The 72,089-nt window shown below is 47.1% G+C and overlaps 1 long non-coding RNA gene and 1 other non-coding gene across 2 annotated transcripts; one reads left to right on the forward strand and one right to left on the reverse strand.

The window, feature by feature from the left end:
- Window positions 1-562: 562 nt before the first annotated feature.
- LOC116897051 lies at window positions 563-39,641 on the reverse strand. Its single transcript, XR_004387391.1, has 3 exons — window positions 39,437-39,641; window positions 28,644-28,740; window positions 563-800 (listed from the first exon to the last, which is right to left on the reverse strand). It is a non-coding gene; the product is annotated as an uncharacterized LOC116897051 (long non-coding RNA).
- A 21,990-nt stretch (window positions 39,642-61,631) lies between these two features.
- LOC116897558 lies at window positions 61,632-61,761 on the forward strand. Its single transcript, XR_004387571.1, has one exon. It is a non-coding gene; the product is annotated as a small nucleolar RNA SNORA17 (small nucleolar RNA).
- Window positions 61,762-72,089: the final 10,328 nt, after the last annotated feature.

Consider the following 72,089-nt stretch of genomic DNA (forward strand, 5'->3'; position numbering starts at 1 on the left):
AACACACTTGAAGCTATCCCATCTTTGATTCTGAAAGCAGGGATGTTTTTAGGCGCATTCTTTTGAATTTCAATTACGAGGAAGGACCAGGGAACAGTCAATGCTGATTAGGCAAGTGCTGGGGACTCGAGTATTAATCGTTGAAAATAAATTTCCAGATTTAGTCATCTGGAAATAAAATTCAGGCTCAAGGGTCACGCTTTATGGTGGGTGATTTCTGGAGGTGGGGGTGTCCAGTTCAAAGGACAAAGTATGTAGCTTTGGACTGAACTGAACAGTGGCTCTTAAAAGGAGAGGAAACTGACAGGTCCTGATAAGACTGCCCACCAGAAAGGATGAGATGGTCAAACCCAGACAACCTTCCACATCTGCACCTGCTCACATTTCTAGAGCAACAGTCTTCAGGAATCACAGCCCAGCAATGAGGGAAAAATGATGTTTTCTCCTCCTCGGGGTCCCTTCTGCCAAGCACTAGGCTAAGCCTAGGAAGCTATGCATCTAGCAAGAACCAAAGCATGGCCAAGAGGGTATCACAGCCGGGTCAAAGTCTGCACACAGAGTATACACCCAGTACGAGGGCTCTCTGACTTCTTTATTGCTGGTTCCTCAGAATTAGGTATCTGTAACCCTCTCCGTCACATGTAGCGGAGAGGGATTTGGTGAGCGGAGAACATCAGTCACCTCCAGCTTCTAAGACGGCCGATCAGAAGCTGTTCTGGTCCGGAGATATGCAAACTCAATGGCTGCCTGTGTGGAGGTGCAACTTAGGAACCTCCTTAGATCACAGCACGCACTTGGGCCTTTCCCAGAATTAGCAGAAAAAAACAAAGTAGTAAAAAAAAAAAAAAAAAACAAAAAACAAAAAACAAAACAAAACAAAACAAAAACCGCATCACTAATTTTGCTCCCCCTTTTAAAAAGCTGCTAGTGAAGAGGACGACTTCCATATCACAAGCTGCCCTGCTACTCGCACGTCTACAGCAGGCTGGGTGGTGGCCAGGAGTGTAGCACACAAGGCTGGGCTGGTACAGACTGGAATCAAAGCCCCTCAGTCTGGCTCTGTGTACACTTGGAGCCTCAGGCGGAGCTGCCCCTCTCTACCCTGATATGGACCAGACGCGATGCTCCTTGATCTTGGCTCACTTTGCGCTAATCAATATTTAGGGCCCTAAGGCTGTCTTCCTATGCTCATAATCCAGGAAGTGTTTGTGCTACCTCTGGAGTGCTTGCTCCCTGTCCAGTAGCTGGAGGGACGGTGGATGTCATCTCCCCCCTTATCCTAGCAAGAAGACAGTCACCTCCACCAGGGACCCTGTTCACAGGTGGGGAAAGGCAAAGACTGTTCCCAAAGGGCTCCTTTAAGATCAAGAGGCCACGGAAGCAAACTGTGAGGTCTGCCAGAAGCCGAGTCGGAAGGACATTCTAATTTCCCAGAAACAACACTGTTCAGTTTCAATGTGGCTGGTCTCTGTGGCAACCATGAAAAAGCTGAGTATGTCCTTGAGAATAGACAAAATTTCCATGAGGCAGAGCCTGATGGTGAGATCACCTGTCCCATGAGAAGCACCGGGAAGGGGACACCCCAACTGTCTATGGGTGAGGTGTCCATTCCCTTACTCCAACCCCAGCAAGCTATTCTTGGGCTATAGGAGAACCATAGTATCTCTGTGAGTTTGGCAAATATAGGTGTCTGGTGTTGAAAGAAGGAGGAAGGGCAGTACTCATACTCTGAGTCATCCAGAGCCCTCCTCGCCCTCCCTGTCAGTCCCTCTGCTCCTTGGGATGTCTCCTTCCCCGTGCTTTCCCTGGGACAGTTGGGGTGTCTCCTTCCCCGTGCTTTCCCTGGGACAGTTCACCTCACCAATTATGTAGTCCGGCTTTATTGTTGTAAAGTGAGAAGGCAGAAGATGGATTGAGAAGCATTCTCAAAGGCTGAAAGAGACCAAAGCCAGTAGGCAAGGCACAACGGCACTAGTATTTGGGCTCCGGTTTCCCTTATAAAAGAAGGAGCCAAGCATCCTCTCTGGAGCTCAGAGTGACCTGGGAAATATCAAGTCATCTCCACGTGTGAAGTGTGACTCAGGGAGACACCTACTAGTAAGGGATACGAAGGTGGCAGATTCCAGATGATAGGAGCGGTAGAGGAAGCAGAGAGCATCGTAGGAGCAGTGTGGCCCTTCTGGTGCTTTACAGAAAGGACTGAGCCCACAGCGGCCCGGCAGTTCCTCTGCAGAGCTGAGACATAATCAGGGAGATGGCCACGGCATAAACAGGGCAGGGAGGAGAAGCCCTGGGCTGATCCCTCAGCTGGATAGAACATGCATACAGGAGACATTCAGGTTAAATGGAAACTTATTCTTAAAGCAGCTACATTCTCTCTCTCTCTCTCTCTCTCTCTCTCTCTCTCTCTCTCTCTCTCTCTCTCCCTCCTCCCCCCTCCCCCCCTTATCCATTCATCCATTCTGAGTGAAGAAAGTATAAGATGGGCCAGGCTGCATTACAGGAGCTTCTGAATTGTCACCGCTGTCACCAATGCGCTGATGACATTTGCCAACAAGCACAGTAAGACTGAATGATGAAGAACGCAAACTAGGTCGGGGCTAAAAGTGAACAGGGGGCGGGGAATTGCCAGGGCTGGGGAGAAGGCAGGGTCAGTGATAGCAGCTCCTGGCTGGGAGCTGCACCTTGCCTGTGGGGCTCCAGAGTGGTCCTGGTGTATAGAGCACAGCAGTCAGTCTGCAGGGACTGTGCTCCCCCCAAGGCATCCATAGTCACTGAGCTAACCCTAGTATACACTACGGTCTTGGGTGCTGTGGACCCAGGGACAAAAATACAGTGTTGACCTAATGAAGTACAAATCAGGAAGGTGCTGGGATCTAAGGGAGAGATAGACTCAGGGCAGACTTATCCACTTTATGAAAGCACTCCCAAACCCTGCTGACTCTCTGCTGACCAGCAGAGGGAGAAGACACCATTCGAGGGGGCCTTGAGTCTTCTGCAGGGTGGCCATGCCTCCACACGACAGTCTGGGGTCCTGGTCTGTCCATGTGTAAAGATCAAGTGTCCTCTGTCATCCTTAAGGTACATCACACTGAACACACTTGTAGGCCACTCTAAGTTGAGACACAAGTCTAGAATGCTCCTCACCTTTACTCCGGCTGGTAAGACTTCCATTTTCCTGTGGAGCCAATGCTCACACTCCCTCTCCCTACTCTGACCTTGATATTAGAGCCAGCTGGAAAATACCAACGTCAAAGGCGACCACACATGCTACCCTTCTGGTACTTTCCCTGACTCTCCAAGGGCAGGACCGATGTACTGCCAGCTGTGTTTCCCTAAGAAGCTCCCACTTAACCAAAACACAATGAAAGCCTCTAGACCCTGGCTCCTTCTGAAGGTCAAGGACTATGGGGAGTTTGTGAACCCAGTGCCCAGGACACTGCTCGGTGCACACATATGTTCCTCAGATGCTAGGAGCATCCTTGGAGAGTGACATTAAGCTTAAAAGGTTTTTCGTGGCACAGAGGTAGTTAAGGAACCAGAGGTGGCTGACCCCTGCTCACTTCTGAGAATGGTAATGTAGATAGTTGTGTGCTGTTAGCCTCAAAGGCCTGCCCTGAGCAATGGGCTGCTACTCTGGAGCCCGAGAGAACGGGTTCTCACTTCTGCTCAGTCTGGTGCCTTTCACAGTGAGCTCGGGCTAAGGAGAATCTCTTCCCAGAACTGGGGAAGACGGGCGGGGCCGGGAGTTGAATCCATGATAGATAGGGACATTAGGTGGGGGCAGAAAGGAAGAGAAGGACACATTATGTATCTACTCAAGAGACTGAGTTAAACATACATACTGAGTTAAACCTTCTCTTCCTGTCGTATGCTGACTCATGGCACTGGCCAGCAGTGACTGGGTTTCTTCATAGGATTCTTGCTGCATGTTCCTAAAAGTCTGGATTAGTTCTGAAAGTCCAGATGACCAGCATCAGACTCTGGCAGAGACGTTTATCATGTAAAGAAATTGATGTCATTCATGACTAGGAACCCAACTCAAAGGAAAGAACAGTGCATCCAAGGCCTGCTCCCAAGACAGAGATGTACGGCTGCTAGCCTTGTCTTCAACTGAAAATCTGGGGTGCCCTGTCTCCACGGCCAGCGTCTCTAACAACTAAGACTCCTTTCTTACCTGGGACACCTTCCAACTACTGGGCCTAGTTAGCTGTGTAGAGACAGGAGACAGCTGCTTCCACAGGTCAGTTTTGTCATTGAGCAGTCAGGGCGGGAGGGAGGTCCAGGGTCTGTGAGGAACGCTCACTAGCGGGTGATGGACCACACTGAGAAGACAGCATGCTCCCCCTCCCCTGACGGGAAGCTTACTTGTTGAGGCATGGAAGGATCTTTTCTTCTTACATACGATGCATTTTTCTTTAGGTCTCTCATCTGTTTCGTCGTACACAAAATTGAAGGATCGGATACTGGATGTTTGTGTGCTGATCTCCAGGGCTCAGAGGAGAACCTGGTTCTTTCTCTACTTGTAGCAGCCCTGCCTGCGGGCAGGGAACACGCCCGGACTCCTGTGGAGCTGAACTTAGGAACGAGTGTGTGGGAGTCAACTTTAGAATTCTGGAAGTGTCACTTTGAGAGAGTAACCTGGTCGAGTTAGCTCCAAAAAGACTCCCCTAACAATTAAAAGCAATAGACTGAAGGAGCCATACGGGATGAATAAATTATTAAACTACGAGGAAGTTGCTATAAATATGCATGCAACTCAATAATTCATAATGGACGAGTACAACAAGGCTCGGCTGGCTTTAACAGCAGCTAGCATCCGGGGGCATGTGCCAACGGCCTCTTGACAGACAAGCCTGGGTGCAGGAGTGTGCGGAGCCTTCTGCCTTCTGGAGAGAAGCCCTCAGCACTCACGCCATGCCAGTGAGGAGCGCTGGAGACCTGAGAGCCTTTTTTTAAAAAAAAAGATATTTTCCATATTTTTTATTGGATAGTTTATGTATTTACATTTCAAATGTTATCCCCTTTTCTGGTTCTCCCTCTCCTCTCCCCCTCCCCCTGCTACTAGGAGGATGCTCCCCGTCCCACCCACCCACTCCCATCTTAACACCATGGCATTCCCCTACACTGAGGAGAGACCGAGGGCTCTCCTCCCACTGATGCCACACAAGGCCATCCTCTGCTACATATGTGGCTGGAGCCATGGGTCCCTCCATGTGTACTCTTTGGTTGGTGGTTGGTGGGGCAGGGGTCTGGTTGGTTGATATTGCTGTTCTTCCTATGGGGCTGCAAACCCCTTCAGCTCCTTCAGTCCCTTCTCTAACTCCTCCATTGGGATCCCTGTGCTCAGGCTGATGGTTAGCTGGAAGCCTTTTTGCTGAACTGAGGGCCAGAGCACATCCTTCACTCAGGCCAGGAAAAGTACAGTTAGCTCTCAGCTCTCTGCCTCAGTTTCCATTGCAGCTCCAATCTCTTGTACCAGGAACCACTAGGACTTCCAGAACTCTGTTTCTCAATTAAAAAAAAAAAAAAGGTTTCTTATTACCAGTATGTGGGAGGCGGAACATGTGTATGCTGCAGTGTGCATGTGGAGGTCAGAGGGCAACTTTTGGGAATTGGTTCTTTTTCCACATTCTTGAGACAAGCTATCTGTTGTTTGGGCTGCTCTGGGATACTCCCGGCTCGCTAGTTCATGAACTTCTGAGTGATTCTCCAGTGTCCACCTCCCATCTTGCTGTCACAGATGCTACTGCACCAAGTTCTTTGAGAGGCGAGTTCTGAGGACTGCGCTTCGTTCGTGAGGCTTGCAAGTGCTCTTACTAAGCCACCTCACTGGCCCTGGGTTTCTCAAATTTTACAAAGGGAACGTGTTCTGTAAGGGTGAAGGGTACCCTTAGGGGAAGGACCTTCACAGAACCCCACGTTTAAACTCATTGATTCGTCTACAGGATAAATAAAGGCTCACCTCGGTGGCACCTTCATGAGCATGTGCATTTGAGTACGGACATGTGAAGACAGACTTCCGAGCCGTCTGCATGGCTCCTCTGCCTGCCTGGTGATGCTGCCTTTCCGCCCTCTGGATCCTATGTGTTTCTCTGTCACTACCCCGCCCGTTAAGTCAGAGGAATGGACCTGGCAGATTCACGATGGTAGAACTGTAGGGAGGCAAAGAGAACCGTGGGCCTTTCCCTTGGATTGCGTGGGAACTTACGCAAGTCCCACACAATGATCTGCACAGAGCCAACACTGGCTTCTCAACTAAAGACACCTGCCATGCGGAAGGAGGGGGTGGTACGGCCGCCAGCCTCGGCTTGCTCCTTCCTGCACTGACATCACTGAGTACAAACACTCTGGCTGTGGCTTTTCGGTCTTTCACTGATGTCTGTGTGTGTCTGCTCACCGTCCCCTGGCCTTCAGGTGTATGCATGCCAGGAACACACAGCACCCATGCAGATGAGGCAGATCTAGCCTGTGGCCATAGGACTCTGTGTATCTGCTGCAGGTATGACCTCAGGATGGTGGCCCAAGACACCTAATTGTTGAACTCTTTGGTCTTATGGTGCGATCGCTGGGACCCATGGTCACCAAAGTTTTAGGAATTCTGCTTCCTTATGTGTCTCTTGCAGAGAGTGGACAGACAGACACACAGAAAGACAGACAGATACACACCAAGTTAAAGAAAAAAAGCTGCCTATTGTTACATAAGCAGTGACGGAGGGTCAGGATCCAAACTCTCAGAGTCACTAGAGACTGGGCTTCTAGCCATCGATGATGCTCTTTGAAATCCAAGGCCTCAGATGCAGCACAGTGTCTGCTAAGCTACATGAAACACCCCCAGGCTCACTGCCGAAGGACTGGTCCCCAGTTGGCAGTGCTATTTTTGGAGGTTCTGGAAACTTGTGAGAGGCGGAGGCTGGCAGGAGGAAGGTCACTGGGGCATGCTCTGGGGCTGGCCCTTGTTCCCGCCCTCCCTCTCTGCCTCTTGCCTACATGTTCCTCCTGCCGTGATGCTCTCTCTGCCTCACCTTGGATCTAGACCCAACGAGCCAAGGACTATGGATGGAAACTGTGAGACAAAGGAAATACCTCCTCCTTTTAGCTTGTTTCCTTTGGCATTTGTCATAGTAATGGAAAGAGTGACAGTTGCACTGTAGGTCTGTCAGGAAGGTGGATCGTGACAACAGAATGGCTGTGACCACCATAACATAACAGGTCCCCAGAACCTGGAACTAAACACACCATAGCACAGAAGGGTGGTGTGCTCCTAACAGGAGTGTGAGCTTTCTAACAGACTACAGCTTAGCTCTTTCACTAATTTGAAATTTGTGTTTGCTGGGGGAAGGGCTACAGACAACAGGAGGAAGATGGCAGGAGAATATTAAAAACTCTTAAGAAAACTAGACTCTGGAAGGGAATTAGAAACATCCTATAATAATCTGCGGAGTAACAATTGATATGTTTATTATAAACACTTCTGCTGGTGCATCAATCACGTTTCCCTGAGACAGACTTGAGATGCAGTGCGATCTCAAAGGAAGCGCTGGGCCGATTTCTCTGGTCTGCAGGAACAGACCACACGGCCTGTGGTTCAGTAGCAGCAGGGGCTGCTGAGGTCTTGCACCGTGAGGGCATATCTTGCCAATGGTTATTTGCAGTTGAAACACAACACACATGGTCTACGAAGACAGAGATGAGCTGCTTGCCATGGAAGACAGAGGCCCAGGTCTAGTGATGCATAGCTGTCCTCTTTATACCATGTCACTCTTGTCTGGTGTATAAGACCCTGATGTAGTGGACTCCCAGACAGGGGTGTGGCAATCAGATAAGACAGTACAGTCGCCACATTTGGAGAAGGTTTTCACACGCTCTGTCACCTCCCAGGTATGATCAGAAGTGTTCCGGGATACTGCTGGAAGGTGCTGAGCGGTAGATAGAGCAGCACTGTTGGGTGCGAAGAACTGCGTGGCTTTCTCTAAGGCAAGGGCCTCCCTTTAACTATGCTATGGCACACTGTGTGTGAACAGGAGGGAGTCTGTCTGGTGCCCACGACTCCCTGACTATGACACACATTTTAGAAATGCTTGTTAAGGCCAGTGTACCAAGATGCTGGCTTCAGACAATGCAGTACAAAGCTCGTTCTCGGCCCTGTGCCTGGCTCAGTTGGAGTCTGGGGCAGATGGTGCCTCACTGGAACCTGTGGCCTGGCCAGGGAAAAATGCCCAGGCTGTGGTAAAAGTGAGTCAGGCTGGAAACCTAGGCTGCTCGCCAGCTGCTGTACCTTTATGTTTTCAACTCAGGTAGTCCCAGCCCCAGCCCCTCTCAGGGGAACAACCTGATAGCTGTGGGTAGATGAGTTGGTCACAGCTGACAAGACATCAACGCACACCCACTGCTGAGAATGACCAGTGACCACCACCCATAAAATGCCGCATCTTTCCATGTGAGAGATTTCTATTTTATTTCATTTCTGACCCAGAAATTCAGGCTCTAGGGGACGGGATGCCTTTCCACCGTCACAGACCTGAGGCTAACAACACCTAAAGCTTCCTTCCCTAGCCGTGCACCCACCATGCTGTGCCCTGCCCCAGGGCTGGCGGGGATGCTGGACATCAAGAGTAGTCCTTCCAGTCAGCCGGCTGCTCAGTGTACCCAGAGCAGTCCTAGAGCCAATGAGGCAGCACTGGCTCCTCACACAGGACTGACTAGGGCAGGGAGAGATGGCGAGTGGAAAAAGCAGACGGGGGCTGACTGACGGCTGGAAGGCTGGGGACACTCACTGCACAGGGAGCTCCCTGGTCTGCTCAGTGTTTTCTGATTGAAAGTGGAGAGGCGAATTGAGCCTGGCAGTGGCCCTACATCCCGCAGGCTCTGCTCTACCCTGAGGTGTAGAAACCCGCCAGTGATGAGTTCCCAGGTGACATCTGTTGACCTCGCTACCCACTAGTGATAATGTCCCGAGGACCTGGCAAATGACTTCCTTTTATTTTGGTGGAGCTGAGGTTTTCCCAGCTTGGTGCATGCTGGGAAAATGTCCTGACCACTGAGCTACATCCCTAGCCACCCAAAAATATTCTTTGAAAATAATCTTATTTTACTTTGTTTGATTTTATGTGTACGGGACTTTTGCCTGCATATGTGTCTGTGTACCACATACATGCCTGGTGACCTTGGAGACTAGATGGTGTTAGGTCCTCTGGTACTGGAGTTACGAATGGTTATGAACTGCCTTGTGGGTGCTGGGAATTGAACCTGGTTTATCTGGAAGAGGAGCAAGTGCCTGTAACTGCTAAGCCATCTCTCTATCCCTGCCCCCAAATACTTGTTGAAATAGCTTTTAGGTCAAAACCAGGTAGACAGCATCCCCTCCCAGCCCCCAGAAATATGGTAATGCTTAGGAACAAGCATCGAGGAGTAAGTGGGTTAGCTCAGGTTTGGAGGGCCGGCTCTCTGAGGCCATGGGAAGAAGACGGCAGGCTGCGGCAGGCAGGGAGGATGTCAGCCTAGCCCATCACCTGTGCCCCTAACCACGAGAACCCACCATGGGATTTCAACATGAGCTATTTATCACTTTCTGCACACGTCAACGTCACATGGAATAGTTAATCTGATGAGACTAAATTAGGCCTGACAGCATGTCTCTTGATACATCCTGCCCAGACTTAGCAGCGATAAACAACGTTGTTAATTTCTCCAACAGGGAAAGCTCACATTGGCCCCGGTTTGCTTGGTGTCCACCTTACAGCAACACTGCCCTGGCTAAGTGAGCAGTGTGGCCAGCTTTTGCAAGCACGACAGCCAATGGCTGTGTAATTATTGCATACCATTTTTAGGGACAAAAAGAATATAACAGGGGAATACAGAAATTGCAAGCCATCCATGAAGAATCAGTAAGAAATGAGGCCAAATAGGCCCCAAAATGTAAAACAAAACAAACAACCTCAGAAACACAGCCAATGTGCAAGGCAAATCCTTTGAAGTTTAAAAAATGTCCATGGGTACAAAGAAAGAAATCTTTTGAATATAACTCTTCTCCTTCCATCATTCACGTCTGCAGGAGGGGGGCTGTTACCTGCCATCCTCCACCCAGGCTGGTACCACAGTAATGTCACCTTTGAAGATGCGTTAGCCACTAACAGTAATGGCCTTCTCATTCTAATACCCGCTGACTGACACTTGTGCCAGCTCTTTTCAGCGGTTAAGCTTCCCCGTCATCCTCTAAGGTCATGGGCGGGGAAGGAGACCGAGACCACAGAGCCAGTACCAGTCACCAGAGCCACAATGCTAGAAGGCCAGTGTCCCACATACCGAGAAATCCTCTGTACGCGTTATGCTTCCAGCCATTTAGTCACAAAGTCCCAACACTGTAAGGGACAGTCACTCCTCAGAGCTCTATTCTTTGATGGCATGTCAGTGGTACAGCAACACAGACATGTCCTGCACAGGGTGCCATTTCCTCCAGCTACCACGGCCACCTCTGAGCAAGGATTGAAAGCAGCTGAGAGTGAGAAGACTCTTGCCTGACAGAGAGACAAAACACTGTCTTGATAGCTTCTCAGATACAAAATTAAAGAATGTCAACACACATGGGAACTTAAAACACACACACACACACACACACACACACACACACACACACACACACACACACACCTCCCCCACACACACACACATACACACACACCCCACACATACACACACACACACACCTCACACATACACATACACCCCACACACCCCCACACACATACACACACACCCCCACACACACACACACACACACACACACACACACACACACACACACACACACACACTCAATTTGATATTCACAGTTTGCTGGCAACTCAGGTCTTCTAATGGGTTTCGAATTTCTCCATGATGCCTTATGTAAGAGCCACTCAACCTGTCAAAGAGCAGTCCTTTACTCTCTCCTTGCTATTGTTAACCATGTGTCTTGTATGTCCTGGGGACATTGGGAAGAGGCAGAGCCTACAGAGGGGAGTAGGCGCTGGCAGGTTTGACCTTCAGAACACACAGGTCGTTAAGACCATGTGCTGCTCTCCCCAAGGGTGCCAGTTTGGCTCCCAGCACCCACATTGGGAGGTTCATAACTCGTAACTCCAGCTCCAGAGGATCTGGTGCCTCTGGCTTCTAGTTACCTGAATGCTTACATACATATCGACACACATATACACACAAGTACTGACACACATGTACACAGCTGTACAAATGAGAAAGGAACAATAATTAAAAAAAAAAAAACCCAAAACAAAACACCCACAAGAGGCCCTGAGCAATTTCAGGAAAGGGAGACTGCAAGCAATAGCCATGAATTAACATAGCCCTTCTCAGAGAGCGATTCTGTCACAGGCTCCAGGCCAGACACTCAGGCAAAAGAGTAAATGTGTGGAACCAGGCTCCTCTCTGGACTGCAGTGGCTGTATCTTTTACCATGTGCCTTCCTCGTCCCCTCATTAGACTGTCGAGTCGTTACACCTTCTATGCTGGGTACTACTGAAAGGGGGACTTGTCTATGTAGCCCTGCATCTCAGGGGTGTCAGCTAAACTGTGTTTGCGGGGTGTCTGTCTGGAAGATGATTGTAGCAAAATACAAATGGTGCACTGTCTGGGTGTCTGGGTGATCCTGTAAGGAGGGACTGATGAATGACTGGGCACAGCATCCACTTCCTGTGCTCTGTACAAATGTTGCCTAATAACCTGCAGCACAAGGCTGGAGAAGTGGCCCGGTTGTTAACGGCACTTCATGCTATGGCCTCACATGGAGGCTCACACTCACCTGTAACTCCAGGTCCAGGAGAGCCAGTGCTCTCTTCTGACCTTCTCAGGCAGCAGATATCTACATGGTGGCACCCATATATACATGCAGGCTTTACATTCAGAGGCATACGATAAATAAATAAATCCCAGTGTTTTAAAATAAAAAAAAAACTTTATACCATCTCTAATCCTGGAGTGGAGTAATTTTTAATCATCTGGCAACTAGCTTCCCAATAGACATGTCTCTATGAGGACCAGCCAGCAGGCTTTTTGTAGACCACCTTCTGCTTTCTGATCTCTTCCCAGAACCTCACAAATATGGACAGTCACTAATGCTATGCTGGTTTTTTTTTTTTTTTTTTTTTGGCTGCTTGTCCAAGCTAGAGATTCTCACTTTTTTATCTCATTTTCTTGCTACCACAAACAGAAGAGAAAAAGACATGTAAAAATTCTGGGTTCTAGACATGGAAACAGGCGCCAAATCGTAGTGATCTACCTGGGGACCACCCAACAACCATGGGCCAAGACCCCAGGGACAACTGGGGGCCATGGGCCAGAATCCCAGGCAGTTCAGGGCTGTTTTTCTTTGTGTAGGATGAAAAGAGCCCATGTATAACTCTGGCTTTTCGAGATGATGTGCCCGAGTTGTTTAATTTAATTAGCATCACACATGTAGTTGTCGACGATTTCCAAAGAAATCCTACAGCAGGAGTCAAGCTCAAGCCTTAAGGTGAAACTTCTCCCTGACATAGAGCCTCTGATGTGTAAGAGGAGAAAGTCTCTCCCCTTCCCTGGCTTGCGTTGTCCAGGCCTCTCAATAGGGAGGGAGGGTCTGCACCCATAGGTAAGGTCTGAACTACCGCAAAGACACCTGGGAATTCCAGAGATGCTGGCTGCTCTGCCCGGCCCTGCCCACTTCCTGCATCCATCCCTCCATCTCTCTCTCTCTCTCTCTCTCTCTCTCTCTCTCTCTCTCTCACATTTCCATTCTGAGGGCTCAAACTTGCCAGGGCTGGACGGTCTGCTTTTCTTTTCATCTACCGTCCCATATGGAACAGATTGTGGCTCAAGGCAAACAACTCCTTCATTCTCCAGCTGTCTGCCTGTGGGCCCCACTGGTACCGCATTCTCATTTAAGAGGAGCTTTTCCCACTTAGGGTCATAGGCTTTGGCGGCGATGAGTCAGCAGTTTTTACCCTGACTCAAACGTCCCCCCATTTATTTGTGTTTTCCTTCTTGATATCTCTCTCTCTCTCTCTCTCTCTCTCTCTCTCTCTCTCCCCAGCAGCCTCCTTTATCTCCCAGCTCTGAAATCAGGGTGACCACCTATGTACCAGTTTGGAAGTACAGGGTCTCAGATCCTGGATTGGTTGGTTCCTGTGTGGACTGTCACTCCGCACTAGCAGCTGAGAGAACTCAATCCTTCCACAGAAGTCTGTGCCCCTTGTACTGACACTTACACACCGACCATCCCAGTGCCCTGTGAGCCTCGATGCTGACACTTGGGGTAGGTGGGAAGCTCCTGAGGTGTCTTCTTCTGAGATGATCTTAGCTGGAGGCCAGTACCCAGTAATGCGATCCTATTCTGCAAACACGCCTTACCCCCGACACCCTTTCCTCAATAACCTGCCCCAGGTCTTTGGGGAAACACCACTGGTCACCAGAACAGAGGCAGTGTGGGCAGTGTGCCCGGAGTGGCAATCACCTCTGCGACCAGACTGTCAGTCTGTCAGTCTGACCAAGAGACAGGCTTAAGCCTTTCTGGGCTGAACTCCTCAACCATAAAACGGTGCCACATCAGCTTTCCTGCAGATGTGAAGATGGATAAAACCTACCTAGATGAGTCTGAACGTAGCTTACATTTGCCACTATTTGGTCTCGAGACTTTCTGAACAAGGCTGGATTGCTTGTTTAACATCCAGGACAATCTTCTAAACCTCTTATCCTCCAGGGCCCAGGAGGATGCCATGTAATTACAAATTCAAAAGGCTGAATGACACACTTTGCAAAGTAGATTACAGTCCTGTGAAGAACATTTTCAACGCTACTCTGTCGGCAGTTCTGTATCTGCCTCCTTCTCTCCTCAGGAGAACCTGCGAATCCAGAAGTCCATTAGGGAGTTGTAACAACTTCCTCATGAGGCAGGTTCCACCTATTAGGGAGGGCGCTGCTCAGGCTGGGGTATGTGTATGCCTTGGAGGCTACACCACTAAATGTCTTGGGAGTGAAGGGGAAAGGCGTCTCAGGTCCAGCAGATCCATGAATACTGGTCAGCCTGTGATCTGCAATCACATAGTCTGAGGCTCTGCCCACTCCTGTGTCCCAGACGGTCACTGCTGGTGAGCAAACTGGCTCGGAACTCAGGAGTCCAGGATTCATAGCCATCTCTCTCTCTCTCTCTCTCTCTCTCTCTCTCTCTCTCTCTCTCTCTCTCTCTCTCTCTGTGTGTGTGTGTGTGTGTGTGTGTGTGTGTGTGTCCCATACATACCATGCATACACACCTAAGAGACTTAAGAGAGAACAGAGATCTAAGGTCTCTCTTTTCTCTCCAGTGCATGAGAAACAACCACCATTTCCAGACAAACAGGGATAAAAGCCAGGCCAGGGATCTGTAGCAGCAGCCCCTTAAGCATCAATTCCTACAGTAAGACGGTGGCATCCCAGGGACCAGATGTCACCTGTGCTTGTGAGTGGGATCCTCCCAGGAGCGAACTCCTGACATGAGGTTGGCTGATGTTACATCCCTCTCTCCTCTCCTCTCTGGAGACGGGCAGACAGCTCTCTTTGGCTGCAGACACCAGCATCCGTCTCCCAGGTGAGGGATGAAGTCTTTCCTCCTCTGTCCTGGATGTGTAGGATGATGTCATATCTGGGAAGGGGCAGTGCTTAAGCCTCTGGGACCTGGAATGCCTCCGTGCATAGTAATGCCATCTTGGTGCTGTGTCTTGGCTCTAAGGGTCCAGACTGCAGAACTGTGAGGTATCCATGGAGAACTGACTCTCAGCATGCCGGGACAGCAGGTGGCTGACACAGCAGGATAGGAGAGACGCAGCTCCAGGAGCTTGCGAGTAAAGAACTAGAGAGTAGTGGCCATGACCAAGTCAGTCCTGACAGAGGACAGCCCAGTACTTATGTAAACACCAACCCCATCACGCTCATCCAAGAAGAGAGGAGGAGAAGCCATCTGGGAAGTGTTTCCCAGTCTGGTGGGCTGGTGTTCAGAGCTAAGACAGAGCCACAACAAGGAGTTGTGAGGTGTACACAGGATGGGGCAGGCTGTGGCCTTGTATTCAGTGAGGAGGGGACTTTCTTCTGGCATTCGGGATGTGAGGGACAGAGAAGAAAGCTCAACAGGAACCTGGGGGGCAAGGAGAGGCAAGCTCAAGGTGAGGATGGCACACTCAGCTTGCAGGGTCTGACAGGTTTCTGCACCCGGATGGAGACAGCCAAGTAATATGCAATTCACAGAAAAGGAGCAGTATCAGGGAAACATCCTCCCCCGCTCTGGGAGTGCACAAGCATGTAGAAGCCAGAGGCTGACACTGGGTATCTTCCTCGGTGGCTTACTAGCCGACTCTGTTGAGACAGGCGTCTCAGCGAGCCTAGATCGCTACAGCTCAGCTATGCTAGCTGACTGGCAAGCCCCAGGGATCTTCTTTCTGGCCTGTGTCCCACAGAGCCAGGATTACAGGCAAACACTGCCACGTCCAGCTTTTATGAGGGTGCTGGGGACTGAAAATAGTTTCCATGCTTCTGTGGCCAGTACTTTGCTGACTGAGTCATCTCCCTAGCCTGGCTTATCTTTTCATTTTTTTTTCTTTTAATGCAAGAGAACTGTGGCCTTATTTTTGCCACTGAAATTTATTTACAAACATTTGGTCTTTTATTAATTAATTAATTGGTCTTCTGACCTACAGGCATCTGGTCCTCTGATTCATTTGTTGTGGGTTTCCACTTCTCTTGGCCATCTCTCCTGGGCAACAGTTCAGATCCTTAAGGTGCTAGGAAGATTTAGATTCCAGCAGGGAAGGACGACAATGTCTGCCGGGGCATCACAACCTTGTCCTCCGTTTTTTCAGAGCTTCAGGGAAATGAGCTCCAAGCCAGTGTACAGAGCCCAGGATGCAGAGGGAGTGAAGTAGAACAGGCCGTGTGACAGCCTCACGGACACACATTCCTTAGGAATCTAACCCACCAGTCTGGGTAACGCACCTCCATTGCTTCACTCCACACGCACCCGCCGCCCCCCAGGGCCTGGCTATCACTGTGGTCAGTTAGGAACATTCCGCTCAGCTGGCCCTGTGTTTTTGTTTTCTCCTCTGTATGAATATGTCTATCCAGCAAAGCTTAAACTCATCAGCCTTTAAGGTTCACGTTAATGGCAGACCAGAGGTAGATCCTGTCTGAAAAGTGGATGACTGACCCTGACCCACAGCACCAGCTTGGGTGCCTTGGGGAGCCACGTCCTCAGAGGATGGTGTTATGTGAAGGGACGGGGTGATCCCAGCCTCACTCCAGTGTCTGCTCTTCAGAAGCGCCATCGACACTGATCTCCATACGTTCCCATCAAGATTCTGTGTGCGAGGGCCAGCGAGATGGCTCAGCAGGCAGAGGCTTGCTGTCAAGCCTCACAACCTAAGTTTGAAGCAGGGGACTGACCTAAGTCATCCTCTGTCCTCCACACATGTGCCATGACATGAAACACGAGCGTGTGAGCGCACACACACACACACACACACACACACACACACACACACACACACGGTGCACGCACTCCTGTTATTGCTGTGTGATGCACAGTGACACCTTGTGATTCAGCAAAGGCCAGCGTCAGATGCAGCCCACCCAGCTCCAAGTCTCCAGAGTCATTCACCAAAATAAGCCTTTGCTTTGTAATCCATCAATTACAGGAGACTGGTTATAGAAATGCAAGACCTCGAGACACCAGCAGCCTTTCCCCGTGGAGAGCACAAATCACAGTGGTGAACTGGATCCTGAGACACAGGCCACTCAACGACCTCGTGACTCACACAAATCCAATATCGTTCTCTAGTGTGATGCGCTTGTCCCGCATGGGGTTCTGCTTTGTGGAATCTCAGGGAGGGCTGAGCCAATGGCACCTGGGCCACACACCACGCAGTTCTGACGACTGGGTGTCACTACCAATCCTCAGGCTTGGGTTTGCCATAGCTTTTGAGGTCCTGTCTGCAAAGGTCCCATATTACGGTAATAAAAAAATGGCGGACCCAGCTCAGATCCGCGGGAGCTGTGCGCTCCAGCTGTTTCTCTGCCAGCTGCTTTGACACACTGTCCTCTTGGCGGTTTGTTACCATGCCTGACACACACATTGTGTTCCGCGGGCCGTTCTAGCGTGGCACCATGCCACGCTAGCCTCAGGCATTCTACAGCCTAGCACGGCTTCCAGAACTGAGACAGGTTGTCTCTCTGCCCACCGAGAACTTTGTTCACACCCCGGGTAGCCCGGTAAATCAAAACTCTAAAAACCTGTAGTTTAACAATTAGATTTACATGTTAAATTCGCAATCCTCAATACATCCACACAATAAACTTATTAGCAACTGATAAGGATATGAACCTAGATTAAGATAAATTTGCCTACAGAAATCCGTCCCAGCTACCTTGACAATTCATGACCACCCAGATCCGGGTCATCCTTCTCAGTCTCCAATCTTGATTCTCCCTCCCTACAAAAACTTTATCCCCACCTTATTCTTTTACTGTCCAATCATGGCCTTGATCTAACTTGTGCCAGCCCTCACCAGCATAATGACATCAACCTACATCCGGCATTAGTAGAAAACTCATCTTCCCAGGGACACAGCAACAGCAGAGCAGAAGTGTTCAGTTGTTTGAGCACCCACAGGAACCTGGCCTGGTGAGCGTCCACACCAGTGGGGTCATAAGACAGCCTCCTCAGCCATGGCCTGGGACAGCCGTCCAGCATCCTTCATCCTTGCTTGTCTGTCCATGCCTATCCCCAACAAGGCCCTGGCTGTCATCACGGAGTCAGGATGTCTTCTACATGCAGCTTTTTTAGGAGCAGGAGAACCCTAGACGCCCTCTGCTGTGCGATTTCATTCTGGTGATAAACATAACTTTGATTTTCTAAGCTTACAGTCTCCAGAGGAATGCAAGCTCACTAGCAGGCCCCACACAGGGAAGTACCTGGCACCCAGCAAAGCTATGTGCACCCTGGGGACAGCAGAGAGCTGCTGTGGAAAGCCAGTGGGATGCTGGATCTCTACCTCATGCATATCTGCAGACGACTTGGGCAGCAGCATTCTAACCACTCAACCAGTGGTGTCTGATTAGTGCCAAGGGTGCTTATAATGACTACTCTTTAAGATGGGGCCCTGTGTCAAATGTTCATTCTGCTGAGGGCAATAGGTCTAAAAGAATCTCAAGCATGTTAGAGTTAGGCACAGTCACGTGACTAAGTTCTGCCAAGTGGCGTTGCTAGGGGATTTCTGGCATAGCATCTTCTTGCTCTTAAAAGCAGACATGAGATGCCGGCTTCCTCTTTGTATCATTCCTGTGGATGTGGCCCATGTATCTGATGGCCCGAGGGCCAGCCTTCTGGGAGGCCAAGAAAGCAACTGCATGAGTTCAGGGCTTCTGTGGCCCCTTCAACTGCCTGGTCGCTCTCCCTCAACGAGACCCCGTCATGGCCACACATCTGTCTTTCCTCTTCTCTCAGAACAGTCCTAGTCCCCCTGGGATTGTAGCCAGAGTCCTGCAGAAAGTCCTTTCAACACGTGAATGTACACGTTTGCAGCTAAGACACAGAGGCTGGTCTACAGCCAGGGCTCCCCATCCCCCTTCCTGAGGTAACAGGCATAGGGCACGGCGATCATCCTTTCAGCCACCTCAGCTCTACAATGTGGCAGCTGAATTCATTTTCTTTGGGGCCATTGCCACTACCTAATTCTAGAACACTTCACCACTATCTCCAAGAGAACCCGCACCCACTAAGACACAATTCTGTATGGGTTTTCTTCTCCTAGCCATCAGTGGCCAGTGAGTTGCTTTCTGTGTACAGATTTTCCTACTTCAGACACTTCCCAAAGATGAGACCAGAATCATGGCCGCTGGTGTCTGCTTTCCTTACTTGGCTAGATGGTTTTCAAGTTCACCTACTGTTAGCATTCTGTTTAAGCTCCACCCCCACAGTTACCTGGCAACAGCTATACATATATGCCTGACACTATAAAGGTCCCCTCCTGTCCCCTCCTGTCTCTCTTGCTCTTGCTCCCTTTTGCTCCTCTCTTGCTCTTCCCCCTTGTCTCCTCTCTCCTCATCCCCTTCTCTCCATGTGCTCATGGCTGGACTCTATTTGCGTATTTCTCTACCCACCCCCCTCTCTCTGCCCCAACTACCCTCTTAACTCCCCTCCCCATGAATAAACTCTATTCTATACTATACTGCCATGTGGCTGCTCCCTCAGGGGAAAGGGATGTCTCAGCATGGGCCCGCTGAGGCACCGCCTTTCCTCAGACCTCCATATAACATAACCCCCCTTACTTTATCTTTTTATAAACACAACGCCTACTGTAACAGGACTCAGCCCTCTTTTCTCGGCTTGGTGACATTGTGCAGTACAAAGGATGGAGTACATTCTTCCTGTTCATCACGTGTTAGCCATTTGGCACAGTATCGCCTTTTAGCTCTTATCAACAATGGTGTTTTAAACGTCCACAGATGGGCTTTTGTTTGTTCCTTTGCTTTGAATCCTCTTCAGTGAACACCTAGGGGTGAATCTGCTGAGTCACAGGGTAGTTTAGCTCCTGAGCCACCAAACCACTGCTGTGTTGTGCTGATGCATTCACAGTGGTAAGAAATGTGGTTAAAACTGACCACCTTTGCCGTTTTCAAGTGTATAGTTCTTTAGTGCTCAGTGTTCACAGTGAGAAAACAAAGCTCTGGGTTCTCCTCATTTTTAAGCTGCGAACTGTATGCTGAACACTCCCTCCTAATTCTCCCCTCGCTGACTTCCATTCTACTTCCTAATCAACAACTGGGCCTGCCCTAGACCTGACAGTGGAATTCTGCAGGCTGAGACCTTGTACCTCCGGCTTTTTTCACTTGGCACAGTATATAAAGGTCCACTTGTGCTGTGACAGGAGACACAATTTCTTCCTTTTAAAAGTCCAAATAATATTTGAATGTATATTTTAATAGAACTATTATTGTTTTGGGTACAAACAGCCTTTATAGGTTGCAACAATGAATGAAGAGAGGGGGCGTGTCAACTATACATACTATACACCTGGGGCAGGATCCACAGATACAGTCACTGAACTGTGAAAGGTAAGGGACCTTTTTGAGTGTGACATTTCTTTCAATCTTCCAGTCTACAATAATTTACCTTTAATGACTAACCCCTGCCCCAAGGCATGAACATAAGCAAAAATCAATGACCTCTTTGCCCCGAGAAGTTCAGCAACAACAGAACATGGATCTTCCGTCAGCAAGGTAGTAGGTTGCTTGGAAATTCATCTTTAAAGACTCAGCCAGGCATTTTCTCAGTGCCGTACAACTGGACAGTTGAAGCCAAGAGGCTGATTTAAGAGTTAAAAGGTTCAGGTAACCATAAGGCCATGGACTCAACCAAGGCTCTTGTCTCCATGTAGTTACTGTTATATATTTTGTTTTATAAAGCCAAGTTGGAGCGTTGATTGAAGCTCGGCCCACATGTTTATGGTAAGCAAACGCTCCTGATAGACTGGATAACTGTAGTCTCCACAAACATGAGCAGACAGAGAGGCCAACCCTCCTGTGGACATACAGAGGAGGAGCCTCACTTCCTCCTTCCCCTCCACGTGCTGAGAGGACCCTCCTGTAGTGGAGGTTGCAGCTGGCTCCTAAGGACCACTGAGAAGCTGACAAACCACTTCTGGTTTCCATACCTGCTATGGAGCCAGATGTTATATAACGCTGCCTCAAAGCCCTTCCCAGCAGTGTGGCCCCAAGAAAGCTGAGACTTCATATCTCCTCCCTCATCCCAGACCCAAGGAATCCAGTCAGAATCCTGTGATTTATGAGAACCCACATGCTCAGTCACTATGTGGAGACACTTCAATTCACTGTGCCCCCAGGGCAACTCTCCTGTGCTGCCTCTCTGGTGAGGGAGATCAGCCTGGATGAGGGGAACCGGCCAACTCCTGCCAGGGCTCCTTGCCACACATACCATGCTCTCTGCTCACAGAGGGATTCTGACTAGAATGTCAATGTTCTTGTCTCTCAGGCTAAAACTCATGCTCCATGTGTTTTGAAGAAAGGTTTAACTTCTGCCGTGCACAATGACAAGATGGGCATCGGGGCTGTGAATTAATCAGTGAAGAAGGTGTGGCCTTGAGCTTTAGACGGTTATGGTCAGTCTGGAGAGGGAGATGAGGGTGGGAACCCAATCCATTTACACTTCGTCGCCTCTAAGAAACAAACCGTACTAGGCTAAACTGCCACCACCTAACACGTGGACTGACACACTTGTCTGCAGGTGGACTGTCTATCTCTAGGTCTCATGGGCAGACAGGGTGACCCCCTCACAGAGCCATACCCTTTCATTTGTCCTCAGCACCTTGCAATCTATGTACAACTGTGTGTGGCCGGTGGTTTCCTGAGGCCAACAGACACCCAATGTGCCCAGAACTATGTTCAGATGCTGTCTTAGGAACGAATCTAACTAAACTCGCTTTCACAGAACAGACAAGTGGCTTCCAAGGAAGCTAACCTAAATGAGAACTTGTGAGCAGAAAGGGAAGAAAATACTCACATTACAGTTCATCACCAACTACTGTGTGGGAAATGCCAATGGCCTAATTGGGTCTGACAAGAAGCAGTCCGCCTCTACCAAAGCTGAAATTACCCAGAAGGTCATTAGAAATTTAAAATCACATCCTCACTAATGGGAAACTTCACCACAAGGGTGGTAGGACCTTGAGATATAAGCTGATGGTAGTATCAAGTTTTAGTGCTGATTTCACTTTCATCAATTAGGTTGCCATCTGTTTTGTAGATGTTACATAACTTAGAGAATGGAGGTATAGCACTTAACAGTGTGTGTGTGTGTGTGTGTGTGTGTGTGTGTGTGTGTGTGTGTGTGTGTGCTATAAAAATGACCCAGGCACTGGGAGACTCCGGGAAAAGGATCTCATGTTTGAAGCCAGCGTAGACTGCACAGAGAGGCCTTCCTCAGACGCTCAAACAGAATGAATATAGAAAGCATTCTTTAACACTGATGGGGCATAAGATTAGTGTGGGGGCCACACCTCCAGCACAGAACACCCAGGAGGCCTGGAAGACAGGTTGCTATGGCGCTCCACCTGGACAGCAGTAAAGGCTGGGGGAGGAGCTCCTTTGCCAGGGGAACTCCATAGTTTTACCACCACTGCCTTTGGAATGTCGGTAGGGCGTGGTGGAGTTTTCCAAAGAACTTATGTCAGAGAGCTGTCCCGCACTGTCTCAGAATGTGGCTTGGTCTGAAAGTACCATCACCGCAGTTGTGATTTGTTAAATGAAGTCATATAACCTTAGGTGAGTCCTACTCCACCGTGACTTTTGAAAATGGAATTGAACAGACTTGTGACAAGTACACTGTGCACAGGCAGGGCCGGAGTTCTGTCAGCCTGCTGATGAACCTCTAGAGGCTGAGCGTACTGGGGCAAATCCCTCCCTTGGCACATCAGAAGCAGTGTGGCTCCTGGTACCTGACCTCACGTTCTCAGAGCACAAGAGATCACAGTTCTGCTGTTTAACACACCCAGCCTGCAGCCCATGGCCATTACAGCCCAGGAAACTTGTGAAGAGGTAGTCAGCTCCTCGCCGTGACAGTGGACCTGTCTGTGACCTGAAGCCTGAGCCTGTAGAGGCCCTGAGGCAGACAAACACCACCCTGCGCCTCTCTTCTGGATGCCAGTGGATGGAGCGTGACAGAGTGTGGCTGATGCTCTGAGCCCACCCTGCTGCCTAACGAAGGTATGGAGCCAGTGCTGGCTCGGCCAACCTTCTGAGTAGTCACAGGTAAAATGATGACACTTTCCTGTCCCTCGCTGCCATGCAAAGGAGACACATTGCTCCTGCTCTATCTACAGACTTAGAGTGAAGGTCTATCAGTCTTCATCACCCTGATGAAGAGCTAACTGACGGGGGCTACCGACCTCCCACTTTCCTTACCGGTGCAGAGCTGATAGCTCTCTTCCACTTTAGGAACATCTTAACCACCCAACGGTCTTGTTGACAGCTTCTCTCTGCTGCATTATCTTAGGTCATAAACAGGGGCCTCAAGTCGTTCCTTCATAAAGACCTTTCATATCACACAAGGTCCTCTGGTGAAGCACAAGGTTAGGATGCCCACACCATACCAACACCTGGGGCAACAGCTATGTCACTGGGACCCCAAGACAACACTGGGCTTGATCTGCTGGCACCAAGCAACGGTGGCCTGCCGGTATCAGCATACATGTCAGGGGGAAAGGACATACTTTCAGGACACAGCTTATGACTAGCTGGACACAAAAGACAACACTGAACTTACAGATGATTTTCACATTAGTCCACCACAAAGAGCCATTAGTGTTTAAATACTCAACTCACACTCGAAGATAAAAATTGTCAGGCAGGGGCCTCGTGACCTGAGCAGCACCCAGCTGTGCCATCCTCTGACTCAGAAGTTTTGAGTTCTCAATTTCTTGTCCCCAAGGACAACCATGGAGAGAACCATTAGGACTGCAATGGGTCACAATCTGGCATCTGTTATGGGGTCACTCTAAAGGGGGCACAGTGAAATCTTAAACCTTCAAGTTCTCAAAATAGGATATGTACTGTCTGGTTTTGTGTGTCAACTTGACACAAGCTGGAGTTATCACAGAGAAAGGAGCCCCCTTTGAGGAAATGGCTCCATGAGACCCAGCTGGAAGGCATTTTCTGAACTAGTTATCAATGGGAGAGGACCCAGCCCATTGTGGGTGGGGCCATCCCTGGCTGGTGGTCTTGGGTTCTATAAGAGAGCAAGCTGAGCAAGCCAGGGGAAGCAAGCCAGTAAGTAACATCCCTCCATGGCCTCTGCATCAGCTCCTGCTTCCTGCCCTGCTTGAGTTCCAGTCCTGACTTCCTTTGGTGATGAATAGCAACGTGGAAGTGAAAGCTGAATAAACCCTTTCCTCCCCAACTCTCTTCTTGGTCATGACATTTGTGCAGGAATAGAAACCCTGACCAAGACAGGACATTACTTGGATATAGGGTCTTCGCAGAGACAGTAAAAGGGAGGTCCTGGGGTAAGCCCCTAATGCAATAAAAAGGGGAAATGTGTGCATGGAGACAGGAGATGGGAAGAGGCAGAGAGTGGCGGGGGTGGGGTGGGCAAAGGCAGAGCAGAGCATTCGTGGCACATATCTATTAGCCACCAACACCAGACACTGCTGGTTTGGGGGAACTGTGTCTTCTAGGCTAACATGGCCAGTGTCACCTGCAGGCAGGGCAGCTGCGATCCTTTCCTGGAGACCTCAGGAGAAGCCTTCCCCTGCCAGGGAGAAGGGACCTCTGGAGACCTGTTGTTCCTATGCAAAGCCACAGGGCCGCGTGTCTTCCACTGTTATATTTCTGCCCTGACCTCCACGCTCTTGTTGGGTCACAGGGCCAGGCTGTCACAGCGATGGCCCCATTGCTAGTTCCAGTTCTCTGCCTCCGTTTAACCACTGCTGTGACCAAATACTTTCCAGAAACAAAACAAAACAAAACAAAACAAAACAAAACAAAACAAAACAAAACAAAACTGAATGAAAGATGGACTCTGGCCCAGTTTTCAAAGCTCAGTTCATCATGGAGGGGAGGGCATGGCAGAACAGAGGGGTCTGTACAGGGACGATAGCATGGCCATGGCCCACAGCTCCCTCCACCTCCTGCCCATCCAGAGAAGCCCCGCCATCAGCACGGACACCTCCAGCGCAATGTGCTGCCCAAGGGCTGAGCTGAGAGCACAGACCCTGGAAGCACAGCACAAATCTCTCCTTTATATTGTGCATGCCATGTGCTCTGTCACAGTGACAGGGAGGCTAACAAATACACCATCTTCAAAGTTAAAGCACAGAAAATATATTTTCAGGTGGATGAGAGATGAAAGAATTCATCCCCAAGGGACCTTCTATTGTCGTCCATTTTCTGTCACTACAGTGCAGTGATCTAATTTTAAAGAAAAGAGCCTTTACCTCCCTCTGCTCATGGTCTCATCCAAGGTCAGGGGCTGCATCTGCTGGGAGTTCCTAGGACGTGCAGGGCAGATCTGGGGCATCGGACATGTATTACCTCCTCCCACCCACCCCTGTCTGTCTCTGTCTCTCTCTGTTTCTCTTTGTCTCTGTCTCTCTCTCTCTCTCTCTCTCTCTCTCTCTCTCTCTCTCTGTATGTGTGTGTGTGTGTGTGTGTGTGTGTGTGTCCCTCCCCTGTGTCCTGTCTTGTCTTGTAAAGCCACTGGAATTCATCATAGGGATCCAGGCTACAACATACCAAAACATATTTACCTCTTAAGGTCTGCTAGTCTGACCACCTTTTGATTTTCTCATTGCCTCACAATGAGGCTGAATTTCAGCACTCAAGTGTCTAAGGGGCACACAACACTGTCACTATAGAGAACACCAGACAGAATAAATAAGTGGACATCTACAGTGGATCAAAAAGTAGTCCATACTTTAAACCTCTCCAAGACTATGGACTGTAAACAACAAACATAACTGTGCACAAGGGGGCTGTAGCCCCTGGAGTGCTAGAGCCGACTCTGGCGTGAGTGATGGCTAGAGGTCCCTCTTCACATGTCTGTGCTCAGTGATATCATGTTTCTACTTCAAACAGGCCGTGTGGGAGTATTTACCTCACACAAACAGCAAGTGCTACAAACCGAGGCTGGGTCCTCTGGAGAGGTGTGATTAGGCAGTTCCCAGCATGCTATACTGAAAGTCCAGATAACACAGGAGCTCAGAGAGAGAGAGAGAGAGAGAGAGAGAGAGAGAGAGAGAGAGAGAGAGAGAGAGAGAGAGAGAGAGAGAGAGAGAATAGCAGGAACACACACACACACACACACACACACACACACACACACACACCAGGTCTATGTGCTGAGAGAGGTCTTAGAACAGTTACAGGGTTCTCCCTTTTACACTTTACTATTTTATATGTATGAGCATTTTGTCTTCATGTATGTACATGCAACACATGTGCTTGGTGCCTCCAGACATCAGAAGAGCCATCAGAACCCATGCTGGAGTCACAGATGCTTGTGATCCTCCATGCGGGGGCTAGGACTTGTACTGGGTCCCTCTGTAACCACTGAGACCTCTCTCCAGCCCTGATTTTCAGGGTTTAGATGTATTCTTTCTTTTCCCTTAAATGTGGTATCTCAATACAGTCTGGTGACATAAGGCATTATTTTTAATTTTCTGGAAAATCAAAGACGCAGGGAGTAAGGGATGCACAGGCTTACTACGGGAAATAATTACCAGGGAAGGTTGGGGGTTCTCTGGGTTACAGAACGAGCCCTTGGGGCTCTGAACATTCACATTCTCTGTAATCCCTGCTGTGCCTTCAAGAGGAAGACGGAAGCCACAAGAAATGAGTCAGCCAACAGTCTTAGGCATCCAGGAAGTGTTTAAAAGGGAGTTTGCAGACCTAGACAAGCGGGCTTATTTTCTTATTTGGAGAACATTTCGATTGAAACATTCAAGGGTGTAAAGGCTTGGGGATGTGAGAATCTGTACAGCCACACTGCATGTCCAATGCCTCACCCAGGAGGATGACTTTGTATTATAAACATTCTGAAAATAAGCAGGCTTTTCCATATACAAAGTGAAGCCAGCCAGGTCTCCTGGAGCCTTGCAGAAAAGTGGTATTTCACTCTCTTTATGGCAAAGGTCAGAAGGGAGGATTCCGGATTTGAGAAGAACAGACTTTCAGAACTAATTCGTCTTAGACGGAGAAGGATCCACGCTGATCTCAGTGTAGATGAGGGGCTCCTGGGCTTCTCAGGCTGAATTCTGGCTATGACTGGATAAGCACTTACCTAAGAACTTCTGCATCCACACAGAGGCCACAGTGATACTGAGTTTTAGGTGGTGTCTAACCTGATGTGCATTAGTCAGCAAGAGTCCAGCCCAAAGCGGGAGCTGAACGGGGCAGCCCAGCCTGGAGGCTGACTCTGAGGAGCAAGGAGCCAGCTGCCTGCACTCTGCCGCTGATTTGTAAGTGCCCATGGAAGCTAAGTCTACTCTCGGGAGAGTCAAGGAGTGGGTATTCTGGAATGGGGAGATAGTCAACTCTCAAGCATGGAAAATAACAGAGTTATGAGAATCCTGTGTATCAAGGTGCATAGAATGTTCAGGAACAAGTAGGCTCCTTACAAACCACAAATTAGCAATTATGAGCTGGTGTGGTGGCATACACCTGTAAGTCCAACGCTCGTGTGGTAGCAGAATTGTGAGTCTGGGGCCAGCCTGGGCTGTAGCAACTCACACCCTTGTGACACAGGACACGAGGCCTGATGCCTGTATTAGCAACACGGGTCAGCAGCCTAGTGTCCACAGATGTAACCCCCTCCGGATAGGCTCCCATTAGGTCACATGGTTCAACCCACACTGGTGAAGAGCCAAGCCAAAGCTAGTGTACCCACAAGGAACACAGCAGTCTGACTTCAGGGAGGCACGACAGAGATTCTTCGTTCTTGTATCTATGTAAATCTGCAATCTGCTTGCTTCAAAGTCCCGAGCGCTACAGAGGTGGAGAAGATCAGCCTTTGGGGTGAGGAAGATGCTGTACTTTAAGGCAGGTGCATCCAATCTTTCTCTCACTGACACTCACGCACTCTCTGTTATTCAGGCTTCTCATCTCCACCAGCTGTTGCACTTCACCTCATAGGAAAGTCAGGAAGAAAATGTAAGGGATTGTCTTGTCTTTGCTCCTACACACAGAGATAACTTTCCATCCCTCAGAGCTTAGAGGGCGGACCACAGAAATAAGGGTTCAGCTATTCCACACCTCCTTTCATTTCTACTCCCCCTTTCTTCCCTGTTATAGTAGAGACACTGTCTGCAGTCAAGTTCTGAGCAGAGGACTGTATTTCTGGTGTTCTTCCCCATGGACATATTTGGTTTTGTCTGTGGTGACCATGACAGGCTTATTCATAATGAACCAAAAGATGAGAAGCTTCAAGGAAAACGGGTGGCAAACAGAGAGGGGTAAGGACCCAGGAAGACTGTGGCATGGATGTCACCGAATGACACATCTGGTCACTTAATGCCCAGCCTTGTTAATTATAGACCCGCCTGCAAAGCATTTCTGAACTCAGAAGTTCCTGCTGTACACAGCTAAAATTCCACCAGTGTGAGTGATCACAGGGGCGTCCGGGGGTTTCAGTCTGCAGCCCTGGTGAGAGCTCTTGACCACAGATGTGCACTACACCTGTCTCTAGACTGGGCGAAGAGGCCTGAGCGTAAAGATCCATCAAGCACAAGAATCAATTTCCTCTATTCCGGCATCGTGACTGCCAGAAGTGGAAGCCGTGTGTCCCACCAGAGTCCCAGAGTAAAGTGAGGGTCACAGGGTAAGGCCATGTTCCTGCTCAGCTCCTGAGCTCAGCAGCCCTGACTAAACAAGAAGACAGGGTGCATAGGGAGCTGGGCCAGAGGGACGACGTCAGACACACGGCTCTCTCCTGATAGCACAGAACCCTGCCTCATGATGGGAAAGGAAAACACACAGCACGGGGGCTGGAAGTCCAGGAGTTCCCAGAAGCACAGAACAGACATTAACATTTAGCCGAGTGGTCATTGCACAGTGTGCTTGAGTCACCGGCCTTTCCTCACCTGGTGCTTTCCCACTCTTGGTCATCCTTGTCTTTCTTTTCCTTCCCATCTCCAGTGTGTGGGTGTTTCTGCACAATCCGAATCCCAGCCACTTTCACTGAAACACAAATAGAGGTAGGGGTGACCATGATGTTAGTGCATCTGCCTGTGGATCAGGCAGTGCTGCTGTTATTGACTGGACTCCAAGAACAGGGACAATCATTACGGTGGGAGGGTAGTGTGATGTAGAGGAGACTGGACACATGGAGCCCTTAGCACCCTCTTCTATTTTGGGTGCTCCCTAAGGCTCCAGTGTTCCTGCTGATCACCTCTCAAGTGCTTTCTGAAAAGGGCAGTGTAAGCAGAACACAGGCCACGTGACGGAGTGGCTACTGGATCAGACACTGCATGTCATATGGACAGAACACAGGCCACGTCAACCCTGTCTGGTCTGGATGGGGTGATGTCCCACAGCTGCCCAGGAAGTCCTAAGAATCTGTCTGCCTCCCTAGCACCAATGACAACATCAGCCTCGCCAGCTTTTTAGATGTGGGCCAGCAATCTGAACTCACGTCCTCAGGCTTTCAAAGCAAGTACTGGATTGAAATGTCGGTTTTCCCAGCCCCGGATGGGCTCTTTAAGAGTCTGCTACTGGGCCTGTCTAAGAGCCTAGCCAGGGCCTGCAAAGCCATTTAGAGCAATCTCTCCCAAACTGGGCTATGGATGCTGCTGTTGGTGGGTTATACACCCGTTTAGACTGTCTAATACAGCCTGACTTATGCGTGGCCATTGCTGTGACTGCCTTCATCACCCCATGCAGAAGATCTGTACCCATGAACAGTCTTCCTGTCCATCGCTCCTTGGCTCCTAGTAAATGTCAGTCAGACTTTCCTATTCTGGACATCTAGGGTGTAGAAGAAATCACAAAACACACAAAATTTGGCCACTGGCTCTTTTCCATATTTTCAAGGTTCACCTGTGTTACCCCATGTACTAGGGCTTCATTCCTTCTTAATGCCAAATACGCTCTTCTGTAGGGACATACCATGTTTTGACTTAGCCAGTCACCAGGTAGTGGCATTTAGGCTGTTAGCAGGTTGGGCTGTTACGAGTACTGGAGCTCTGGGTACCATTTATATCCTTGTCGGTGTCTGTGTGTTCATTTCCTCAGGTCTGTATATAGGAATGGGATAGCTGGGTCCCACAGGAACTCTGTATACCCCACTGAGCAATCAGCAGGTGTGCACCACACGAGGCCTCCAATGTCTACACATGCGCCCACACTTGTTACTTCTAACTGTAGCCATGCCAGTCGGGTGTGAAATGGGATCTCTTTGTGATCTGACTGTCACTGACTCAGTGGCTGACGTGATTATTTTATAAGTGGGGGAGGGGGTTAGATGTGGAGATTCTAGGATGGAAGGCATGACGGTGTGGGAAACACCAGGTAGGCAGAACCAAGTGTGTGAGTGTGGCAGCCAGAGGTGGACCCTGGGTCTTTTCATTTCTCCACCTGCTTTTCTGAGGCAGGTGAGTTCTGAGAATCAGCCTATCGTCCCCCCCCCCTAGAAGTGGGATTACAGATACGAATTAGTTCTGATGTGGAGCCAGGAATCTGAACTCAGATCCCTGGGCTTTCAGAGCAAGCACAGTACCAACTTGGCCAACTCCCCAGCCCAAAATGGGTCCAAGAAAGAGCATCTGCCATGCTAGCGTGCATCAAGAAGCTTTTCGGTGGGATGGAGCTTGAAGTCGTCCAAATGTATCTGACGGCAAATCCCCCCAATAATCCTGGGGTCCATCGTTTAGTAGCAGTGTTCCATAACATGGCTTACAAGTGCTGGCTCTACACTCATACAGCCTTACACATTGGTATGAAGCTGATCTGTCTAAAGACCCTATAGAAGGCCTGGCCTCACCTGAGTTGAGTGAGCACTGTGGTAGTGAACAGAGGAGTCTTGTGGGCTTAGAGTTTAAATTATCTTGGCTGCAATCAGTCATTAACAGCCATTGACTTTCAACCTCTGTATATAACCTAATGTTCTCAAGACCTGGATAACTGTCTAAGAATGTATTCCTAAGCAAACTGGTAGCCTCTACCAGACCTAAAGTTAAGACTGCAGTAACGTCCAAAGCCTACAGGAAAGATTTCCCACCTGTACAGCCACCTACTTGATGTTCCCTACAAGGCATCCGTCCACTGTACTGACTTATGGCTTTCTTCTGTGGCTACAAAAGCTTGTCACCTCTTTCACAGGGGTTAAAGCAGTCACCTACTTCTATGTTCCTGAGACAGTTTGCCAACCTGGCCAGGGATAAACTGTTTTCTTGTTTCTTTTAAACTAGATTTCCCATCACCAGTAGTTGACACACACAGCTTCACAGTGAACTTCCTAAATAAGGACAGTGGTGTGGTATTCTGTTGCACCCACGGAGCCCTTCCCTTCCTCTCGAGGTTAGCTATCTACACTTCTATCACAACACAGCCTGTATTCCAAGGAGCGGCGTAGGCAACTTGTTTCTGGTGTTCCTCGTTCGGATGGATCCTGCTGGGTCACAAGAATGGGCAAGTGTACAGTGGACAGGGAGGAGCAGGTGAAGGTCTTCTCGGGCTCACACTCTGTTTCCCTGGGAAACATGGAAAGACAAGGACACTGGCTTCTCATGATCAGCAGGCAAACGAGCGGTCCCCGGAAGGCAGAAGGATGGACCAGTAGATCAAAGGTCTGTGCTTGAACAGTATACCTGCCAGTCTACTGTGGAAATTAAAACCTCAGTGTCTCACCCTTTAATATGGGAACATCAAGCCACTTTGAAAAACAACAACAACAACAACAACAACAACAACAACAACAAAAGATCCTCCTTAACAATGCTCTCAGAAATCTGCCTTTTATTTCAACGGTTGATTTTTAATAACTTTACTTCTCTTTAAAGAACTTAGCTTTGTCTCCACATCCTTGAACCTTATTTGCTGGGGACTCACTCTTCCCTTGTTTCTAATTGAGATTTTGTTTCAGGAACACCTGCCTTACAGTTGCCTGTCCAGCTATTCAGTCACCTGAGGTCCTGTGCGTCTACTCTGTTGTCTGCCTCTGTCTGCTGATCCTGCTCCTGCACTGGATGGCTGTGGGTCATGTGCTGTCTTCCCTGAACTTATTAGGATCCTATGGGGCCCTGGTGCAGACGACAGCTCTGTGAAGAGGAAGGAACTCTTTTCGTTCAGGTTCTGTCATCCTTCAGACAGACTTCGTAGCCTGGAAGGCCCACAGATGTGATGGTTTGAATGTGTCGTGTCCCACAGGGCTGTGTTTGGAGCCCTTGGCCTCCAGTTGGTGGCTCTGCTTCACAAGGCAGTAGACCTTTGAGACGTGGCACCGAGGACTTTAGGCTTGAATATAAGCAGTTCAGGGGGCAGGGGTGGCGTTGAAGGTTATCACTCAGTTCTGTTATGCTCCAGTCGTGGGCACTGACTGCTGAGAATGAGAAGCCTTCACTACACCCCCCAGTCACCATGTGTAACACTTCTTTGGCTTCAAGAGACTGAGATTGTGGGCCAAAGTTAATCTTTCCTTCTTTGGGTTGCTTCTGGCAGACATTTTCATCATAGACTAGAAAGGCAATGGACATACCATATAATGCACGCTTCAACTTAACCTCCGCTAAGATCATCCTGTATTTACAAAGTCTCCGACTTTTCCTCCCATTTGAGCCTGGCCTAACGGAGTTCAGCTTCATTGTCTCACTGTGAGGCTGGACAAGCCTCTTCCCCACAGGGTTTGACCTCTAAGCATCCAGCTTCATGCTGGGGGCTGGTGTCCTACACCTATGCTCGGGTCTGGTCTCTTCTGCCCGACCCACTAAGGCCCAAGTCTCATGTCTCATTTCAGATGCCTCTTCGTTGTGGATTCCTTAGGAATTCCTCTCCTTTTGAGTTCAGATAGAAAAAAAACAAAACAAAAGAAAACAAAAGCAAAAACAAAAAACTAAAGAGCACCAAAGAGCCATCATTTGTAGGCAAAGTTTTAATCTAAGGCTTCCAGCCCCACTTGAAATACTTAGATTAAAACTCTATGGTATGTTAAGATGCTTTTCTATCTGAGAATAATGGATTGTTTTCACAAAACGAAGAGTCTAGACCTGCCCCCTAAGCAGGTTTTAGAATATAGTATATTCTATAAACCTCCTCCTTCCTGCCCATGCCCACCAGAGAATGATGAAAGTTGCTGTTGTATCACGACATACATACAGTGAGGTATTAATCGGCACAGCCTGAACACTGTAACGGAATTCGGCATAAATGCATACGGTCAAGTATCACTAAGCCACGGACTGGAGTGTGATGGAATTTGGCATCAAAGCCTCTGAAGAGATAAATTAGAATTGAGGATGATCCCGACACAATGGAACTGTGTACCGGGAGGCACTTTCATGGAGAAAAGGTCTCGGGAGGCCATTTGCCAGATCTGGGGTGTGAGCAGGAGGGAGGGAGAGAGAAAGGCTCAGGAGTAACAGGGCTGCCAACACCTTGATCGTGGACTTCTAGCCCCCAGGACCATGAGAAAGAAATGAGTATTGTGGGAGCCGCCCAACTGTGGCTTTCTGTTACAGGAGTGCTGGCCAAAAGAAGGAAAGGTGTTTGGAACGTTTCAAACATGACTGTTCACAGATACAATATACAATATACTCCACAAACCGCCTGCAAGTGAAATGGACTAGTCCAGGAAGACAAAGAGAGCTGGTAGTGATGTCAAGGTGACACCCGAAACAACCACGTCTCTGGAGGCGCCCCTGGAATAGCCTGTCCACTCCCTACAGAAGCACTTGGTGCCAGAGCCCAGTCACCTAGTGCCAGCACTTGCATTCGATTCAGTTTCTAGAAACAATGAACTTCATTAATGCACCTCAGTATGCTTGTGATTAATGCAGCGATAAAAGTGGCAATGCTGACAGCAACTCAAGGCAGGGGCAGATCCGGTTTAGCTGGCAGGAATGTGAAAACGTATGACAGCATGTTACAGTGGTTCTATCAGCTGATCTAGAATTCTGTTTGAAAAACTAGAAATTTGTAGAGGCATTTTCAAATCTAGTTTTTTTTTTTTTGTTTTTTTTTTGTTTTTTTTTAAAGACCCTAGAAAAGGAAAATTCAAGTTTTTGGGGGGTGGTTATTACTGAGACAAAAGATCACATTTGGAGAGTGGCAGATTCCTTCTAGCCTGAGTGTATTGCTGAGGTTAAGGCCTGGATTCTGGGCCTTGGGGTTCAAACCTCAGCTCTGCACACATTTGTGTGGATGAATGTATAGGCACTCCTGACATTCTCTGTGCCTCAGGGCCCTCTATCTGTGAAGAAAGAATGGCAAGTTCCTCCCTCTCAGAGACACCGAGGAGAACTGAATGAGGCCCCGAGAGAGCCTAGCACACAAGATGTGCTCCACTCTACCAAGCAGGTGCTGAAGATGAGAATTCAGGGCTCAGAAAGATCTCGTGTGCTCAAATCCTTTGTGCTGGAACATCTCACTGTGGAGGTAACAGTATTCATGGGGAAGGAGACCACTATGGTACTGACATGATTGCCAGTCAGTCATCGGACCTTTATCAGGACACCAGCACTAGGGAAGGACTCCTCCAGGGACTCCTAGATCCTGGGCAGTTTGGCCACCTCTGCTCTTCTTTGAACTTCATGATGGTCTAGGCACCAACCTCACCTCACCATCACCACACTTTAGTCCCCCACGACAGAGCCTGAGACACGTAGTCCCTGGGGGACACCGCCTGCAAGAGGCACAGCTGGACCAGACAGATCTAGACGCTCTACAACATTAGTCACTGGGAATCCTTCCAAGTACAGCATAGACAGGCTATGGACAGGTCCTAATCATTACATCACCTATAGGAGGGGAGAAAGTTAGAAATAAAATGTGAGCTGTAGAATGCCTTCCTACCCCAGGGGAGAGGGGGTATATAAAGCTTTTTTTTGTCAGACTGGCCCTGGAAGCAAATGAAGGGGGGCAGTGTCTACCTGCCATCCATGGATCAAGCTCCTCTCAGCTGTTACAGTGTGGAGCATAGGGGAGGGAGTTACTGGTGGCTATTGCTAAGGCTCGGCAAATGGCTGGAAAAACCTGGAGCTGGATGGTGGAGTGGGGAAAGTTCTTCCAGGATCCTGCCAGCCCTGGGCATAGCACCTGATGGGGACTGGGGGATGCTGCTAATGATGCACACTGATGTCTCTCAAGCCTGACTGCAGATCCTAAAGCATGCCATGCAAGGGCAGCTGCCTTTGTTCTTACTAGAGAAGGGCTGTTGACATAGTATGGAATAGTAGGCTAATCCACCCTTAAGAGATGAATGGTTCTGACGGTTGTTTTGGTGGAGAGAACACAAGAAAACAACCTGTATGTTGCGGATTAGATTAAACACAGGCAGTGTACTGCAGAGGCACGTATGCCAGGGGAGGTGGAATTAGAACTCCCCTGGGATATGTGAGACAGGAGCGTGAAACAGGAGGAAACAGGAAATGCCGTTTACCTTAGTTAGAAAGGGTGACTCTACTAGGGAGAGACAGACATCACCAGGCAAGGGGTACGAAGTGTCTGGGACTCCATGCTACTCCTTGTTGGGGGTTCAACAGGAGAAAAGGAAACTTTGGATCCTCTAGCTCACATGATGTACCTCACAGGGTTGTTTATACAAAATAGAATAATCCCCGTGTAAATGAAAAGATGTCTGATGTATGGATGGGAGACAGTCACCAACCCACATCAGGACACAGAGGGCATCTGCTGAAAAGGACACGCACAGGTTCCAGAAAGGGGAAGCAGCCAGAGATGTCTAAGGAGCAGAAGCAGCGCCTATTACCAGAAACTAGTCACCAGAGCACCTTCTGCCCCTTGGCATGCTGGGAGTGAAAGCAGAGGGCTCTTGCTCCCTTCAACCTGTGGTCAATGGCTGGCTCACTGGCTGAGCATGGGAGCTAGCTTACCATGTACATGACTGGAAGTTTGCTACCATGAAAGGCAGATTCACTTTCCATTCCTAGCAATAGAACACTCTGGATAATAATAAAAAAAAAAAAACCAAAAAAACTTCCGCTAGAAAGTACCTCAGGGTCAATTATCACCCACGGGCTTTAATGCATCCTGAAGCTATGTCTGAATGATTAATGAATGATTAACGTAATGGAGTTGAATTATCTGTGTTGCTGAAAATAGCAAGTGGTCTATTTCCCACTGTACTCAACATACGCAGTCATACGTTTATGTTTTCATTTGTCTTGGTTCTGTGGGGGAGCCACAACTTTTGGGGGAAACACAGGAAACCAGCAACACTCGATGGGATCCTATTATGAGATTTATGAGACTTGACTTACAGTTTTGGCTCCCCTGGGAAATGGGTGTATGTGGTCAGAGCTATACGCTTGAAGCATGTATTTACCAAGCTCTTCCGTATCCAGGTCACATGGGGACTGGCGGGGATGAGTGACCATGTGTAGCGTGTGCTGCTGCACTGACCTGAAAGCTGCTTCTTAATACGTGGCTACCTCAGTCAGAGCCCTGAGAGCAATGCTCTCTCCCCACCTCTCTACACCCACTTCCCAGTGAGGAGCAGTTGGAGGGTACAGTCAGGCTTGCTGTTAGGGAGATGTGTGCAGAATACGAGGAAGTGCCACCTATCACAGAAAGGTCTCTGCAACACCGTCCTTCCTCTGCCACACCATCCTTCCGTCCTTCCCTCCACTTTCCTTTGGCAGATCCTCCAGTAAATTCCACAGCTTGAGAGCGGCTTCGTGGAATGACGACACAGTCAGTGTGTGGAGGTCCTGGGTGCCAATCTCCAACAACTAGCTCTTAGAGGATAGCCAGTCCCCTCAAACAGCTCTGCCAGGGATCTAAAGAGCACCGCCCCCAGTTATCTTGACAGAGAGCCATGGTAGTGAAAGTGTTGAGCACCTTTTTACATAAGCAAAACGCTGGTGTGTTTTCCCACGTACCAGGTTCTAGTTACTGTTTCCTCCCTTCTGACTCTTCACCATCCAGCCGCCTGTGCAATGGGGAAAGACAGGGAGGCTGCGGGAAAGCCATTAGAGCGAGGTGGGGACAGGCCCTGAGGAAATGTTCCTGGACCTATTTACTGAGTATCTGTTCCAGGCACTGTGCCAGCTCCCCCTCCCCCCAAGGAAAAGATGTTAGTAAACCTGGAAGTCAGAGGACAGTAGGAGGTGGAGGTGTAACAGGGGGAATGAGGGAGATGGGGGCCGTGTAGGGATAGGGGAGTCATTAAAGAGAAAACACAAGAGAGGACAGCAGAAGAGTGGCGAGAGAATTTTATTATTTCCAATTAAAGATTTAAGCACAAGTCTGGCACACAATTTAAGCACTTAATGAAAGCGTTCCCAAAGTTTTTAAGGCAGTCATTTTGACTTATGAACTGTGTTCTTGGCAAACCTTTATTCTTCTTTACTAGTGGGTGGCCCTTTCTTCTTTTTAAAAAGTAAGTTTATTCTGCAGCACTGCTGCTCTCTGGTACTGCCCAACAAAAAAAGCACCTAGTGGCCTTCTGCCATAAACAGGCAGTATCCTCAATCTTCTGTGGAGGGAGAAGTAGGCACACTACGGGCACTGCAGAGAATCCCTGCTACTGACTGCACCTTCCCACCCACCCCTCTGGGCTCACCGGTCTAGCTGGCCTTGGGATATGCAACATGTGACTCTGACAGCTACTTTCCGGTCAGACTTTTGGGCCAGGTAAGCGATAAGGTCACCCACCGGAATTTATCTGTTTGATTAACTGGAAGAACAAACAGGCAAAGAAGCCAAAGATACAGCTCCGAGGCTGGGCCCCGAGGGTGGCTAGCCCAGGGAACAACCATCTGCTACAGCCTCTAATTTCAGGTTAGAAACCCAGAGTCCCAGAGGAGCTTCGGTGATGTTCCTCAGGACTCTAACAACGTGGCTCTCTGCAGGCACACACGACGTATTTCATTCCTGATCCAAAAGCCTGTTTACAAACTAAAGAAAAGTCGGAACTCTCGAGTCAAACTCTCGAGTGTGTTTTTCTTCCTCTGATCCTAGGCTGTTCATATGAACAGTCTCTACATGAAACTTCATACATGCTACTTTGACTCAATGTCTTTCCAACAGCATACACTCATGAGCTCCTTATCTTGGGAGAATCAGGCATGTGATGATCCTACTGTGGGAGCCACACCGAGCAGTTCAGAGCCACAAGCAGGGGGACACAAACTACTCCTCTAGGAATTAAAGGTCAAGGTTTTCCTTAAAGGAAATGTTTGCTGCTGTTGTTGTTTTGTTTGTGGTTCTTTTAGTAGATATTTTTTCACACAATATAGTCTGATGATGCCTTTTCTCTCCCCTAATTCTTCCTTCCCTAAATTCCCTACCCACTCTGCTTCATGCTCTTTCTTAAAAAACAAAACAGAAAAACATTCCTCTCTCTCTCTCTCTCTCTCTCTCTCTCTCTCTCACACACACACACACACACACACACACACACACACACAGAGTCCACAAAACCACAAACCAAAATATATAAGCAATAGACTATAAGATTTTAAAAAATGCCCAAAGAAAGCCACATGAGACAGGAAGTCTACAAAAATACCACTGAGTTAGTTTTGCATTGTCTCTCTATTTACTGGGACATAGGGCCTACTGTGAAGTGTGGTTTAATATACTTTGTGAGACTCCACTAGAGAAACAAGCCAGTACCAACTGCTGACAGCTTGGATTCGGGATAGGACCAGTGTCTTAAAGGTAATCTTTCCAAGAGTTGCTTTGTATTGTAAGAAGTGAGGACTGAGCCTGGAGCCTGCCATACTCCTGGTGTCTTACACTGAATGCAAAGGCTGTAACTCCTAAACCCAGGGAGGTTAGCTAAAGAAGCACGGTCACAGTGAATCGGCTTTGGAATGCAGTGTGCTTCAAAAGGTCTTTCCTCTCTCCTGGAACTCCTGTCCTCCAGTGGGGCCAGCAGCTGGAGCGTATAAGTTTTTATGACAGAGAGACTGCACAGATGTGTCTCTACCCCACACAGACCTCTAAGGTTTGCTGGGAGAAGCCCTGGTTTTGTGCCACCCACATGTGCAGTCAAGACATGGAGAAGCTTTGAGTAGGCTTGGCTTCTGGGACCCACAACCTTCAGGCTGGCTCTCTGTGGTGCTTCCACAGGTATCCCTGCCATGAGAAAGCAGTAGAAATGCCAACTCCTCCAGCCAGGGAGGAACAAACAGGAACTGAGTGGGGGTAGCTGCCCAAGGCACACAAAGGTTACTTGCCATTTCCTAAGAAAGGTGGCTCTTTACTGGACTGAGCTGCCTCGGCTTAGAAGTTTCGGGTTTGCTTTAAAATTACCATTTTAACCACCTTCAAGAGAAAGTTGGATGCGAAAAGAAAATGAGTCAAGGAAGTCATGCCGGGTGATTAATGATCATAATTATTTCCGCTTCTTTGGTCTGTCAGTGTGAAATGCTGTCAGCCCACGATTAATCATCACGATACAACACTACCTTTTAATTGTTGGGGGGTCTCCCCCAAAACATCTGTGCAATCTCATAGAAATTGCCTACGTTTGAGTTTTGACTTGTATAACTAGGCTTAGTGCGGGGAGTCGGGGTGACTCCCGAGGTGGCTAGGTGTCCCTGCCTGGGAGTGCTGGATCCTGCGCCCCACTTACCTGCATCCCCAGGCCCGCTCACCTGCGCGCCTGCGCATCGCACTGATATGGGGCCCCGGGACCCCGATCCTGCCCCGCCCCCGCCCGGCGCCCGGAGACAAAGTGCAAACCAGTCAGTACCGGCGGGCGGATGTCCAGCTTTGGTCTCTAGCTTTCCTTCTGGAGGCGAAGACATGGCGCCGCTGGTTTTCTGAGGGGCGATGGCAGCCGCGGGTGGGCAGCAGTGCGCGCGCAAGGTCTCGGGAGGAAAGACGGGAGGCGCGCGCCGCTCGGGAACGCGCACTGCCGCCCAGGGACGGGGGCGTGGCTCCGGAGCGCTGCGTGGCACGGCCCCGCCCACCCGAGCTGTGCGGGCCGCCTCGCCTTGCCCCGTCAGTCCGTGTGGAGCATGCGTGGTGGCTAGCGCCACGTACAACTCCTAAAGTGCTAGAGGGGAAGGGCGGGTGTACATGAAGGGCGGGGCAGCCCTGCAGCTGGCGAGGGCCCAGTTGTCACTGAGGGAAGCGACTTCTGCTGGTGGTTCGAGACCCCAACCCGGGGTTTCGTTCAGCGATGATAGCTCCTGGCTCTTTGCACAACTCATCCCATACCTCTCTAGAACTCGCAGCTCTGCAGTCACAGATGCAGTCTAAATGTTGAGTACTACTCTGGGAGCGTTCTATGCATTTGTGTATACTGAATGGATTTTAGAATTGTTGACTGAGTGGTGTTATTTGAATGTCATAATGGTTCTAGGAATGAGGCAGGATAATTCATTTTGCCAAGAAAGCAAACACACACAGAAAGAAAAAAGAAAAGAAAAGGAAAGGAAAGGAAAGGAAGGAAGGAAGGAAGGAAGGAAGGAAGGAAGGAAGGAAGGAAGGAAGGAAGAAAGAAAGAGGGGTTGGGGATTTAGCTCAGAGGTAGAGCCCTTGCCTAGGAAGCGCAAGGCCCTGGGTTCGATCCCCAGCTCCGAAAAAAAGGACCAAAAAAAAAAAAAAAAAAAAGAAAAAGGAAGAAAGAAAGAAAGAAAGAAAGAAAGAAAGAAAGAAAGAAAGAAAGAAAGAAAGAAAGAAAGAAAGAATTTCAGTCTGGTGAATGTGAGCTGGACCCTGGATACCCGGTTTCTCAGCCCAGCATTTCCTAGTGTTGGCTGACATCTGAGTAAGGTTTTGGGGGACATTTACCCCTTTTCTCTAAGTAGGCTGTTTTCTAAACAGAATCTGGAAAGAGGGTTTGAAGAAGTAACAGGAGGTGCAAATTCTCCCTTCCATGGTCTGTTCTGCAACCTTGACAACATCACTGAGTCGTTCAGAGTCTTGGTTTCCCTGTCTGTGAGAAAAGCATAGGAGGGCTATGCCCCTACTGTATGTTAGCTTCCCAGCACTACCACAAACTCCTGCAGTGACTCACCCGAAAAATAAGAAGGGTGGGACACAGCAGACTTCAGTTTTACACTGCTTACCCAGTCACACCCAGGTTCTAGCCCCACCTCAGAATAAGTAAAAAATAACTATAAACTCTCGTGGCCACAGTTTGGGAGCTTCTAGCACCTCACTTACTAGCCCCATTGCTTTTGGGCCTAGGGCAGCACCACAGTGGATCAAATCTGTTCACCTTGTGACTAATAAATGAAAGAGGAGCAGCCCAGAGCTCCACATGCCCTTCAAACACATTCCTTCAACAACCCAAAAGTTTCCTGTTACACCCGACCTTTTTTTAAAAAAAATTTTTTTATTAGATATATTTCTTTACTTACATTTCCTGTCCATAAGCCCCCATCCCTTCCCCTCCTCCTCCCCCATGTGGGTATTCCCCCCATACATCCCCCTTACTGCCCCCCCTCCATGTTCCCCTGCACTGGGGGTCCAACCTTGGCAGGACCCAGGGCTTCCCCTTCCACTGGTGCCCCAACAAGGCTATTCTCTGCTATCTATGCAGTTGGAGTCCTGTAGACCCAACCTTTTAAAGATTCTCCCACCAACAAACATTGCCAGACAGTGTCAAGCCTTTACCATATGCACCTGTGAGGAACATTCCAGATCAGAACCATGATGGCTGTTGGAGCTGTGATGTTTCAGGATTCAGTGGTGATGCAGGTCTGTATCTATCGTCCCAGTTACTCCTACAGCATTACCAGATGTGGCTTCTCTGATGCAGAAGTTGGGACTACGAAGGACTGTAGGAGTTGGGCCTGAATGGGGCAACCTGGGAGATCCTGTTCCTCCCGTTGTTTAGATTGCATATTTAAAAGTGTTTGTAAGTCATTATACGCTAGAGAATATATTTTTATTTCTGCGGTGGATTTTTTTTTAAATCATTGTGCATTGCCCCAAGGTGTAACTGTATCAGTCAGTTCAATGGACGCTGCTTCCTTTTTTCAGGCTAGCCTCTACTTTCTGTCTTTCTGGGCTGCTGCCTCATGATGAATGAGAATTGTTATATTCTTACTCACCATACCAAATTATTTCACATTGTTGCCTTGGCTCATAAAGGGAAGGTAGCTGTCATTCCTGACTTAGCTTCATAGCATCAAAGGTATTTCTTTATTTTGCTATAGAAGTTATAAATAAGTGTAATTGATTTGACATCTACACAGGTTCCAAAAGCCAAAGAAGGAGAGAAATTGTGCCATATATTACAGTATTACAGACACACACACACACACACACACACACACACACACACACACACGTGAGCACAGAGGCAAGCAGTCTTTGGGGGTTTCAGTTGGGTTTCAACTTGGTCTTCAGTCACAGGGCGAGAAGCGATCTGAGGGATTTTCCAGAAGTTATTTGATAGCTAATAAAGAACATGGAGTCAATCTCAGTCTCATACAAACCTATAGTTTAGTAAAAGACATTTGAAGAAAGAAATGCCCAACCAAACCTTGGCAAACATTCCTCTTATCTGGAGGTTAGAAAATAGAAAAGCTGTAAAGGAGATGAGTGTCCTGGCACTATGAGCACTTATTCCCTGTCGAACTTCCGAGCCTGTTGGGGATTATTTATGAAAGGATGCGTTTTGTGGAGAAATGAGGAGAAGGGTATGGACGAATGGCATTTCCAGTTTGCCCTCTGAGCCACCATTTGACCTTGTGGAAGCTCCTTCTGCAGTCTGTGATTATGATTCTGTATTGGAGGCAATAATACTTCTCTTAGGGTTTCAAATAGTTATTCAATATTACAGCTTAGCATTTATCTCGCCGTATAAAATTTCTTACAAGGGTGTATGAATTGCTATACGTATAAAAATAAACATGACAAAGACGCTGAGGATAAAGAGGCTCTCAGCAAGACAAAATAATCTCAGGAGAGCCCAGAATCTAAAATTGAATAATAAAATTTTTTGTTACTTTGTTTTTAAAGAATCTATCCAAGTGACAGTGCTACTGGGACATGACTTTGCCCTTAAAAATACATAAAAGCCTTTCAGGAAGTTCTGCGGCTGTGAGCCCATCGTTCTCAGAAACCATACATATGAGATGAGCAGCAGGAGGCTGTTGAGGTCATTGTGACCTCTTTTATCCCACGGGGCTCTGCTTGGACTTTTCCAATGGAGGCAGAGTAGAGAGAAGTCAGTGAAGGAGATCTGTAGACACATCAGGACCCATCCCAACCACATGCCAATTTATGAGCCCCAGAGAAATGCATCCTTCGTCAGGCTCAGTCTTAACAGGTAGAGTCACGTGCCGTCTAGAATGTCTCTGTCGGTTGACGATCTGACATACTGGGGACTCTGTGTAAACCACGAGGATTGAACACAAGTCTTCCCAAAGCATATTGCTTGTTTAGAGATTTTAAAGAAGAGGATGGAGTAAAACGTATTTACAACACAGGGCAGAATGTGCTGGACACTCCAGAACAGTAACAGGTTCCCTTGGGTTTGTGGTGGTTCCAGGGAAGGTGAGGAGAAAGGTGTTCAGAGTCAAGGGCAAGGACTTGAACCTTTCCACTTGACTGGAAGTGGGATGGTGTTCATATCCAGGAAGCACAGGGGAGAGGCACAGAAGGTAGAATACAGAGGACCATGTCCTTACCACACTTGGTGTGAGGGCAGAGTGAGCATGCACAGGCAGAGTAGAAAGTCCTGCCTTAAGTTTGTCTATATTCAGTCCCTTGTCTTATCCTATCACGGAGCCTCAGAAAGCTACACCGTACCCTGGAGACAGAATGGGAAACAGTAAGGTTTTAGTACATCATAAACATGGTCACTTCCTAGTTCTGCATATTGTCTACCTTCCTCCACTGCCACCAGATTTCCCCAAGATGTTTGAGAGCTGACTGAAGATGCAGGATGAAGATGAATCTATGGACTGAGGAGGTGATGGAGCTGTGAAAGCGCTTGCTGGCCGGGTGTGAGGACTGGAGTTTGGATGGCTACATCTGCCTGCTGTGATTCCAGTCTCAAAAGGCAGAGACAGGATTCCTAGAGCAAGCTGGCTAGCAGGACTAGCTACTTGGGTGCACTGTGGGTTTTTGATCAAGAGACCCTGCCTCAATGGATAAGGTAGAAAGCAATGAAGGAGGGTGTCAACCCTTGGACAACCACATGCATGCACACACACATGAGCATGCTCACCTACTCACATACATGCAAAAAACATGCCTTCACATACATGTATACCACAGGCACACATAAAAATAGAAAAAGGGAAAAAAACCTTAAAAACAAGACAAACAAAGTTCCTAATCTCGATCCTCAGAGCAGCACCAGAGAGGGGGCTGTGGGGATATCAGCACCACACTAGGCTGTGAACAAGAGTGGCAGTCAACAGGTGAGCGCTAAGACCTTCCCTTCCTCCTCAGCCTCACAGATGCTAGACAGCCCCTTCAATAGAAGGCTGTGTGGGCTCTGCTGCAGCCCTAGATGCTTGACCACGTCCCGCAGCTGTTTTTAGGCTCTGCTCTGCACCTGTGTGTGGTGGTTGTCAGTTCCAGAGCTCTGAGTGTGTTGGTGCACCCACCCCCTTTCCTATCTTATGGCTTCCCTGAGAAGAAGGGCTTAAAGGACTCCGCCATGAGGCTGCTGCCATTTTGTTCCCTTCAAAGCTCTGTGTTGTGCCCTCTCTCAACTGGCCACACGGATGTCTGGACTGCATTTAGGAAAGACAGACATGTTGTAAGAGCATTTTGGGTGAAAATCACCCAACAATGCCCTTTGTAAACCCAAACAGCAGAGTAATACCTGAAGAGGAAAGCAAGGCAGCACTCATCAGCCAACCAGTCTATGAAGCCAGCCAACCGCTCACTGTGTCCCTTTGTGTGCCCATCCTGAAAGCTAATGTATTGGTGCTGTTAGCTCTTTGTTAGCAATCACTGTGAAGTGGCTGACATTTTGTGTTTGGATATGGTGTCAATGTCCTTAAGATTTTATATGTGGAAATTTCATCCGCAGAGAAAGGACAGAGACTTGATTTAAGGTTGCTCTTTAGAGGTAGAACATTCAGGAACAGATTGAATTCATTAGGGTAGAGGTTACACACACACACACACACACACACACACACACACACACACACACACACACGCCATTTTCTTAACTATGATGCATGTACTGGTCAGAGATTTTGTCAACAAAGACAATCATCATTAGGTAAGGCAGCTGATTTTATACTGTTACTTAAAATATTCCTCCTCCTCTTCCTCCTCCTCTTCCTTCTCCTCCTCCTCTTACTCCTCCTTCTTCTCATTTTCCTCCTCCATGTTCTTTTTCTTTGACATATGATCTCTTTGTGTAGCCTTGGCTATCCTGGAACTCTCTCTGTAGATTAGGCTAGCCTCAACTCACAGAGATTCTCTTGACTCTGCCTCCTGAGTGCTGGGATTAAATACCTGCGCCCTCCACCACCTGGTACCTTTTCTTCTTCTCCAAAGAGGTCTACTTCAGGTATTTCATGATAGTAATGAAACAGCAGACTAATGCAATCTTACTTTAAGTCCCAGAATAGTTACAAAGAGCCCATCTCTGGATGAGCTTATCTCTGGACAGAGTTCTGGAAGATACTTTGGGGGCTTTCTCCAACCTCTTTCTTATTGTTTCTGTCCTGAGCTTGTTAATCTTAACAAATTTAAAGCCTATTTTTCTTGCTGAAATTACTCGGTTTCTTTCAAAACCATTTTTCTTCTTTGTTGGTGATTTCCCATCATTGATTAGTTATTCTGCCCCCGCCAGTGTATCTGTGTGACTTTGCAGGCAGCAGAAGGCTGTAAATAATGACTTCTGTCGCATCCTGGTCCTCAGCGTCTACAGCAGAGCCCATTTTGTGCTTGTTCAATACTAGAGAAAGTTCAAGCTTGAGAAATACGATTGCTGTAAATCCAGATAAGGACAAATCTCCATCTATCCTTTTGGGGTGGAAAGACCCTCTGGGTGCCATTCTAGAGCCTTTCCCTGGCACAAATTAATAGACTACCTTTGGCCATGGAAAAGAGAAGATACAATTTCAGCAGCTCGTTGGGGACCTTCCCATCTTCTTCATCTTAATGAAGAGCCTTGGGACATTTGGGGAAGAGATCCTACGCTTGAGCATTTCAGGCGAGGCTGTGGAAGAGATATGGCTTAACAAGACAGCACTCCGCTAAAGTAGTACAGAATGGTGATCAGGGCCGGTCTCATCTGCCTCTGCTATCCTTCTGTTGCTCAGAGGAGCTGTTATATCCTCATTTTCTCTCCAGTACCCACCCTGAAAGAGAACATTCTGAATCCTTATGGGAATTTTTTTGCAGAATACAGGGGGGTTGGTCCTTGGGTTAAGGAAAGATACTGTAGCCTCAGCAATGACCAGGGAAGCTCTGGACATGCACACAAGAGCGTTGCCTCTCTGGTCATTGCAAGTGAACAACATAACACAACCCACCATCTTAAGCGTTGGCCATAGTACAAGACATTTGGTCAAACATGATTCTAAAGGTTTTATAGAGGCAGTTTTAAGGTATTTCAATTGGTGAATCTGGAGTAAAGGTAATGACCCTCCATGACCATTGGGTGTGCCCAATGGTGGAAAGTCTTCATGGAGGAAAGACCAACTACATTCCCACAGTTTGACCTGTTACAACTCTGTTGGTGTCTGCAGAGGTTTGAGTGTGAAGTGTCCCCCATAGTCTCCTGTGTTTGAACACTTGGTTCATAGCTGCTGGGGCTCTTTTGGGAAGTTACGGAATCTTAGGAATCAGAGACTTGCTAAGATGGCAAGTCTTTCAGCTCCAGCCTGGAGCCTATAGCCTAACCCAACGTGGTGAGATACTTACAATATAGAATATCCCAGAGAGAGGACATGCTTGTTCAAATGCTCAGAGAGTCCTGGTCTTCCCTTGGGCTGAGGGCTGCAGGGATTTTTTGCAGCTCAGGAGACTGCTGTATCTACAGATACCCCCACAATTCTGCTTCTGTGGCCTATACCCTCACACTATAGGCCAAAATAAACACTTCCTTTCTTAAGTTGCATCCTATTGGGTATTTTGTCATAGCAGCGAGAAAAATGTCTAATGCAATGTCCCTAGGACTTGTCACTGCCTCTCTTTATCCATACAGGTAGTGTGTGTGTGTGTGTGTGTGTGTGTGTGTGTGTGTGTGTGTGTGTGTGAAGTGTGCATAGTATGCATCCTCACACTCTTCCTAGTCCTGCTTCTCTGGAGAGCCTTTACTCACACATCTCATCCCTCTCTTACATGACCATTCTAATTCAGAAAGCCCTGAAGTATCCTGAGGCCTTAGCTCACCGGGGATCAGGTATTATGCTATGTGGCCTTTCCAGGTGTCAATCAGTAAGTGAAAACAGAACACTTACAACCTAGTGTCAAAAGCAAGGGGTTGTTTTTAAGACCCAAAACCCATCGTTTGATTTACTTAATGAAGATTCAGGAGCCAGATGCTGGGGTGCAATCCTGCCTCCTTAGAGAGGCAGAGAAAGCATCCAGCTGACCTTCCTCTTTAACCCATGTCTCAGAAAGAAAAATCCAGTTCTCCTTCTTCGTACTGTCTTAAAGTCATTTTCAAATTGAATGTCCCTTCTTTCTACTTCCTGTGCATCTCTCTGTCTGTTCTCCTGACTTCTCACTCTCTATGGTTTTTCCTATGTTCACTCCCTTCCAACTGGTGGCTCATTCCTCCTCTTAACCTATGGTTGACTTTTCTTTAATCTTATTTACTATAAACAAAAAACTCTTGGATTAAAGGTGAGTGTTAGAGCTGAGCCACACCACAACTAGAGACAGGTTTTTCCTGTATACAATCGTGGGGTTCACAGTGGGATCAAATATCCTACAACAGCAAGGGGCAGGAGCCTTGTTAGCTGCACACTGCATTTGCTTATGCTCTGGGGATCTATTCAAAGTTTCTGATGTACCCTATCCAATTGTTCTGTAATTTGATGTCAGGGGATCAAGACAACTCTGTCTTCTGTTGCTATCTTTAACCCCCAGGAATACAGCCCCGAACCTCATACCTTGCGTAGGTCTGAGTTGGAAAACTGCATCAGTTCCTAAGTCTGCCCCTGGTGGGGAACTGTTTTAGTTCACAGCAGTGCCTACTGTTAATGAGCTAGCTCCCATGCCTTAGTTATTTAGTTAATCACTAGGTTGTATCTCTGTGTAAATTCTCTTGATGATTAGAAGATTCTCAGACCTTGGAGTGTAGTTTTTTCTCTTTCCAAACTTGTGAAGATCACAGAATTAAAACAAAGTTCTGGTGGCTTGTTCAAATATGATAGGAACATGGAACATCGTAGTGACCCTCTTAACAAGGACATAGGACGGGATTGTCCCCAACAATCCCAGTGTTTATAGCATGCCTTTTGAATGTACCGATCTCAGACAGATGAAGCACCATACCGACCAAGTTGACTGGCATCCCCACATCTCCCTCCTTCAGTTCATCAACTTACTTTCCATTTCTCCCTCAGGTGGAATCGTACAATATGTGTCCTTCTGCGAGTGTACTCTTTAGCTTGAAACATTCCCCCAAGGTCCATCCAAGTGCTTGTATGAGTAACAGTACTCTTAGCTGGTTCGAACCTCCCCAATCCAGTTGCTTTCAGAGAAAACAAACAAAAGTCATGGTGAAAATCAAAGAAAGGGTTTCAGTAAAACTGAGCATTTTGGGGAAGATAGAAAGCATGCATTTCGGCCATCTTTAGGATATTGTTTTAGGATCATATAGAGGGAGAAGAACAGTAGGGAGTGAGTGGTGTGCATGGTTTCATAGTCATGGTCAAAGTGAGGTCTGGATAGTCTTTATCTCAGTTCTGGTCATTCAAGATGATGAATTGTTTTCCAAGAGATAACTGCTGTGGCCCTGGGTGATCTTTTCTGTGAGTTTCTGCTGTCCCTAGACTACCAGGGGATCCATGCCCACGAGGATGACTGTAGACTTTCAGGATGGAACAGGACACTGTAAAAGCTGGTGGTAAGACCTCTCAGCTACTCTTATCTTTGTGAGTTCAGCCTTGAAGGTGATGGAATAGGTTAATCTCTAGGTCAAACGAGTCTCATGCTTCCCTGACCAAGCTACCCAGGCAATCCATTATCCAGAGAAGACACTCTTTGAGTGGTTAACATGCCAACAAGCAGGCTTAAACAGAAGTCTGACTCTGGGTTTTAAGACAAAGGAAATAGGTAAACCAAAGGCACAATTCCAGGCCTTTGTCCCCTATAAGCAATTTCTAGGTACCTGTTAGACAAAGGGCATGCTTTTGTGTTTGTTTTTGTTTTTGTTTTGTTTCCAAAGGCATCTATATAACTACCATTTCTTGCTTCTGGGCAATTGACTCTTAACTAAATAGGAATTCTCACTTTTTTCTTACTTCTGCTGGCCAGTACTAACTACCAGGCTGATCTTTTTTGTTCCAAGTGGGACCTGTCCTACCAGATACAACGCCTTTTACAGGCCCTGTCCACTAATAGTTCTAAGGTCTCAGCCTTTGTCCCAGAGGCCCCTCTCAGAGCAGTTGCTAGCAGCATCTCAGGCATTGACTTTGTCAAGCCTGTCTGTTATAGAAAAAACCACACCTCTCTCTCTCTCTCTCTCTCTCTCTCTCTCTCTCTCTCTCTCTCTTCATTCAAATACTTGCCAGAGCCTGGATGTTCTGTCCCTGGCCCTTGAGGGTCACCCACTTCCTCAGAAGCATCCTCTACTCTTCCTTGCCATGTGGTTACTTGCCTGACACATAGCTGGCCGCCATCCTTGACTCAGGTAGCACGGTTCATCTCTTCTCAATCTCCCTTGTCCTGAAAGCTGCTGAGACTTTCAGCTTCCCTGTCATGTTGTTTGTCTTTTAATCAATAAGAGAACTGCCCCTTATAAGATTCCTTTTGAGTTTTTCTTGAATTCTTTCATTAGTAAGACCAAGAACCCAAAGAGGGAACCCCAAATTTCATGGTAACAGCTAATGTGGGGCTCCTAGAGCTTTCCAAAACAAAAAGGAATTCTGTTCTTGTCACCTCTCTAAGCGTGGTAGCCTTGGTTACATGAGCACATCCTCCCTCTTAGGACCTCTTCTTGCTCCTAGAAACCTAGGACTGCTGTGGTGAGGAGGAGGGAAACTTGGTTGACTACCAGGCTCCAAGGCCTGATTCAGATATCATGGATATCATAAGGCAAGAAGGAATCTTGATCTTGTAGACACTCTTTCATTCAACAAATATTTCCACTGTATACCGAATGCCAAGAGCCTTTTTTGAAAGTAGAGGTAAGGTTTCCACTTTTGTGGCATTTATAGTCTTGTTCATTGGAGGCTGTCAATAGCACGTTGCATGCTGACAAGTGACAGAAATAGGCTATGATATTCTGCAAAGCTGAAGAACACCTCACGTTCTAAAGCTTTGTGACAGTCACATGCTGAGTTGTTTCTGATCAAATGCTATCTATGGATCCTTGGGACAGTTTCGGAGGTAGAAGGCAGGTGCCACCGCTCTTGTGGTTCTGATCGTATGTGTTCAGGAAGAAGTACAGGGCAGGGAGGGGCTGCCGTCATAGACCCTATCCCTTTCGTTGCTCCTCCGCATGAGTCTTTTGAAGAGTCCTTCATTCTCCACCCACGGAGGGATCAGTACACTTTAGCATGAGGCTGGATTCAGCCTGCGGCTGGTGTTTGTACTGTAACTTCCTGGAGCACAGCCCTACCATACACACGTGTGCTGCCAATGGTGGTTTTTACCTTGTAGCATCACATGGAGGAGTTGCAATGGAGGAGGTCTGCACTGCAACACCAGACATATTTGTCTGGGTTTTCAGACCTTTTGTGGCCCTCTTCTTGTAGTTCTGAGAGTGCGGTCCCCAGGCCAATGGCATTTGTGTCACTAAAAGAATGGGATGCTCTCCAAGTTCTCATCCAGCTTCAGGCTCAGTGAATAAGACACTCTGACCATGAGGCCTTTCTGGTGAATCTTGTCTCTGGCTAGGATTCAGAACATCATGCAATCCATAGTTTTAAGGAAGCTCGAACCTTCCAGGGAGTCAGAAGCCTACAGTCATTTTTAGATTCCTCATGTCCCCTTACTTTTTTGAAAGTGTGGTGGTAAGACTTAACATGGACTGACCCTGGGCTCCAACCTCATAAGTAGCAGTGAATAGCCTAGTAAGAGCACCAGTGGAAGGGGAAGCCCTTGGTCCTGCCAAGACTGAACCCTCAGTGAACGTGATTGTCGGGGGGAGGGCGGCAATGGGGGGAGGATGGGGAGGGGAACACCCATAGAGAAGGGGAGGGGGAGGGGTTAGGGGGATGTTGGCCTGGAAACCAGGAAAGGGAATAACAATTGAAATGTAAATAAGAAACACCCAAGTTAATAAAGATGAAAAAAAAGTTTAAAAAAAAAGAAAGAAAGTGTGGTGGTGTAAGTGATTAAGAATGGTGTTTACCCCACGATGATCATAACATATGGGATGACATCTAGTTCATTGGTATATGAGCAGCATACTCATGTCGCTTCTTATGCTAAATGCTGTTGGATTAATTAGAGTTCAGAGAATGGTGTCAGGCTGTGTGTTAGTGCACTGTGAGTGTAACAGCTCCCCACACTGACTGTCTGGGGCTGTGGCTGCATTTAGCTCACAGACTCCCACAAAGGCTCTGGAAAGGCACAGGCATCGCTGTGTCCATCTTCACTGGGGTGGGGACCATATCTGAGGATGTTCCTCAAGTGTGTTCTGTCTTAGCTCACCTTTTCCCATGTAACAGAGTACCACAGCCTGGATATGTCACAGAGGAAGGGATTTATTTCTTACAGTTATGGAGGCGACTCTCAATACTGTTGCATTGGGAATTATTATCTAATGTGTAGACTTTGAGGGTCATGTTCCAACCGCAGTATATTCTTCTAAAGAAGAACACTTACACCATGGGTACATGGGCATGTGCCAAACTGAGCTTAGAAATCTGAGATACTTCTGAAGGCACAGTAAAAATAAAAGAATGGAAGATGGGTAGGCCCTGGGAGCTATTGGACCATTATTTGAAATAACAATTTCTCTGGTTGTACATTATGAGTGAGAAGATTCCAGACTTCATTAAATGTTTGACTTGACTGACTTGTTTCAAAGGACACCAAAATTTGAAAAAGAAATTGACCAAAACTGGCTCTACTTTTGTCGTTATTCAGGCTTAGTAAACACATGACAAGACTTTCACTCACACTGACTGTGTTCCCCAAACAGATGAGATTTCCTAATGAATCATTGTCATGTGACCTACTGAAGCATGCAGAAGTGCTAGCTGTGTTAGTTTTTGTTATCATGACATCATGTTGAGAAAATAACAAGTGAGAAAGCATTTGATTTTGGCTTGTGATTTTAGAGGTTTCAGTCTTGATAGACTCTTGCTTTCTGGGCCTTTTCATAGTGAGGCAAAATGTTATGGCAGGACATAGACAGGAGAGGGGCTGCTCATCTCCTGGTGTGCAGGAGGCAGAGGGAGCAGAGATGGGGTCTGCACTGATGGGCTTCCTTCTGCTTTTCTTCCATCTGCGTCCCTAGACTGTATGATGATGTCACCCACATTCAGGACATGCTCCCCTTCCATTACCACCACACATGTTAGATCGTCCCTGGAAACACCCTCCAGCTACACCTGGGGTTGGGCTTTACTGACCTCATGCACTTCTCTGCATGCAATCAAATCACAATTAATCATCACGGCATTGGTCTAGTTGATTAGGAAGAAATTCATCACTAGACTGAATTCCAGATCTTTCCACCTTCACTTCATGGGTTCAACAGTTTCACACCAGTTTTTAAATGATTATAGATGGTGGAGCTCGCAGGTCACAGCAGCAGCATCTGGACAGTGATTACTAATACAGGCCATTAATGTGAAATCTGTAGATGCTATGGGAACCCTTTTTCCTTCTTCTTTATGGTAAATCAACTTTTGAAAGGCATGTTCGCTTAATGCTTTGTCAGAAATAGTAGCACATTAATTATGTTGGGCATTTAGCTTTAATAGCTGCCTTATTTTCATATAGAATATATGCTATTCTCTGTGTAGAGCTGCTAAGGCATGACCCATGATGTGAGTCTGACTCAGAACCTGCATGTTTGAGTTTCATACAAAAGGACTACTTCACACCCCAGAGTCCTGCTCTCTCTTAACTTCTTCCTCTGGAAGGGAAGGCTCATGCTAGGTCCTGGCTTCTCAGTTCTGTACTTTCTGGCCTCTAGAACTATCAACCAATACACTCTATTTTAGTTACTTTTCTATCACTGTGATAAAACACTATGGTCAAGTGTTGATGACTTACAGAAGAGAACTTTGAATTGGGCTTACACTTTTGGAGGTTTAGAGTCCACAATGGCAGAACAAAGTCATGGAGGTAGGAACAGTTGAGAGCTCACATCTTGATGTGTAATCATCAGGAGACAGAGAAGGCACTGGAAATGGATCCAGTTTTTTGAAACCTCAAAGCTTACTCCGAATGACACATCTCCTCCAAGAGGCAAATAGGTATTCACACATATGAACCTACCCTTTGTGGGGCCATTCTCATTGTCCAGGCTTTGGTGGTCTTTGCATCTGCATGGCTCGCCATAGGACACCTCAAGGCCCAACTCATCTTAAACAGCCTCAGAAGTTGATATATACAAACAACCCCAGGCTGAGCCTTTAGATAAAACCTTGGTCCTGGTGACAGTTCCACTTAAACTAGTAAAGGACTGAGCAGGACACCTGGCATCCTCCCCTGGCTCCCACATGTGCATGCACAGGTGTGTACCTGCACACGCTTGCACATATACCTTGCACACACACACCACACAAATGGAAAAATGTCATATAGGGAACATAATGGCTTTTTTAGTAAGTAAAATATCTGTAAGGTTAAAAAAAGTGCAGACAAAGCATTCTGAGACAAAAGCAAAATAAAAAAAAACAATAACAACAAAAGAACACACAAACAAACAAACAAACAAGAACTCCTAAAATACTATGGAGTTCATTTTATGTTGGCCATCTACTCCTGGGATTGGGGTCTATTGTTAAGGGTGGTTTGTGTACGCAGGGAGGATCCATAGACGAGAACTGATATTTTTCTTTGCATGTGGTTATCAGTTGGAGATAGCTTCTGGATTTGGATGGGAACTTGTGTCCAGTTCTCCTCTCAGCACTGGGACCCTCTCTGGTTTACACCTGTGCATGGTGTCCTGACACAGCCTCTGTGAGTTCATAAGAGGGTTGGTCTTGCTGTGTTCAGAAGGCCTTATTTCCCTTGTGACTTCCATTCCAACTGGCTCTTGCCATCTTTTCTCTTCCTGTTCTGCAGAGTTCCCCGAGCCCTGAGCAGAGGGGCTTAGTGGACTGAGTGTTCCAAAGTCTTTTACTCTCTGCACATGGTTCAGCTGTGGGTCTCTGTATTGGGAACACCACCCTTCAGAAGTATGGTCATCCCTGTTGTGCAGAGAGAATCAGTTCTAAAATCCCCGAGAGATATGAATGTCCTCCCTGCAAATCCCTGACACCAAGCAGCATGCCTTTGGCATGTAACCTGTGCATATCATCTGTTATGCTTTTACCATTTGCCAATTATTTGCATTACCTAATACAGCATCAGTGTTATGTAGGCAGTTGCTATGTTTACGTTTAGATCAGTTTTCACTTTTAAAATCGTTTGAATATGTTCAGGCTATCGTTGCTTAAATCCGTGGATGTGGTCCCGTGGATACTGCCCTGACATGAGTTCACATGTCCACCTGTTGTCAAACATAACAAGGGCCCAGTTCTCCGTTCCTGGATTTCATGCTGTTCTGAAAATAGGCAAATGTCTCAGGCAGGTTTCCATGTCTTTAAGTGCAGATGTAATTTAATAACATGAGTAGGATCATAGCCTTATGCACAAAAATGGGATAATAAAATATCAGGAAATGCCCGTTTGGGACTGAAACGCTGTATCTATGTTTTTATAATGAAGCTATACGCACCACAGATTCCAGTGTCTGGACTTCAGCCTGTATGCAGTCTGGTGGCCAGCTCTCACGCTCCATTAGCTCCTAGAATCTGTGGTGGCCTGGCAGAGGAACCGATGGCAACCAGGCCTTTGCAGCTGTCACTGCCCAGTGTCCTTGCCAGCCCTACACACTGCTGGTCCCTGCTGATTCTTAGCCCTGACAGCTGTCCAGTGGCCAGCAAAGCCAAAGGAATCTTTGTGGCCATCAACTAGAGCCGGGAGGGTGGACGAGCAGGACTTGAGGGCTGTGGCCTGGGGTCTAGATGGAGACCAGGATGGTAAAGAGAAATCAACCCAACCTGTGCTCTTTGTTTTTCCCTATGGGTCCACATGCTCGGACCCTTGAAATGAAGATACTTTCTCTACATGGGCATGAATTTGGAACAATCTACACACGGAGTCACACACAGGCACACCTTCCTTCTTACATGTCCATGGACAGCAAAGACAGCAAAAGATTCTGTAAACAAAAAGCCTTAAAAACTTTTTAAAATGAAGAGTCTAAAAAATGGAGAGTCTGGGCCCAGACTGGATGGCCGGGTGAGAACCTAGAGCAGGAGCACACAGGTAGCACATCTGCTCCTCACAGCTGTTTCTCATGGCTTCTGCGTTGGCAGTAGCTGAGTCTTGGAACCATCTCCTGGGGGATCCACTCTTTTAACACTGCACTGTGAAATGGTAATCTAGGAGAGTATTGGGCCACAGTCATTCAGCTATGCTAGGATGCATGCTGCTGTGGGCTGCAAGTTAGACATATCTGGTCTGTATATCTGTAACTCCCCATTGATGGTTGAAACAGCAGAAACGGATTGCTTTCCAGACCTGGAGAGCTGGAAGTCTGACAGCAAGGTGTTTGCTGATGTGTTAGCTTTGCACACTGTGACAGCATACTCAAGACAATGGACCTACCTCATAAAGAAGGTTTCAGTCCATGGAGCTTGGTCCTGTTGATTTGGGCCTTTGGCAGCAAACTAAACCATGACAGAAGCATTGCTGGAAGGGATTGTTTACCTCAGTGAAGCATGTGGTAGAGATTGCTTACCTCAGAGTGGCTGAAAGCCAAGGTGATCAACATGGAAGGGAACGCTTAAATTTCCCTTTCAAGAGCACACCCCTGGGAGGGAGAGGAGACTGTCTGCAGGGTCCTTGTTTATCTGAGATCCGGAGACAATGCTAGCATCAAACAGAATCATCTAGATTATTATTAAACATTGTTGAAAACTAAGTTTTGTGTCAACCTGACACAAGCTGAAGTTATTTAGAAAGAAGAAACCCCAACTGAGAAGATGATTGTGATGCATTTTTTAAAAATTCATAATTAATGTGGTAGGGCTGAGCTCACTGTGGACTGTGCTACCCTGAGTGTTGGTCCTGGGTGATGTTAGAAAAAGAAGTGAGTAAGCCATGAGAAGCAAGCCAGTCATCTGTGTTCCTTTATAACTGGGTTTTCAGTGTGTGCCTCCAGGCTCCTGCCTTGAGTTACTGCCTGTTGGCATTTCGTCTAGGCTCCGCCCCACAGTTACCTGGCAACAGCCAGGTATGCTTGACTCACTATAAAAGGGGCTGCTTGCCCCCTCCTCTCTCTTGCTCTCTTGCCCTTGCTCCTGCTCCTTACCCTCCCCCATTCCCCTCTCCTCTCTCTCTCCATGTGCTGCTCATGTGCTGCCCTCATGGTTAGCCTCTCTCCCTCTCTCTCTCTCTCTCTGTCTTTCTCTCAACTCCCCTCCCCTTGCCCTAAATAAACTCTATTCTATACTATACCTCTCGATGACGTGCAGCTGATCTCTCAGGGCGACAGGATGCCTCAGCATGGGCCCAAAGAGGCACCCCCTTCCCCTACACTGACCGAACATCCACCAAACATATTCCCCTCTCTGCTTATCTTCTAAAAGACCACAACTCTGTCCTTATGTTCCTAAGTGACAGATAAAATAAACAGATAAATAAAATAAAAAGTTTCTTTTGTTATGGTGTTTATCACAGCGATAGAAAAGTAACCAAGATACCAATTTATCTAACAGCCCCTTTGCATGATCTTATATTGTATTTCTTGCAAGTATTCCCCCTTGAGCCACAGATGATCCTGAACACATCTATGAAATGACCCCCTTAGCATGCCCACTTTAGCTCCTTTAGTTTTTAAACAGGTATTAATTGTACAAATGAATGGAAGTCAGTGTGATGTTTCTGCTCGTGCACATAGTCTGCATTGATTAAACTTAATCTCGGTTTTATCTGCCCTTCTTCCTCCTCCCTTTTCTTCACAGCCCCCGCCATGGTAACATTTTGAGTTAATGAGTTTTGGAGAAAGATGGAGCTTGAATTGAAGCCAAGGGAAGGCCTGTGAGGTTACCTCCTTGGGAAAGAAAACCCTCTCAAGGTCCTAGGATGGCCCTGGGGGTGAGGGGTGAGGGGGCTAAGGGGAGGGGGAAGGAGGAGGGAGGAAGTGGGAGGGGGAAGGAGGAGGGACAAGAGGGGAGGGGGAGGGGAGAAAGGGGGAGAGAAAGAATCAGAAAAATAGTAGGGTTATAAGGGTTGGGAAGAAAGCCATGAGCTGGAGGGAATTTAGTGTAGGGGAGGTGGTGAGAAGGACTAGGATGCTATAGGGTACTAGCATGGACTCTGGAGCATGTAACAGGTACTTGTGATACTGAGGGAGACTGGAGGCCTACATGTGCATTGGTGTGCTAATAGGTACCACAGGTAGCTATTTGTTCCCTCTGCCAGTGGTAAGGAAAATGACGTCTTTTGGTAAAGGGAAACAGGCTTGACAAGTTCCCAGGACACGCAGGCTTTTGTCTAACTACCAGAAATCCTCCTTTAGTCCAAGTTGAGCCCATTTCTGGATATTTGGAGTGTCTTTTGGACTTTAGGAAAATGGAATCTCCTTTGGACCTAAGAGCTTGTATCTTTGAGCATCAAAGAAAGGGGACATTATTCTTAAAGAAACAGTTAGAGAAAGAATATTTTAATAACATGGTGTGAGCAGATGCAAAGACAGTTAGTTCGTCTTGTAGCCATGCCAACCCAGCTCTGGGAGCGTGAGTGGAATCTACTGTCCTAAGACTTAGCTTCTTCCTCATCATGGAACCTCCTGAGGTGGTATGTGAAGTCTGGCCTGTCCAAGGCCAAAGGGACTGGCTCCTTGTTCTCCTTTTCCTGTTCATTTGTGGATTATCTGAGTGACGCTTGGGTATCACTTGAAGTGGTCATGCTCAGAGTCCTTGGATAAAGTAGAGTTTAAATATTTATCTGAGGGTAGAAAGAAGCAGAGGCCTCCTAAATACAGGCTCAGGAGCTCACAGATCCAATAGCCAAAGGCTGGGGTCAAGTAGGCTATATCCACGCACGTCAAGAGCCCCTGAGAGGAAGCTGTGTCTACAAGGTCAGTAAAAGCTTCATCGACTGTGGAGCATTTGTAAGTCTGGAGCCTAGATACAATTTCTCCTGGGCTCTCTTACCTCCTCACCCGCCACCCTAACAGCCACATCTTGCTCACCCCTGTGTCAGGCCTAGCATCCTAATGAACATATAAATACTTTGGACTGTATTAACAAATGATGGAAGGACTAAGAATGCTAGCTGAGATTCCCCCACCTTATGGAACCCTCCTCTGATGTTGCCATCTGTTGGCATTTCGTCTAGGCTCCGCCCCACAGTTACCTGGCAACAGCCAGGTATGCCTGGCTCACTGTAAAAGGGGCTGCTCTCCCCCTCCTCTTTCTCTTGCTCTTGCTCCTCTTCTCTTGCTGCCTTACCCTCTATCTGCTCTGTCCCCCTTTTCTCATTCCTCTGTCCCCCTCTCTCCACATGCTCATGGCCAGCCTCTATTCTATTCCTCTACTTCCTGTCTCTCTCTCTCTCTGTCTCTCTCTCTGTCTCTCTCTGTCTCTGTCCTGTCTCTCTCTCTCTCTCTCTCTCTCTCTCTCTCTCTCTCTCTCTCTCTCTCTTTCCTACCTCCTCAATTCCCCTCCCCATGCCCTAAATAAACTCTATTCTGTAGTTGGTACCTCAAGAGGAAGGGATGCCTCAGCATGGGCCCTCAGAGTCACCCCCTTTCCCCACACCATACCAAGTCTCCATCAAACATATCTCTGGCTTCTTTTTCTTTTTTTTAATCAAACACAACACCATCCATTTAAACAAATGCCTTGACTTACAACTTTCTTTGTTTTGTTACCATGAAAACATTATGGAACCCCTTCCATGGGAAAGCATTGTATTTGGGATTACCTAATTGATGTTCCTGGGGCACAGTCAGTCCCATTTCAGCTCTAGAATACAGTGTCTCTTCTTTCTGCCAAGAGCTTTCTTTGTTTTGTCTCAACACACTCTCATCTGGGCCTTCGCCTTCTGCTTGGAGGTCAGAGCAGGGTGAGCGGCGGTGTTTTTAATCTTTTCCTTTGTCTGTGACCTGACTGATTTTCTGTAAAGGACCTCCTCTCTCCATTCGGCTGGGGAACTTTGTTGTTGATATAGAGAGGTAACGAGTTGTGTGGTCTATATTAGAATTGAAGCTTTTGTCTCCCTCAAGAATACAATCTTAACTTATTGTTTGAGGCTCCATTGCTTTTAGATAAATACAATGTGTTTTCTACCCCTCTATTCCAGTGTGCAGCTTTTCAAATGGACTGTAACGGAGCTTTCCTCTCTCTCTCTCTCTCTCTCTCTCTCTCTCTCTCTCTCTCTCTCTCTCTCTCTGTTTATGTTGTGAGCCATCTCAGGTTTGCATCCAGAAAACCTAATAGCCCGAGCTTCTAACAATCCCGTGGAAGCAGAGGCACGAAGAGAAGTTGTTCCGTGAGCATTTTGCAAAATAACAGTGCAAGGCTGCTACTTGCAGGCCTTAGTCAATTTCTTAGGCAGGGGGTATTGCTTTTGTCCACATAGTTGCCCATTCCGGGGGCTCAGGTGACCATCACTCTGCAGAGCTGCCTCACTCACGCCGCACAGAGACTCTCCACACTGGTGTCTCCTAGAACATGCTGCATTTCTAATATGATTCCCCTCCCCCCCTTAAACTTGGTATGATTTTAAACTGTTCAAAGTCACAATAAACAAAAACCGAAACAAGGCAAACAAACCTCCTGAGAGTGGCTGTCTCCCAGACTGGTGTTCAATACTATTTGTCATTGTGCCAATTTCTGCAAGGAAAATCTGCTATATTTGTTAGCTGTATACTGTGCCAGGAGTCAGAGGGAAGCTTCCCTCCTAAAGATTCCCCTACTGTTTTGGTTTACTGGATAAGCAGGGTCGACAGAATAAGGAAGCAGCAGCTGGCAAACGAGGTGGTGTAGCATCTCTGTTTCCTGTTGGTTTTGGACGTCCACCTTTTAGCGCATGCCAGGCTGCTCCTGGGTATCTGTTTGTGCTGGTGGTGTTCACAAGAGCTGCTTGGCAGAGTCTTTTCTTACTGTTGTTACAGTGACAGTACACTGGTATCTCGAACCTGTCCACGAGGGAGTATTTACACTACGGAAGTAAGCAAAATCTACAAGTACCCTGAAGTCAAGACTGCTTCTTCACGTCTAGCTGGTAACCCCCTTCCAGTGCCTGTGGCTGTTAGTGCTCCACGTCTCAAGACCGGATGATGAGCGTTGGACAAAAGTTGGCTTCTATATCTTCACACAATACTCCCTTTAAACCTTACAGGACCCAGTGAGGAAGGCTACTTAAATTCCCACTGATACTTGAGAAGAAGCCTCAAAGAGGGGGAAGTAGCTGGTCCTATAACCAGGGAGCGGCCATAACTCAACTGGAAACCAAACCTCTAAGTTCTTCATTAAATTTATGATGCTTCTCAGGCATCAGAAGAAAGTTTTCTATTTGTGCTACGTTTTATCACCTCTAACGTGAGTATCTCTTTCACCAGTATTATAACTCAAATGTATTCAGAAAGTCCTGTCTACCCAGGCAAGGAGGAGGATGCTGGTGTAGACTCCGTCATTGTGGAGCCTTCTGTGTTGACCGGACACTAGCACCATTCAATATCTGATTTCTCAGAGCAAAGGAGATAATCCTCTTATGTTTCTTCAACAGATAAATACCCAAGGAGGTATCCATCTGCTAAATCAACCTCTTGCTCTATCTTAGGGCAAATTAAGTCTGGGAAGGATGTGGGGAGGGAGGAAAGGATGGAGGAATGCAGAGAGAGAGAGAGAGAGAGAGAGAGACAGAGACAGAGACAGAGACAGAGAGAGAGAGAGACAGACAGACAGACAGAGAGAGAGAGATCGCTCTCCTCCCATGTGGGAATAGTATATTTGGGATTGCCTGAATTGATGTTGATGTTCCTGGGACATGGCCACTCACATTTGAGCTCCAGAAATAATGAGTCTCTTATTTTCTTTCGGTTGCGAGCTTTGTTGCGTCTCGACATTGACAGGCTTGAGAGAGATTTTCCCAAGGGCCTCAGACTCAGCCAGGGCAGCTCAAGTTTATTCCAGATCCTCTTACTTGGGATACAGATGATTCTTCTGTGGATACTGTGCGTGGATTCGCCTCATCAGGGAACAAAATGTGACTGTTGGCCACTGAAGTGAGCTGCAGGAAGGGGCATGGAACATGTCTGAATAGAGGCAAAAAAATGTCCCAAATGCATACTGGGACCATAGACACTGCGGTATCAGTGAGGGTACAGCTAAAGCGAGGCGGATGTTGTTGACTGCTGAGGTCAAGTTCTGTGCTCCACACAGCTTGAGCCCATAGAATGTTCAGACGTGGGACAGAGGGTATTTTGAATTTCTGAGGAGATGCCTTGTACAAATCAGGTGCTCAAATAGCCTGCTAAAGAACAAATAGCTCTCTGTCAGGGGTTGGGGATTTAGCTCAGTGGTAGAGCACTTGCCTAGGAAGCGCAAGGCCCTGGGTTCGGTCCCCAGCTCCGGAAAAAAAACAAATAGCTCTCTGTCCCTAGAGGCTTTGCAGGCGTGGCTGGTGTGTCATGTGCACATCAATAGGTGGCAGAGAGGAGAGAGGCTATGTCTACACTCTGTCCTGACATTTGGGCAATGGAATGATTAGTGCCCTAACATTCCCTGAAAGAATTGAGCCTGAGACCACCAGTCTGGTGCCAGGCAGGCCCAGGTAAGTGCTCAGGGTGGGGAGCAAGCTGGAGACTCAAAAAAAAAACCCTGCCTGGGACAGGTATGTGTGTGTGTGTGTGTGTGTGTGTGTGTGTGTGTGTGTGTGTGTGTGTATGGAGGGGTGGCCCCAGTGAGGTTCCAGTATTAATAGAGTAAGTAGCAGAAGTCAAAGGTCTCGTAACCAGACCAACAATTCATTGTAAGAACATTCACAAGCACAGGAATGTGACAAAAAGGTCACAGTATGGGACACACCACAGCTTCCACAATGAGATTTCTTTTTTTTTCCTCTGTGGGGGGCATTGCAGGGGTGGAGGGTGCGTACAAGGGAAGGAGGAGTTGAGTGGGATTGGGGCACATAATGTGAAATCCACAAAGGACCAATAAAAAGAAAACAAACAAACAAAAAACCCAAACAACAACAGAACCCAACCAAATAACTAAAGAAAACTAAAGACACACGAAGAGCGCTGAGTGTGATCTGTCTGCCTCCATAAAGCAAGAAGCATTTTTTCCCAAGCAGGATCTTCTTAGAGGTCAGACCAGGCCATGGTTCCATTGCTTCTCTTAGCTGCAGTCCCTTGTTTGTCTGGGTATGAAATGCCATTTTATTATTGACTACTAAAAGCAAATATGCTTGAATGCTACATGTTTGTGGATTTTGTAATTAAAAAGCATTCCCCTAGGGTTTCCTGCTAAGTCTACACCTTCCATCTACTGACAGTTGGTATAACCATATTCCTCATTCAGTCAATCAGGAAACTATTACAGGAAATAAAGACACAGATGGGGTTGGCTTCACAGGGAGATGACCAGTTTTCTACCTACTCCTGTTCCTGGGTTGTCTGATATATAGCCCTCCATAAAAATCACTGACTGGTTGTAATTATATACTAAAGAATATGTACATTACAAGCAACCTGTTTCAGACACTCTATTTTTTCTGATCATATATTTTGGTCTTGAATAGAAGGTTGTAAAGCTTTAAACTATTCTATAGCTCTGAGGGGCTTGGCTGGAAATAGCAACCATGTCTTTTGTGTGTCACAAAATATAAAAAGATTCTCTTTAACTTTTGTAGAAGAGGTGTTCCTGACACATCTCAGATAAACCTAAGTATGCTCTCTCCATCACGGTTCTTAGAAACGTGCTAAAGGAAATTCCGCGGCAACAAATCTTAGAATATTTCTGACTTCTCTGTGCTTTGACTACAAACACAGCAATGTGTTTTAGGCCCTTTTCACACAGTACCATGCACACCATGCACACCATGGACACCATGCACCATGATGCATCATCATCATCGTGCACACCATGTACCACCAATTCTGTAGTTGACATGCACCACCTCTGGATATGGGCAGCTGGCTGAAGTTGCCTAGTGTCAATGTACCAGGAACTGCTGATAGCCATGACCTTGACTTATATAATAGCTTCCTTAGTCTGTTCCTTTATTTTCAGGTATAAGGTTACTGTATTCTCTTACACAAAATTGATTAAGTTTTAATTTTTAAAAATGTGTATTAGTGTTTTTACCTGTGTGCATGCCTGGGTACTCAGAGTATGTCTGGTGCCCATGAAGACCACTGATCCCCTGAAACTGGAGTTACAGGCAATTGTGAGCCATCTAAAGTGCTGTGAACAGAACTGGGTCCTCTGCAAGGCAGAGAGTCTTCTTATATACTGAGCGTTTCTCCAGCTGCCTCCTATCTGTGGCCTCCTAATTATCAAGAACATATTCACTGATCTTTCTAGGTGGGTCTGAATAGGTCACAAAAGTATTCACACACAAGTTATTGTGATTATTTTTGTATAGAGTAGGAAAGACCATGCCAATCTTACACGGTGCCCCACTGGCCCTCAAATTCAGCATATGCCATCAATACCCCACTTCCACCTCTCCTCCATCCCCTCACTATGGGAGTTTCGAAGCTCTTCCTATCAGGAGGTGGCTTCCATTTCTTGACTCCTGGGTATATATATATCCCAGTTTATGACTTGCACGGGGTCTAGCAAGGCAGTAAATACGACTGTGTAGTAGACCTAAGTCTGGGCCTACAGAATTCTGACAAATAACCCACATACACTCATTCTCCTTGGATTTGCCATGGCAACAAGACCAAGCAAGCTCGTTAGATGATGGAAGACCATGTGCAGTAGAGCCAACTTTCCCTAGCGGAAGTCAGGCACAGAATTTGGAGGCGTCTGGTTAATTATGAATAGCTAACTGATACTCTCAAAGAACAGTGAGCACTGTGTAAATATAGTTAACATTTTTCTGTTGTTTAGTCAGTGCACTAAATCTTAGTTCCACCATGGTGTGATCCTCCCTTCTTTCTAATAAATCTTAGATTCACCCCTCACTGTGCCCCACACCCCATGACTCTCTCCTTGAGTTCCTTCAGAGCCTGCTGTCTGCTGAGCACAGGCATTTGTCAGTTTCACAAATACCACCAAGACTTGCTTTCTGCATCCCATTGCCATATAGAGCTAGAGAAGAAACAAGCCCAAAGGAAGACTTAATAGAACATACCAGATTCTTAGAACTGTATTAAATCCGCAGGCCAGATCAAGCTGCGAGGCTGAAACTGTTTGGTCCCAACCTTTCTCTCTAATTAAGCAGGCTCAAGCATCAATTTCTCCCCCACAGACATCCCAGCAAATCTTCAAAGTGCTAAGTAGGAAAGAAAGTATGGTATGGAGTAGAACTGAATTAGATAGACAGAAAGTGGGTAATTCTGGATTTGCTCTTTACTTGTTCCAGGTCTTTGCCCTTTGACCTTTGTCCAACCAGCAATCCTCCAAAAAAATGTACTTTTTTTCTGTAAAGTAAGAACAGTGTATGCTGCACATACTCATCACTTTGAGGATGAAGTTCAATAGTGTGTGTGAAGATGCTTTATGATGGGACGGCGTGATCCAATGTCTAGGACGGCTCCTGCTTCTCCATGAAAATAAGTTCTGTCTTGAGTCACAAAACCGGGACGGCAGACATAGAGAACTGGAGGAAGCCGATAAGCTGACACTCTGTCTCAGGTCTAAACACAGGCTCCTGGGTAATGCAGATGTAAGGCTCAAAGTGAGTCTTAACTACTGGGAGACCTCCCAAGTGAGACACAGGAAAAGGTGCAAACACAAGAGATTTATTTTTACTGTGTGTTGGGGTCAACCCTCAATCAGCCCCTTGTGGCAAGTGACTAGAAGGCGACCCTGCATTGCTATAACAAACAGTTTTTTTATACTTTTTAAGAGAACAGGTTACACCAGTAAAGTTACAGTTTAAACTTATTGGCTAAGCATATTGACTTTGAATCTACTGGCTAGCAAGCATATGACATGCATTCGAACTCTATTTGGGAACAGAGGGTCAGGTGACTATCAGTTAATATATTCTGTGTTTTTTTTCAAGAATGTTCCTGCTCCTCCTGAGAACTGTGGGTGGAGAATGGAGTTTAGACTAGTTTTGACCTGAGGCAGTGGGTGTAAGGCTGGCCCCTAGGGTCCTTCACAGACCTGGGGAGGAGGCCTGGTGTCAGTTATAGCAGTGAGGTGTAGCTTAGCACTGCTGTCAGCATCCCAACGAGTTCTTCCCTGCATCCCTTAGGACCTCTGCTTAGGCAAAGCGAGATGTTGCTGTGTTGAAAACCTCAGGAAATATCAGTGCAGCACCAAGTTATCGAGTTTACTAAAATAGACATAAGGGATAGGACACATTTTGGATTTAAGCAGTGCCATTGCATACACACACACAGACACACAGACACACACACACACACACACACACACACACACACACACACACACGGACAGTGCACACAAACCCATGGATGTGGAGAGCAAGAGTGAGATGGAGAGAACATGAACCTCTCATAGTCCACTGTCTTTATGATGTGTGTGTATGTTTTAAATTACATTTTCCCCAAGGACATAATTTACAACAACAAGGTTAAAGGCAAGTTTTGAAATGAACGAAAAGAAAAACATGAGCTGTTTGCTTATTTATCTTCTCTCTATTTTTGGTGTGCATATACCCATGTATATCCAGGTGCATGTGCAGGTCTATGCATGTGGAGGCCAGGGGTCAGTGTTGTACATTTTTCCCCAGATGCCTTTACCTTGTTTTGTAAGATAAGATCTCTCATTGGCCAAGAGCTCAACAGGTTGGCTAGGCTGATGGGTTTGAGGCCTCAGCAATCACTTATCTCTGCCCCACCCAGTGCTGGGATTGTAAGCAAGCACAACCACACCCACTGTCTTCAGGGGCTCTGCTGATCAAAGTTAAGTCAAACATTCTACTGACTGGGCTGTCTCCCCAAACCCCAGCCTTATTTCTCTCCTCTTAAAGAATTTCCCTTTGAAAATGAAATTAGAGGATGTATTTTTAACTCAAGGCAGCAAACATTCTGGCCATTAGTAGACACGGTTGGTTTATTGTTTTGTTTTGAATGAAGTAAGGAGAGATTTATTTTTGGCTCATCTTTCTAGAGGCTAAAACCAAGGTCCAAGGTCCAGTGGGCTTAAGGAGTCTGGTGAATGTAGAGCATCATAGCAGGAATGTGTATCAGACGGTCATATGTCAGGACATCAAGGAAAGAGAGAAGGAATGTGTGTGAGAGATCTTACCACCTGTGTTGAGCATGCATGTGCCTGTAACGAGCCAAGTACCCTTTACTAGGTTCAACTCTTAAAGCTCCATTAGTAGAGCCATTCTGAGGACTCGGTCATTAAAATAAGGACCTTTTGGGAGCATCCAACATCCAAACAAGTTTGCTGATTTAACACATGCTTGTTTGAGATATCTTTAGGAAGACAAGCACCGTCTGTGCAGACAGTTTGGATTCTGTCAGTTGTGTGACACTCAAAATAGATCCCAGGACAAGGGGATTTTTGCCCTTTCTGAGTCCTTCAGTTTTTCCTTTTTATCCTGCCTTGCTGGAAGAATCAACACAGCCATGTGGAGTGGATGCAAGTTTTGCTACCAGGAAAAGTGTATTGGCTTGTTCAAGTTCTTCTGTATCCAAGGGCACAGCCAACAGCACAGCCACAGAAGTGGGTGTGGGCCAGGGTTTATAACTTGCAGGAAGAATGACTATTCTCAATGCAGTGCCCCTCGAACTACAAAAACAAGGATCTATTACTGAGGGGAAACCACACATATTCTCATAGGGAAGGGTGATTCACATACGCAAAAGCAGGCAAGCGAGCCAGCATGCACAGGTAAAGGTTATGCATGAGTGCTCAGATGGCGATAGATTCTGGGAGGCCTCTGGGTAAAAGATTCAATTTTAGCAACAGCAAAGTTGACTCTAGGTCATGTAGAGTGAGTCAGAGTGACTCAGGGATTTGGGCTTGTTTCTTGTTTCTCTGGAGGGCAATAACTGAAGCCAAAACAAACCCAAAGGAGATTTGTAAGAAAGTCAACAGTCTTCAGTCAACGGATCCTCCCTTCCTGCCCTGTCGCTGCAAATATAGGTCATTGTGTGCAACGACTAACGCTTCTAAGAGGATGCTTCTTGAGTACAGAGCTGTGTTCTTCTGGGAAGAGTACCAAATCTCAGGGTTCTGCACAGGAATCCTCTAGAATCTACCCCCAATGTGGGCAAAGAAAACAGGGAGAAATGAACCAAGGAGGACCATTGGTTATCCCTTACAGAGATGTCCTGAGTCTGGTTAAGGCCAGAATTGGTTAAACAGTTTAGTAAAAATCATCACAGGATGGGAGAAGCCTTGAAGTTCTAATCCAGAACCTCAAAGCATGACTCTATCTGAAGATGGGGTGAAGGCTGTTGAGGTGTGAGGTATTCTTGAGTCCAATTCAGTCAGGAGATTTTATATATATATATCTATATATCTATATATCTATATCTATATCTATCTGTCTATCTATCTATCTATCTATCTATCTATCTATCTATCTATCTATCTATCTACATATACATATACATATACATATATACATATACATATATATACATATCTATATCTATATCTATATCTATATATATCTTAGAGCTGACCAAATGTACACACATGGGAAAGATGCTCACCCAGACAACAAGGCTAGAGGCTTCAGAAGCAACCAGATGTACCAACACCTTGACATTCAAGTTTCCTCGCATCTAGGGTGATAAAAAGCAAGTCTCTGTGGAGCAAGCCTCCTAGACTGTGCCATTTTGTTAGGGCAGCTGAGCAGGCTCACACTTCATTCCTCTGTCCAAGGGATTGTAACAGCTTCCAAGGTCTTTACAGTGAGACTGAATGCTCCCCGAGTTCTCAGAGCCTGCTGCTCAGGCACTAACCTGTCCTTTCTGTCCTCTCTGTATCCTGCTTATGATCTTAGTGTCTGGTTTCTAATCAGTGTAATCTGTACGTTTTGGTAATGTATTTTCTTCACAGGAAACAATTTTTTTTCATTTCCTGTTGCAGTATAATTAAAAAAGTGACAGAAATGGTTCCTGTGAGTTCCCACTCCTCTCGGATTCGCGGGAGCCGCACGCTGTAGCTGTTTCTCTGCCAGCTGCTTTCACAGACTGTCCTCTTGGCGGGTTGTTACCGTGCCTGACATACACATTGCATTCCGAGGGCCATGCTGGTCACGCTAGCCCCATTCTACAGTCTAGCACAGCTTCCTGTCACAGGCTCTGCTCACACTCCCAACAACTCCCAGTGAAATCATGACTCAACAAACTGTAACCCAACAACCGGAATTATATGTTAAATTCTCAATCCACAATACATCCACACAATAAACTTATAACCAATTGATAAGGATATCAACTGCCCACCTAGATAAGATAAATTTGCCTATAGAAATCCATCCCAGCTACTTTGGCAATTCAGAACCTCCCAGATCTAGGTCATCCTTCTCAATCTCCATTTTGATTCTCCTTCCTTCTCCTTCTCTCCCTCCTTACAAAAAACTTTGTCCCCACCTTATTCTTTTACTGTCCAATCATGGTCTTTATCTAACTTGTGCCAGCCCTCACCTGTATAATGATATCAACCTACAATTTCCCAGCTCTCCCTTCTGTATCTGTTGAAACACATCAATCCTTCGTACTCACCCTGGTGCCATTTAGAGCCACAGCGAGTGAGATCACCCTTCTCCCTTCCCTGCATCCCTCAGTAAAATTCCACGATGGCTTCCAATCTGATGACTGAGATCCCAACCATCTTTTGACTATACCCTGATTGCCTTCCTCTGTTGAGAACCGCTATTCTCAAGGTCAATCTTCCTTCCATCCATTTTCTGGCCTGTGTAAAATGGTGGGACATGTAGTATATTTTCACAAATGCAGGAGAAAGTACTGGCAGGAGTGACTGGAACACAGGTTCAAAAGTCAGGCCAGAAATGAAGACAGAAGCAGCAAGCATTAACTAAAGGGATACCGAACTTAGGACGGCCCAGGGGAGAGTGAGAGAGTGGGAGGAAGCCACTCTGGATAGAAGAAGGGAATCCCATCCTCTCTGAATGCAGCACATCTAACTGTATCTACGGCAGCTTAACATGGAATTTTGGGTGATAGTTCTGGAAGGAAAACACTTGATGTCCAGAGACAACTCAACAGAACCCTTGCTTGGAAAACTGGAGTAGTTCTGCAGTGGTTTTCCTCTGAGACTTGCTTCTGAGATGTCCTAGTGGAAGTTGAGCACCAGGAATGGACAAGGAGCTTACTCTGAGGGCTAACACAAGCCTGGAAAGCAACAGCTAACTGGTCCGGTTTACACACTCCTCAGACCTGCCGTACCTGATCAAAGGCAGAGCGGTTTCAGAATGGCCTTTCTGTCTGTTTGCTGGACTTACAGCAAAACAGAAAAACCAGTACAAAATGCTCACTCTCTCTCAAACTCCTTCAAAATCAGGACATCAGACTCTTTCTCACTTCTTCATGAGGAAATGCTGTGTGAGCTCAGGGAATCTGGTAGGGAGACGATGGGTTTTCTGTCTTAGGAAGCCTTTTATTTTATAGACATCTCTGTGTGTACATATGTGTGCTCATGGTGTGGAAGCCAAAGGAGAATCTTGGTAGTCATTCCTTAAGTAACATCCACCTCTATTTTTCGTTTTTTTTGTACCTGGGCAGGAGGTGTTTCGTTGGCCCAGAGTTTGCCTTGTAGTCCAGGCCAGCTGAACAGCAAGCCCTAGAGATCCACTAAAGAAAGCTTCCAGAGCACTGCTCTCCCTAGTATGTACCGCCACACCCAGCTTTTATGTGTGATCCAGGATTGAACTGCGCGTCTTTGAACTTGAAAAACAAGAACTTTATCATCGGAGCCATCTCCACAGCTCCCTTCACTGGTTAATGTTAAACCCAGACTCCCCCTGTCTGTAAGAACTGCTGAGGGAAGGGCAGTTGTCATCGAGGATGTCAAACTGCAGTCTTGTCTAACATCAGGACTAGGCAAACTCTTCCCGGCTGGGAAGGGGCTGTGGGTACCAAAAGGCCTGACTTAGCAGGCCAGCTGCTTTGAACTCGGTTTCCACGAATATAAGCACCTGAAGAACCTGTGTAAGGGATCTTTAAAGGAAAAACCCTCAGGAGAAGGGAACTTGGATCAGGCGTGGAAAAGTACACAGAGTTGTCCGACCAGCTACTGCCAGGGCCCAGAGCAATTCTGCAGCATGAATCAGACCACACAGCCTATCTGTGCTGGTCATTTGTCACTGACAGTGATGCTAGGGGTGGGGTAACTTCCCCCAGGACAGAAGGATCACGAGTCAGAAAGGGAGCAGCAGGGCGTTCTTGTGCTTTTCCGCCGTGACTGTCAGCACAAAGTGCTTGGGACCAAGATGTTGGATATTATTAGCATATATATGCATGCATACACAGACAAATACACACACACACACACACACACACACACACACATCTTAGAGATGTGACCCCAGTTCAAACAAAAAAACCATTTATGTTCATATGTACCTTTTAAACAAAGCTTTAATATAAATTTCTACAGTGCCTTTTTAAATCAATCAATCAATCAATCAATCCTGGGCTTTGGGATTCCAACACACTAAGACTTGTTGGCATAGGGGGAGAATGACTATTTGCCCCTGACAACAGCAAACACATTTCAACATTGTGTGTGTGGGTTGCGCGATGTGGAAGGAGGCTGTCCTGGATGGCTGTGGCCTCACGTCGTGGAAAGTCCAGCTAGAGATCAATGGGAAAGGATACGTGTGTGGCATTGAGTGTGCACGTGTGCACAGTCTTCAGAGCAGCAACCCTTGAGGAGCAATTAGTAGCTGAAGACAGCTTAAGGTCTGTTCGTGTTTTCACGCTGTGAATTTGTTGCTAGAGAGGTGCAGATGGGAATTCTAGCAGCCTCAGAGAGTCCTCCTGTGTTCAGTTTTGTTGCCTATTCTACTCTGTTATTTTTGTCTATAGGTGACTCTTTACAAATATTTATATTTTTGTGTTTAAAAGAACTTAAGTGAATTGTCCATATATCCATCGTCATGTCCTCCCTCTTCCTTAGCCCACTCGACTCACCGATCTCTCCATCCTTCCTCTTCATATTTGATCATAGAAATCATCTCATAATGCAAATATACTCATCCTTCTGCATAGCTGCACAGTACCGTAGAACCATGTGGTACTATGATTCCTGAATGATCTACTGAGAATCTGATTGATAGGCAGTTGGGTTGTTCTAAGTGTTGTGCATCACACCAAAGAGACGGCAGTGGATAAATAGCCCTTGGGATTCTTATTTTCAAATTCTCATCAGTAGCCCATTGGGTTAGACCCTGAAAGTGGGCTTGCACCCATGAGAGACATTTAATAATAAAGTCAGGGTGCTGGTTGAGTTTCTCTCTCTGCTTGCTGACGTTTACTATAATGAACCGGCTCTCAAACATCCAGCGCAGGTGACTGAGGAAGCTTTTCTTTTCTCATCTGTCCATGTTGTTATAAGCATATGCATTTAATATCTGATGCACTTCCATCTAATGGACTCTCGGGGCAATTTTAATTGGCATTTGTCTTATTACAAGCAAAGCGGAGCGTCTTGTTGTCTGTCAATGCGTCAGCCGTATTCATTTCTCCACAAATGTCCTGCTGATATTTCTATCATTGACTACTAGGATTGGTCTTTCCTTTTTTTATTAGAACCTCCTTACAAATTAAGTTCATTGACCTTTGTATTTTTCTTAGTGTATTAAGTGTCATTTTTACTTTATTTACATGTTTTCCATTTAACCATAAAGGAAGAGAAATGTTGGGGAAATATGATCATAATATAACTGTCAAATGTGTGGGAAGTAAAAAGGTTTTT

This window comes from Rattus rattus, chromosome 3, assembly GCF_011064425.1.
Source record: "Rattus rattus isolate New Zealand chromosome 3, Rrattus_CSIRO_v1, whole genome shotgun sequence".
Classification (NCBI taxonomy): Eukaryota; Metazoa; Chordata; class Mammalia; order Rodentia; family Muridae; genus Rattus; species Rattus rattus.